Raw genomic sequence first — 72,089 nt, 5'->3', positions numbered from 1 at the left:
ACTATCCCAGCTCCCTAACTACTATTACCTATGACCTTGGAATTGGATCACATCAGCTTTGTGGGCGCATGTTCCAGTGGGAACTTTTTCATGGAAGAGCTAGTGAACCAACTTCTCATTCTGAAGTCCAGAGACCCTCTCCCTAGATAATCTCGTCCATCCATGGAGACGCTATGCATGGTTAGATCATCTTGACCACCACTCAGGTGACCCTATTCATGGGCCTGCTTCACCAGGAGAAATTTTGTTTACATGTAATCCCCAGGGCCATCCACCCCATTTTTCTGGATCCAGCTGCACCATATGCAATTTGATTGAGCCACCCTTCAATTCATCAGATTGGGTCAAGATTGCTGGGACTTTTGCCTGGAGCATGTGGAACCTCCTCACTGCCTAACAGTAGCTACAACCCTGCCGAGGCTCCCTCCACAATATGTGGCCTTCAAAGACACCTTTTTCCAAGAAAAAGGCCAAAACCCTAACTCCTCATCACTTATAAGACTGTAGGATTGAGGTCTTTCAGGATGCCAAGCTCCTGCAAGGAAGGGTATATACCTTGTCACTCCCCGAGACCCAAACCATGTCCAAATATATTCAAGAAAATTTGGAACATGGTTTAATCTGCCCTTCTTCCTCTCTAGCTGGGACCAAATTTTTCTTTGTGGCAAAAAAGGATGGCTCCCTCAGGCCATGTATTGATTACCCTGGATTAAACGTTATCATATAAAAGGACCATTATCCCTTACCATTAATATATGAGCTCTTTGACTGCCTTCAAGGTGCAAAGATTTTCACCAAACTGGACCTCACGGGGGGCATATAACCTTATCCAAATCAAAGTGGGTGAAGAGAGGAAAACAGCATTTAACACACATGATGGACACTATGGCTATCGAGTCATGCCCTTCAGGCTTTGCAATGCACCAGCAGTTTTCCAAAACAAGGTCAATGACATTTTTTGCGATTTACTTTAAAGCTGTGTGCTTATGTGTCTAGATGACATATTGATCTTCTCTCAAGTTCTCTGTACCCATTGCCGAGATGTGCGCATGGTCCTGCAGTGCCTGTGAAGGAACAACTTATTCGCCAAGCTGGAAAATTTCCTTTTTGAGAAAGAAGAACTCCCCTTACTGGGGTACATTGTCTCATGCGACAGGTTCCACATGGATCTCAATAAAGTGAAAGCCATCAGGGACTGGCCTCATCCAGTGGAACTTCAAGCTCTGCAGAGATTCCTGGAATTTGCCAACTATTACCATCAGTTTAGCCCAAACTATTCCTCCATAACAGTACCGATACCAAGGACTGGCCTCCCTGAAGCCATGGAGGCGCTCCACAAACTGAAGAACACCTTTTTGGAAGGGCCCTGTTTATGTCATCTGGACCTCACGTGGCCCTTCATTCTGGAAGTTGACACCTCCACACTGGGCATAGGGGCAGTATTAAGCCAACAATCGCCAGCAACACTATGGTGCTGTTCTTTCTTCTCAAAGAAATTTTCACCCGTGGAACACAACTATGGCATCAGAGACAGAGAACGCTTGGCAGTAAAATTAGGTCTTGAAGAGTGGAGTCACCTGCTCAAAAAAGCTGAACATCATATCACAATATATAAGGACCACAAAAACCTCAAATATCTGCACCACGCTCAGCAACTGAATGCAAGGCAAGCTTGCTGGTCCTTGTTCTTTGCTTATTTTGAGTTTGAGTTACAATATCACCCCATGCTCAAGAACCAGCTGGAAGATGCCCTCTCATACTCCTTCCAGATTGAGGACACCCCAGAGCCTCCAAGGCATATCATCAATCCTGCTAAAATTTTTCTGGCACCTCCTTGACTGTCCCTCCAGGGAAGATGATTGTCCCTTCCCACCTACATGAAAAGTTATTGAAATGGGCCCATGACACTCATGTTGCTGGTCACCCTGGATGGGGCTCGAACCCTGAAATTGCTTCAGCAATACTACTGGTGGCCACAGATGAAGCAAGATGTCAAAGTCTATGTGGATTCATGTCCTACCTGTGCACAGCAAAAAATGTCTGCATTGCTGACCATGAGATTGTAACAGCTGTTGCCAGCCCTGTCCACAGATTTCATCATGGACCTTCCCCTTTCAGATGGTGCCACCATGATCTGGGTGGTCATAGATAGTTTCTTCAAAATGGCACACTTTATTGCCAGTGATAGAGGTTTTCTCACAAAAAAAGAATTACGTTTTTTAAAGGTTGATAATCCAAGTATGCCGACCCTATATATATTACCAAAGGTACATAAATCTTTAATTAACCCTCCTGGTAGACCTATTGTCTCAGCGATAGGATCATTATTAGAAGCCATTTCTTCATTTCTTGACATTTTCCTTAAGATGTGAGTTCCAGAAGCACCTAGTTATATTCGTGACTCTTCAGATTTCATTCTTACATTAGAGTCATTAAATTTTTCAGATGAATTAAATGATGATATTGTTATGGTGACACTAGATATTGAATCATTATATACAAACATACCTCAGGTTGCAGCATTAGAAATTATGATACAGATATTTCAGACACGCACAATGCACAAACGCATTCCAGATGAGTTTTTTATTAATCTGGCGACAATAGCTATTACAAAAAATGTTTTCAGTTTTGACAAAAATATTTATCAACAGATAAAAGGAGTGGCAATGGGGTCTAAAATGGCCCTCTCAATTGTGAATCTATATGTAGCCCAGTTTGAAAAGGAGTATTTAGGATCTCATGAATTTACAGGAAATATACTGCTTTGGAGAAGATTCATTTTTGACATTTTTTTTATTGTGGAAAGGTGGTTTACAGAGACTAAATGAATTTTTTATTTGGTTAAATTCATTAGATTTCAACCTTAAATTCACAATAAATCATAGTGAATCATCTATTCCAGTTTTAGATATTCAGATTAATTTGATTGATGGCAGATTTGTTACAGATATATATAGGAAGGCGACTGACACCAATAAACTGTTGCATTATACAAGTAGCCATAGTAGATCCTTGTTAAAGAATCTTCCGTATTCACAGTTTTTAAGATTGAGACGACTTTGTACTACCGAACAGATCTTCGAGAAAAGATCAATACAAATGAAGCAGAGATTTTTGGAGAAAGATTATGCTTTGCGGCATGTTCAGAATTGCTTGGATAAAGCATTGAAACATGACCGACTTGCTCTATTGAATAAGAAAAAAGAAAGTGGAAAAGCAAATGATTGTCTAGTTTGTCCCATTACTTTTACACATATGTCGCACCATATCAATGCTGTCTTGAGAAAGTTTTGGCCAATAATACAGGTTATACCTGTTTTTAAAAATAAGATTAATAATAGCAAACAAAAGGGATAAAAATCTTAAAGATATATTGGCCCCATCGGCTCTGCCAAGAAATATAATTTGTGACAAGAGACCTCCTGGCCATCGCCCGTGCGGCAACTGTTCAGTGCGCAAAGTCAATATGAAGACAAACAGTCTACATATACCAGGACGAAGTAAAGATTTCAAACTCAACTCTTTTACAAATTGTAAAAGTAAAGAGGTGGTTTACGCAGTAGGAATGTGAATCGTTTTTTGACGATTTAAAAAAATCATCCGATATTTTTTAAATCATCAAAAATCGGTACAGTGCGCGATACAATAGAAATTTTCACTAACGGGAGTTATTTTGGGGGAGGGCGGGAAAACCGGCACACCAAAACAACCCCTATACCCAACCCGAACCTATAAAACTAATCCCTTACCTTCCCCCACCCCGCCGAACCCCCCCAAAACTTTTTACAAGTACCTGGTGGTCCAGTGGGGGCGCGGGGACTGATATCCCGCTCTCAGGCCATCGGCGCCATTTTGGCTGCCACTCAAAAATGGCACCGATGGCCCGATTAAAAAAAAACCCAACCCAACCCTTTAAAGATGACCCCTTAGCTTCTCCCACCTCCCGATCCCCCCAAAACATTTTTAAATTGCCTGGTGGTCTAGTGGTGATCCCGGGAGCGATCTCCCATTCTCAGGCCGTCGGCTGCCAATCATAAAGATGGTGCCGATGGCCCTTTGCCCTTACCATGTGACAGGGTATCCGTGCCATTGGCCGGCCCCTGTCACATGGTAGGAGCACTGGCTGGCCGGCGCCATTTTTGAGTTGCAGTCAAAATGGCGCCGATGGCCCGAGAGCTGGAGATCGGTCCCCGCGCCCCCACTGGACCACCAGGTACTCGTAAAAAGTTTTGGGGGGGTTCGGGGGGGTGGGGGAAGGTAAGGGGTCAATTTTAAAGGGTCGGGCCTCACTAAAAAAAAATTAACGATGTGAATCGGAACCGATTCCGATTCACATCTCCAGCGATCAGATTTTTTTCTCCCTCCAGCCGAACCCGATCGTTAAGACGATCGGGCACATGATTCACATCTCTATTACGTAGCCATTTGTCCATGCAATAAATATTTTATCGGTAAAACTATTAGAGAGCTTAATAAGCGTATTTTAGAGCATAAGAGTAGTATTAAAAGGAGTGTCAGTTCGAAACCTTTGGTTGATCATTCTATAGAATATAATCATAAATTTGAGCAATATAAGTTCTGTGTGATCCAACAACCGATTTTAAACTGGAGAGGAGGGAGTTTGGATAAATTATTATTACAAATTGAACAGAAATATATATATGAGTTTAATACCATGGTACCGTATGGTTTAAATATGGAGACTGATTTGTCAGTATTCCTTTAATGGATACTGTTTGTGTTAATGTAATTTTTAAGCCACTATTGTTAATATAAAATTTGGAATATTTTTGTCTGTTGTTTTTCAATATTATATGATAATGATGTGGTGTTATTTTATGAGCAACCATTGTTAATATATTTTTCATATTTTGTATTTTATTATTATCATGTGGCAATGATCTGGTTTTAATAATTTAGAGCACATTTTTTTGATTTGGTAATTTTAATATTTATGGGTTTCAATATTCATTAACCATTATACATGCAAGTGGCATTGGGGCGGATTTTAAAAGGCGCGCAAATCGCCTACTTTTGTTTGCGCTCCAGGCGCAAACAAAAGTACGCTGGATTTTAGTAGATACGCGCGGAGCCACGCGTATCTGCTAAAAACCTGGATCGGCGTGCGCAAGGCTATGGATTTTGTATAGCCGGCGCGCGCCGAGCCGCGCAGCCTACCCCCGTTCCCTCCAAGGCCGCTCCGAAATCGGAGCGGCCTCGGAGGGAACTTTCCTTTGCCCTCCCCTCACCTTCCCCTCCCTTCCCCTACCTAACCCACCCCGCCCGGCCCTGTCTAAACCCCCCCCTTACCTTTGTCGGGGGATTTACGCCTCCCGGAGGGAGGCGTAAATCCCCGCGTGCCAGCGGGCCTCCTGCGCGCCGGGCCGCGACCTGGGGGCGGGTACGGAGGGCGCGGCCACGCCCCGAACCGCCCCGGGCCGTAGCCACGCCCCCGTACCCGCCCCAAAACGCTGCCGACACGCCCCCGAAACGCCGCGACGACCGGGCCCGCCCCCGACATGCCCCCGACACGCCCCCCTCGGAGAACCCCGGGACTTACGCGAGTCCCGGGGCTCTGCGTGCGCCGATAGGCCTATGTAAAATAGGCTTCCGGCGCGCAGGGCCCTGCTCGCGTAAATCCGCCCGGTTTTGGGCGGATTTACGTGAGCAGGGCTCTTAAAATCCGCCCCATTATGTATTTGCTTCTTATGTTTATTTAGTCAATTAATTTTTTAAGCACTGTTTTCATATTTTTGCTGTAAATATTTTATCAACAGTATATGTAGTACAGCGTTCAATGATTTTTTTAATAACATATTATTAGCTGAGTTGAGAATTGTAGTTCTCCGATCGCATAGCACTAACCACGCCCAATGTTTTGATTGACAGCACATGTTTTTTATTTTAGATAGTTTTTCTTAGATAAGTTTTTTTTAACTTTTTAAATTTAATGGTTTATCTTGTTTATTTGTTAGTATTTTTTCTTCCGGTATATCTTGGTATTGTTGTGTTCCGCACCTGTGGCCATCCACGGGCGTGGCCTCCTACCTCTACCACGGTGGTGACCCACCGTGGCAAACTCCTGGCATGCTCCCTGGGGCCGGTGCCCATCGCCCCGGGGGTGGTCCCCGGTCTGGCCGCCCGCTGGGGAGCCGTCCCCGCACCTCCCTCGCGGAGCTCAGCTGGCTTTCCTCCTCCTCAGAAATCCAAGATGGCCCCCACCATCTTTAGGCGTGAGGCCACGCCCCCCTGCTGGATTTAAAGTGACCTGATCCCTTTAATGATACTCACCTGCTTCCAATAATCCAAGCAGAGGAAGTATTTAAGGAGGCTTCCTCTGCTCATTCCTCGACTTGGCAACGTCCTCCAGCGCTGTCCAGTCTGCTTGCTTCGGTGAGTCCTTGAGCTTTGGATCCTGTTCCGTCTTGGTGTTCCTGGTTCCTGACTTTGGATTGGCTTACGGTGATTCTCTGGTTCCTGACTTTGGATTGGCGAGCAGTGATTCTCTGGTACACGACTTCAGACTGGTGAGCGACGACCCTCTGGCACTCGACCTAGGACTCCTTCAAGACTCTGTCTCCAAGGGCCCACCTAAGTCCCAGCGGCCCGGGTCCCTATGGGCTCCTCATGGGGGGACCGCGGGCTTCCAGGGCGAAGCTCCAGTTGGCCTTTGCACCGTTACCCTGACCTCCCTAGGTCCACCTAAGTCCCAGCGGTCGGGTCCCTACGGGCTCCTCCCGGGAGGATCGCAGACCACCAGTGGTGAAGACACAGCACCTTATCTCCTCTCTTCATCGTCTCCGTGTTTGCCTCAGTCTCCAGTACCAAGGGTCAGCTGGTCCTGCCTCCTGTTCTGCCTCGCCACCCGACGGGAGAGCTTACGGACCCTCCAAAAGGTATACCATCCTCTCACTGGCCAAGGGTCCACAAGCCTGAGCATAACAGGTATTTTTGTTGAATTCATTTTTTGGCTCCAAAATTGACCATTTAATAATGGTGGACATGACGCGGTCCGAAACTGATAAGAGCAGAGACTGTGGTTTGAACGCTGATTCACAAGACTAACCCTTTAAGTTCATGGTATGTTGATTTAAATGTTTCATTTTCAGTTTTTTATCTGTCTATTTTTAAGCCGTTCTTGCATTCTATGTGCTGGCGCTTGCATTGTGGTTGTTTACTTTGATATTGGCAAAGATTGTGATCAGCAAGTCTGAGCGCACTGCACAAGATTGCCATGTCCCTAAGGTATGATTTGCCTCAAAATAAGAAGTACTTGATGCGATCTAAAATGACAAAAGTAGAGTTTATAATTTGCACTCTTTTACACAAGATAAACTTGGTGCGGTCCAAAATGACGAAAGTTAGGGATGTGCAGCCCAAACATTTTCGTTGCATTCGCGATACGTATTCGTGGGGGGTCATTTCCGTTCCATACGGACGTATGGAGAATTCCATACGTCGATCTGTCAATACGTTTTCCGGTTCTCATTAAAGTCAATGGGGGAAGGATTTCCAGCCTATTTTTGGCTGCAGAATTGGGGTTTTCTTATCAATTTTCATGAAACTTCTGGGGAACAATCATCACAACAACAAAAGAGCTCCAAGGTACTTAGACTGTGGCAAAGTGGCACCAAAGTGGCATGAATAGCCTAAGGCACTGGAAAGGTGCAAAGGGGTACCAGAAGTGGCAAGAGTGCTTTAACAGAGGCACAAAGCAGCAGTGAGAATATCAAAAACACACCATAGCTTCAAAAGAGAGCACCGATAGCAGATGCATGAACCATCGAAGGCAGCACCACAGGCAAAGCGGCAAGACAAGTGGCATTGACATCCAACAGCACAATGAAGGGGGAACATAGCAAGCAGATAGACTAGCACCAACACACTGAGGAACGATGAGAGTGGCAAGTTTTATTTTTACCTGGTTCTGTTTCAGTGGAATCAGACAGAATAAAAAGTGAATGTGGCAGGAGCCAGCTCCCATGATTTTCTGCAGGAGGAAATGAGCATGCAAAATTACTGTTTCCGCTTATAGAATATAATGGGTTAAAGGGAGGCAACCTGGACTTAAGGTCTGCCTTGAGTAAGAGCAAAGATATTTGGGGTAGAGGCCTTATGAGTAAATGAAAGCCCCTTAGCTAAGATAAGGAATCAGCTGTGGGCAGGTGCTGAGTCCAATGAGTATAGGCTTGCTTCAAATATCATTATTTGGGCCTTTGCAAATATCTTTTTTTTTAAGTTTATAATCAGCCCAAGTAGCAGCTGAATGTCCTCTTTCACAGCAATAGATGTTCAGTCAAACCTGATATTTGGCAGCTGTTTACTTCCTAGAGGCCAAACTGGATTTGTGAAAAACTCATATAGTGTTAGGAGGGCCAAATAAAAATAGGCACTGTTGCCAACAGTTCTTCCAGCAGCAAAGTTTGAATACTGGCTTCTCTGTGTCACAGACTGCTGCTTCAATCACTAGACTGCCCTTCGCTCTGGTTACCAAACTGTGCAAATGCATATTAGCATCTGTTGTTAGTAAGTACTCCTCCAGTAAACTTAACGGGGCCTATTTACTAACAATGGGGCCAATGTTTGAAAAATATATTAGAAATAAATTACTCAGCATGGACTAAAATCTGGTTGCTTTTTACAATGTATGTGATGTCATTTCTTCTACATTATGGGCCAGTTATGGTAGATGTAGGGGCTGATTCACCCACATTTTTTTTTTTAGCATGCACATTAAAATTGTCATTTGCAGCTGATTCATTAAAAAATGATAAGCACACCGTGCACATGGTAAAAGGCAAAAGCTAAAGGAAAAGGAAATCAATTCATCATTTATTTATTTATGGCATGCATTCCCATCAAGAGAGTTCAAAACATATTATAGGAATATAGCAAATATTTCAGATACAATATGCATCTGTAACAATTGAATACAAGAGACATACACTTCAGAATGGTGGAACTTTATAGGCAGTTACAATGCAAAAAGATGTAGAGGAAATGCAGAGTTTAATAGGGCTCATGTTACTGGTTATTAAGGCCAAATGCTTCTTCACAAAGCCAGGTTTTCTGAAGGATGGAAGATCTGGAGCAAGTTTGATGCAAGGCGAAAGGCTTGGGGCAGATCTTGCGAAGGTCCTCTTTTCTGGTACTGGGGGGCACATTGATTTTTGGGACGGAACTGCTAGGTGAGTCTGAGATAGTGAGCATCATGTGCTGACTGGCACACAGGGGTGGCAAGACATCTGTTGAGGTATGAGGGAGCCAAGCCTTTGAGGATTTTGTAGGTTAGGACCAAGATTTTAAATTTGGTGTAGTAGAGTGTTGGGAGACAGGGATTTCAGGATTGGTGCTATTCAATCACTTTTGTTTGCGGTTATAATCATTCAGGCTGCCACATTCTGCATGATCTGCAACCGGTGGTTTAAAATGTTTGGGGGTTCAACATAGAGTGAACTGCATTAGCCCAGCTGGGAGAATACACAGGCCCAAGAAGCAGGGAATCAGTTTTGAAGGCAGTATTTTCCAGGAGGGAATAGAGGCAGCGAGGGAGAAGAAATCTCTTTTGGTCACTGCTTGGACCTTGCTTTGATGGTGAGTTGGGAGTGTAGAATAAAGCCTAAACTCTGCACTTGGGAGCTGAGGGTTAGAGTTCTGTCACCAAGGGTTACTCTTGAATGTGATTGAGTGAGTTTTTTCTTAACGATCTATAGCATCTCTGTCTTTTGGAGTTCAGACTTCATCTGTTTTGGTGCAGCCAATTGGCAATTTTTCTGAGACAGCCGTGGACCTCACCTGTACTAACTAGGCCAAACTGCAAGGGCTGGTTAACACAGATGATCACTCCCAAACACTTTGCACAAAAGCACCACTTCCAGGGGCCACCAGTACACCAATACTTCATATGCACAGATAATAATACATCTTTAGAAATTCAGTGCAGTACTACAGTGCATGCAGTATCATATGACTGAATACTCATGAGTTGAGTTCCCAGTTCAGTATTGTAGAAACTACAAAAGAGTGATGTTGATGTTGGATTTGAGGACCCTTCGACAGAGGTGGAGTTTGCACAACCTGCAGGGAGGAGCCCTGCATGTCCCCACCATTGGCTGGCAGAGCTGGATGAGGCAAAGGCCCAACTGGAGCTTCGCACTTACCAGCCCACATTCCTCTCGGGTTGAGCCTCTGGGTACCAGGGCTGGCAGGTTTTAGGTGGGGGCCTCTGCTGAAGGTAGAGGAATCCATTGAGGTTGCCGGATAGGAAAGGAGATGAGTCAGGCGAATCTGGAAGAATGCAATGGTCAATGGCAGGTGGCATGCAGGAATGTCCAGGGGCAGGCAGTGGTCAGTGTCAGGCGGAATTTAAGAATGTCCAGAATTCAGGCCAAGGTGAAATATCGGATATCTGTCCAAAGAGAAAGGTGAGATGGATAGGCAGGGCAGGAAGGCAGGGTGCGGAACAGATGGGCAGGCAAGATATGAAGAACTGGCCGCAAAGTCTGACAGAGTAGACCAGGAATACTGGAACTGAGACACAGGAACCAGGGAACAAAGATACGGTAGCGATATTCTACTTAGAAGTAGGGAGATCTGTTTCTGAGGTGAGGAGGAAATGCACCAGGGCCTTTTATAAGGCTTTCCCTGTGAGGTCATCAAGGAACGCTGCTGGCCTTTTCTCACTGTGGGCCCTTTAAATGAAGAAGCCTCCTGCCTAGGCCGAGGTTCTGATGTTGGGACCTGGCCTCCAAAGTGAGCTGTGGCTGGACCTGGTTCCAGCCAAGTATGACAAGGCCAAGGCGACCTTCCATGGCCCTGGCCTCTGCCTACGCTAGTCTGAGGCTTCAGCCTAGTCCTGGCCGATGAGTAAGTGGGAGCCAGGGGATCCTAGCCCCGGCATTTTTCTCGTAGGGTGCAAGGGAGGCCTCGTTTTAATTTTTTGGCTCTTTTTTTTTTTTTTTTAATAAATTGATTCATTTTTTTCACACAAATGAAATGAATCAAACAATCCATGAACCAAACAGCCTGCTGTGGAACAAAAAGCCTGCTGAAAAAGAACAGAAAACAATTTTTTTTTCCCCCTGCACATCCCTACCTCCTGCATGCCTAGTCTGCAATGTGTTTTTCTCTTCCTGCAGTATCTCCACTCCTGCTCCTTGCCTTGCCTGCTTCCCGCCCAGCTCCTCACCTTGCCAGCCTCTAACCCACATCCTCGCCTTGTCTTGTCTCCAGTCCTAATCCTTGCCTGGCTTCCTGACTCCCATCCTTGTCTTCCTCTCTCTCAGATTGTCTCTCAGATCTTGGCCCCTTCCTGGATACTGATGCTGCCTGATCTCCGCCTGCCTTGGCCTTTTGCTGGGTTATTGACTCTGCCTGTCTGTTGTCCACGGAACCCTCACCTAAGTCCTGCCAGCCTCCGAGCTCAATCCTTGTTTCTATCCCAGTCTGAGCCAGTCTGACTATTAATGCTGGGATTAATGCTGCCCAGCTAGGTTCACTAGCTGGGCAGCATTAATCCCACCAGAGCTAAAGGGCAAGTATAAGTGGGTAAGTGTTATATGGTTTGACCCACATGATTATGTCTGACAATTGTCCCCCGTTTGCTTCCAAATTGACTTTTTGCATTCACACATGATTCATTGTTTTACGTTGCCCCCAACCATCAGGCATCCAGCAGGGGTGCATTATGTTTGACAAGGCATTTAAGACTGCATGGAGGAGGACTGGTGCTCTGTCTCCAACCACAATAACTTTTTGCTGCATTTTATTTTCTTCTCTAGGACAACTCACTCAGAGACTGGACAGAAATCTAAGGAACCAGGCCTTGTGCACGCTGCGCGCATTTTACAACAGGCCCTGCCACGCACATAAACCCTGATATATGCACAAGTGCAGGGCTTGTCAGAAGGGGCGGGGAAGCGCGTGCCGGCAGCTTCTGCTCCAACAGAGAAGTAAAAAAACAAAAATAATGGGGTCAGTTAGTATTAGGTTAGGGGTTGGGGAGGAGAGGGGAAGAGGTAGGAAGGGTAGGGTTAGGGATAGGAAAGTTCCCTCCCAGTCCACTCCTTAATTGGCGCAGACTGGGAGGGAACTGGGGGAGGGCCGATTGTGTCGGCGCATGTAGTTTACTAATATTCACCCTCCTGCACATGCCTGCCTGTACATGCGCATGCGGCTATGAGATTTTATAACATGCGCGCTCCGGCGCATCCTTTTAAAATCGACTCCTATGCTTTTTGGCAAGGGGAGAAGAGTTGAAGAGAGCTTGGTTTTTGGAAGTGAGTCCAGGAACGTCTTTTGGGTGGAGGAATTCTGGTGGGTATTTTAGCTAGGTTAGACCTGTTAATTTTATAGTGCTCTTAATTCATGAGACCCATAGCCCAATAAGGACAATGAGGAGAGCAAAACTAGTTTATGCTGAGCTCTGCTAGAGCTGGCTGCCTACAGCAGTCAAAAGAAATGTGCTTTAAGTCCTGGGTAAGAGGATGTGGGGAGGACAAGACTAGAAGATAAATCATAAGCATTGTGCATGTCTACAGGAGATGGTGTTGAGAAATTTAAAGGACCCGGGATTGATAAGTCCCTCAACCAATGGAAACAGTGAATATACAGAGGACCTGATTTAGTGTAAGAATCAAAGAGGAATAACAAAGCTTGACATGGCCTACTCACAGAAGTGGTGGAAGCCAGCAGAAAATTAACAAACACTAGGCATTCTTGGGACTGATATGGAGGGTAGTGGTATAAAAAGGGTTGGGGGGAGGTATTGATGTTGGGTGGAGTATGTATGTTGAATGCTTATCTAGCAAAGTGGAAGAGTCTCAGCTGAGCAGTCTGTATGGCCCAGTTTGATCTTTTTCTGCCATCATTTACTATTCCTATGTTACTATATATTTACCATTTATTAAGCAGTAGATAAAGAACAGGTAACTAATAAATATTAAAGGACCTGGGAATAAATGTCTATGATAATCTAAGACTATCAATTAGAGTAATAAATCAATGAGGAAAAGTGATATTATGTATGTGTGTATAAGGAGAATTACCACTAGTGGAAAAAAAGAGGTAACATCTCAAGCTGTGCAGGTCAGACATTTTTGTTTCATTTCTGGGAGGGATTCTGGCTGAATTTCATTTCATTGTGGGGGCTATTTTTGTTTGTTTTTTTCATTTTGAGAAATAGAATGCATTATTCAGAAATAGGGCACACTGTTTGCAAATATTGGGGTAGATTTTAAAAGGTGCGCGTGGGAGTAGATTTGTTCACGCAACTCGGCGCGAACAAATCTACTCCCGATTTTATAACATGCGCGTGCTGCCGCGCACATGTTATAAAATACAGGGTCGGTGCGCACAAGGCTGCGCAAAATCAGCAGCCTGTGTACACCGAGCAACACAGCCATCCTCCGTTCCCTCCGAGGCCACTCTGAAATTGGAGCGGCCTGGGAGGGAACTTTCCTTCCGCTCCCCCCACCTTCCCCTATCTAACCCACCCCCAGCCCTAACTAATTCACCTCCCCTACCTTTATTTTACAAGTTACGCCTGCCTGAGGCAGGCATAACTTGTGCGCGCCGGCCAGCTGCCGGCGCGCCATGTTCCAGTCCAAGGGCTGGTCCAGAGGCCATGGCCAAGCCCCCAGAATGCCCCTGGGCTGGAACCACGCCCCCGGCCCCACCCCCGGAACGCCCCCGATGATGCACCGCCATGACATGCCTCCAACACGCCCCCCCCCCCCAGGAAAGCCCCGGGACTTACGCGCATCCCAGGGCTTGCACGCGCCACCGAGCCTATGCAAGATAGGCTCGGCGCGCACAGGGGGTGGAAAAGGCAGCTTTTCGGGGGTTACGCGAGTATCGTATGCGCACAACCCTTTGAAAATCTGCCCCATTATGCACTATTTGCAAACAGCACATACTATTTCCCGAAATCAAACAAAAATCTGAATTTCAGCAGGATTATTTTTTGTTTAGTTGCAAATGGATCTAGGTTGTTCCATTGGGGGAGGGGTTCCATTTTAAAACAAATACACATCCCTAGTAACACCGCCCTTGCACAGGCCACTGCTGAGAGCCCATCTCAAGTATTGTTTAATCCTGGAGTTCCCACCTTTGGAAGGACATGTACAGAAAGGTGCCACTCAGGGATGCTCTACTAAAATGACTACTAAAATGTTTAAAACACAAGCTGTAAAGATAACGAGAATCGGATAATGGAAAAAGCCCTTTATTGATTAACCCGACTCTGGCCAAATTTCGCTCTTATTCGAGAGCTGCCTCAGGGGCAATCAATGTTAGCAGGACTAAATGTGCGCCTGCAGGGCCGTAGCCATAGTATATGTGCATCCACTGTTTGGTCATGAATCTCTACTTTGAACCATATGGTAATGCCATGTAGCGCCAATTATGAGGATCACTTCATTCAGTGCACAAAAAATGAAATATGTAACTTCAAAGTGTGTCATCAAAGATTCAGCTGCATCAATTGCGACTTGGCCAGAGTTGGGCTAATCAATAAAGGGCTTTTTCCATTATCCGATTCTCGTTATCTTTACTGCTATACAGCCAACTGGATCTGCTTCCGATTTTTTTTAAAACACAAGCTGTACATGGTAAAGCTGGGGAACCTCAAAGTACTCTCTGGAGAAAAGAAAGAAAAAAAGAGAATGTGACAGAAATAATCTAAAATCTGGCAGTCTTCAATACAGTGCAAAAGGAAACACTTTTTTCATAGAAAAATATATTTAAGAACATGGCAAGAAGTTGGAGGCTGAGATTCCCAGAGGAAGTATGATCAAATATTGCTCTACTGACATTATAGTGGTGGATGCCTGAAATAGCCTACAAGCAGTGATCATCTTGTATGTAATGCCAGTCCATTAATCACCAATAGAATGTATCAGAAAAAGTTACCTTGCAGTGTGATTTCACATTCAGTTAAAAAAATTAGTAATTAAAAAGTAAACTAGTATCTATCATGCTGTGAATGTTACTGACACAGGACCTGACATGTTTTGACAGGAAGAATTTTTCCTAATTTTAGTTCAATGAAACATCTTAGAAAATTTCAGACAATAAAACACTATAAACATTCATTTTTATTTTTTCAATGCATTTTATCTTTATTCAATGAGGAGTTACAAAGGAACCTCAAAAGTAACATATAATTCAGAGTAAGGAAAAAGTAGAAACATGCTATAGCTTGAAGGACTTCGGTTCTCATCACATCTATTAAAGAAAAAACAAAAACAAAAAAACATAAAATCAGGTTAGTGTTATATTTAAAATAAAATCACCGAGCAAGGGCACTTTGAAAACATTTGGTTCTTTTTCACTGGTTACTGTACAGATGGGGCAGTTCTTTTCTGGTCTGATGGAAACACAAATTAATAATTTCATATTTTTTGTCCTTGAACAGTTACATATTTATTTGGACTTGTTACCTTAATCCTGCCTTTCCAGTGAGGTCACAATAAAATTCCAGTTTCTTCTAGCATAACTACTTTTTACCATGGTCTTATTTTCTGTGTTTATGTTCTTCACCAACTATTATATTTGTCGTCTGGAACTTTTTTGCAACTACTATTCAACCCCTAACTTGCTGCATATTAGGGATGTGCAGAGCAAAATTTTATGTTCATATTTTTTATGTCCGAAAGGGGGTCCCACTTGCAGCCAATATGGACATAAAAAAAATCCAATGAGTTGGGTATATGTACATATGTGCAAAAAAAAAATTTAAACCCCCTCACCCTCCTTAATCCCCCCCCAGACTTACCACAACTCCCTGGTGATCGAGCGAGGAGTGAGGACGTCATTTCTGCAATCCTTGGCGAGAAGCATGTGACGTCGGTGGCACGTCGAGTGACGCGGCGTCACGTGATTCCCGGCGAGTTCGTGCCGGACGGCTCGTTCGGCCCAAAAAGAACTTTTGGCCAGCTTGGGGGGGCCTCCTGACCCCCCCAAGCTGGCCAAAAGTTCTTTTTGGGCCGAACGAGCCGTCCGGCGCGAACGAGCCGGGAATCACGTGACGCCGGCGTCACTCGACGTGCCGCCGACGTCACATGCTTCTCGCCAAGGATTGCAGAAATGGCGTCCTCACTCCTCGCTCGATCACCAGGGAGTTGTGGTAAGTCTGGGGGGGGGATTAAGGAGGGTGAGGGGGTTTAAATTTTTATTTTGGCTCAACAATCGCGATTTCCCACATATCGAACATATCTATGTTCGATATGTGGGAAATCCGATCGTTTATGTCGAATCAATTTTTTAAGTAAAAAAAAAATATGAGTTGCGTTTTACTAATGTGGTCAATCCGAATGCACACCCCTACTGCATATGTGTTTGCCTTGGGCACGCCAGCGGTGCAGCATGCCAGGAATTAAACTACGTGATGTTATGTGCCGATCTGAAGATTCTATAGCGCCTATTTTCTTAAGAGATGTACCATTGACGACAGAACCCCTGTTTTATTTTCTAGGTAATCTTAGTCTGTAGTCATACATATCTGTAAATAAGCAAAAATGCTAACATCTGCTAACATTTGACTGTGACATTATCTGCATGTACCATTCTTGAGAGCTGCACCCTTGAATGTTTACTTCTGAAATGTGGACTGAAGGGGCTGTCACAAGTCATGGGCAAGAAAGGGGATCACTCAGGATGCCACATTGTGGGTAGGTGGTGCCCCACACCACTCTTCTGAGTCAGTCTGTGAGTTTGAATATGGGAGTTCAGAAAAAAGGAATCAACCTTGGCTCGAGACAGCATTTTGACCAATGACTGTGCCGGGTGTGAAAGCTTATTAGAAGAGTTGTTATAAGTATCAAAAAACATGAAAGAACAAAACTTGTCTCAGTCCCTTCTCCCTATTACGTTATAGACTTTCTGCCTTTCTATAGTGAATATCATGGATTTTATAAAGATAGTGAAATCTATGCCCTCTTATAATATACTGTGGCTTTCATCTGATGTAACCTTATACGTTGTCACTATTATTTCATTTTTTCTCATCAAAAGTATTATGACTAATTGTTACTTTGGAAATTTTTTAATTACATGCTACTCTGTCCTAAACATTAGGATATATTTTTAACACTGGACGATTGATTCTTAATTTGTAGCAGTTTGACAAAAATGAAGTAACCTCAATATATAAAAGGAAAACTTGATCCTCTGGTTTATGAGCTCCATCACCTTTCTGTAAATAACACAATTAATCTTTCAACAATGTAGATTAGATATAACTTGTAGTGTACATGCTCATTCTCCCTGTAAGCCAGGCCATTTTTTGGGTTACTAATAGGTCTTGCAACAGTCTAGTTCAATTAGGGAAATAATTAGGGGAGTACCCATTCATAGACAGCCCTCCCACTGGTAGAGGTGTAATGCAAATCCTTGGTCCTGAAGTTTTATAGTGAGCTCTGGAATAGGCTCTGGAGGCAGTCTAAGTTGAGAGTGAGAGTGAGAGGTTGTATTTTGATTTTCCTAAGTTGGATTTTGGGCCTACCTGGAGTCTCAGAAACCCTCCGAGAGCCCTCTAGGTTAGGTCAAAGAGGCTCCACTGCTGTACTCTCCACAGGAGGTGCAGAGTGGCCGCTCTGGGATTAATTTTGGGATTTTGAACGTTCATGAAGAAGAGCCCTGCTGAAGGCCTGGGCCTTTCCGATGCTCTGGGGATGGGGAGCCCTGGGCTGAAGACGTCCAGAGTTTAGAGAAGATCTGTCCAACAAAGGTGGTGACCCATTGCAGCGGATTCCTGCAGTTATCTAAGTTGGTGAAGAAGATTTGTTTTCCAACATCTGGGATGAAGTGTTTTTCTGCCCCGCTTCCCGCCCACCAAGGAGACTGGCAGGAACTGCAGCCCACAAGGATTTCTACCACCTGGGATCCCACCAGAAGACTAATCTACTAACTGTGAGTAAAAGATCCACATTCAAGGGAGGGCACCCATCTGGCATCTGCAAAGAGCCCGGAGGGATAGAGACATTAGCTCTGTGCCAAGATAGATTTTTGTGCCATTGGAAGGGGTTCCCTGTCCATCCAAGGTGGCCTGGCCCGGAGGGAGCACTGCACAGTCTAATCAAGAAGTGTGGATGGATTCTTAACCTAATAAAGACTAATACACAGATAAAGGAGAAAAGGTCTGTAATTAAGACAGAAACTGCAGAGACTGTGGAGTGTGAATTGTTTCATTCAATGAGGCTATATCAATACAGCATTATTTTGGATACTGCCTACGTGGTCCAAGTGTGGTTTGTTTGGCACACAACACAGTGCGCTGCAGAAAGAGGAAACTCCAGCACAGCTTACTAGTCACCCCGTACTGGAGAGGACTCCTTTTTACCCCTAGTCTGAAGGACCTACACTTTGGGATAGGAGAAGTAAAAGCTAGCCAGGGTCCCTGCCCCAAAGAACTTACAAATAATTGTATGTCCCCCTCCGTACCAAACTTAAAGAGGTGTTACATCCTTCTTCTGTTCATCTGCTTTCCCACCAGAATAAAAGCAGGGCTAGTGAGAAACTTTACAGGGAATTATTTGGGCCCACATGCCAACAGTAAAACTGAAAGGAAAATAAAACAGTAGCAAATATGACTTACCAAAAGAGTAACAGATAATTTTCTTGCCAAGGAAGAAGGAACATTATTACCGTGGCTAAAAGAAATAAGAGTTTTCAGAATTGGTGTACCTCAAAAGCAGAATAGATCTGCATTTCTTGTTAAATATAACACGTGCACCTTAGTCAACTCTGATGTTCAAAAGTCACAAACATTTTATTTTGTGTAGCCAAATATGCAGATTAAATGTGTTTTTAGACTAAACACATGCCATTATATTTCATGAATATTCATTATGGATATACTGAAAATAAGACATTGGAAGATTTTAAGGAACAGAACTGGCCTTCATCAGGAAAAATAAAATTGGGACTTATTCATAATCAACTAACTAGAACTCAGGTTACCTACTTCCTAACCAAAATGTATAACATGCACCCTATTATGCCATATGAAAGGTGAATTTTAAAAGCCCAGCGCACGCATCAGTTGGGGGATGTGCGAATAAGTCGGGCTTGTGTGCCAAGTAGATTTTAAAAGCCGCCCAGATACGCACATAAATGCCGCAGCACTCACGTCATGGAAGTTTTAAAAAAGGGGTGGGGCATGGGATGAAGCTGAGATGTGCACGTAAATAATTATGTGTTCCGGCGCTTGCCAGGACCCCCTGCCGTGTATCTTTACTTCTGCTATGGATGCCTTGTAAGTTATAAAATAAAGATAAATAGGCACATCTGCAGGGTTTTAAGGATGAAGACTATTAAAGTGTGTGTAGGGGGGGGGGGGGGTTGGAGGACCTGTCTCTTAACTGGGTGAAGGGAGGCCAAACTGGTAAAACTGAGAATAACATCGTCTTACGCCCCTTTTAACCTCCCCCCTCCTGATTTATGCGGTAGAAGCAGTATTTGTGTGCCCATGCGCGTCACCCGCTTAAAATTTGGCTCACGTGTGTGTGTGGCCGGACTATTTTATAACTTGTGCATGTATGTGCACCAAGTTACATTTCCGTATGTACTACAGTGCCCAAGGTAAAAATGAGTATAACCTGCACCCTTGTTTACCCCCTATCAGCAACTGCTTGAATTTAAAAATGTGTATACCCTATGGGTGATATGTGTGAATATGCTGCGGCTCCAAAAGTTAGGCACTAAATGCTTTGAAAATTGCTATGACTGGATTACAATCCTATGACATTTATTCACTTAACACTGTTTTAATTATAAGTAAATGCAGATAGACATTTATAGTTCTCTAAAATACTGTCACAATGGAACAAACTGATGACATAACTGTCTGTGAGTCTGAATCATTTAAAGAAAGATGAGGGAATGTAACAAAGACAATAAATGTAATGTTAAGAGAGTTGTGAAAAATATTGGTATATCCTTGACTTTCATATTAATTACTATCTGTCTTATTTTGTTTATTTTTGTTACTAGTCAAAAAAATGTATCCTGCATAATAAATAATGCATTGGCCTTACCGGGTATGGAAAATAAGGATTAAAGGGTGCACCCTAAATATAAAATGAAGAGAAATTATATTTCACCAACAATGATTACCAGTAAAAGAATTATTATCAGAAATGTATGCAAGCAGTAAATAGTAGAAACAATATGCTACGAGTACTGCCTAATATACAGTACATAGTTACAAAACGTTCTTTTTAAGGTCAATATTTAAAGCCATTTAGATGGATAACTCACAAATTAGCTATTTCATTCCAGGTTATTCAAGTTATCCATCTAACTCCAAGTTATCCATTTAAATGATTTCTTGAAAATTGGCCTCCTAGTGTTGGGAATATATCTCCAACAGCAGATGGCACTAAGGGGCCTATTTGCTAACATGTGCTAAACATGCCCCTAACACAGGTTTTTAATATGCTATTCATTCAATAAAGGGCATAAATCCCTTCGCAAATAGCACATTAATTGCTCTGCAATTAAAGCATGCTGCTTTGTGTTTTTAGCGCAAAAGGTTTTACTCCCTCTGTAGAAATTGAATTAAATTTTGGTATTAATACCGGCACTAGTGCGAATCCTTGTATTAACATAGTCCACAGAAAGTTAAACAAGCTGCATTGCACAATTCTGCATGTTAGCAAAGCATTCAGATTATTTGCATAATAAGGCTGAAATTACTGTGTGAATACTGTGCTAATATACATTAAGCAGCAACACATGTACTTAGCACATTAACTTCTGTGTTGGCATTAACTCTGCTCAATAAATACACCCTTGAGTCAAGAGTTTACAGTGTCAAAGAAATGTTTCCAGATGATCTGGAAAGAGAAATGAGGATGCTAATTATGATGACAATAATGATGATAATTAAATTCCCAGTGCATGAACTAGAAAACTCGAGGCACATATTTTCCCAGAGCTTAACTATAAATAAATGTTATGGTTAGCAGAGCTGCAGAAAAAATATTGGTATACCCTTGACTTATTGATTGCTGTCATATTATTTTGTTTAGATACAGATAACAAAAATGTATCCTATATAATGAAAAATGCATTGATCTTACCGGGAATGCATTAGGAGGAAAATAAGGCCCACCCTAAATACAATTGGAAGAAAAAATATATTTTGCTGATGATTTATAGTACAAGAATTATTACAGAAAGATATTGGAAACAGTAATCAGCAGAAACAGTATGCTATGAATACTGCCTGATACACAAAGTAACAGCCACAAGGAGGGTCTCAGATCAGCTGAAGGGCCCACAAAGTTCCAGGTGGGATGGACATAGCTTTGCGTTGGCATGGTTCAGCATGCACCACCTATGGATCTCAGGGGTACAGCATCCCTCCTGGAGCAGATTATTGCCAACAATTCAAGGCAACTCAAAGTGGACCAGGGGCTATGAAAGCAGTTTAGTAGTCCCAATGTAAATGATATAAGTGGCTATGACTAGTAACCAATTAAATGACATAATGAGCTGGACTGGTAGGAGGAGTGAGGAGGGGGAGCATTGTTATGGGAATTGCTGCAATTGTCTTGGAGATTATGGAATCTGTAATTAGTGATCATAGACTGGCCAACCCCAGTCCTCAAAAGCCACAAACAGTTCTGGCTTTTCAGATATCCACAATGAATATTCATTAAATACATTTGCATGCACTGCCTCCATTGTATGCAAATATATCTCATGTATATTTATTGTGGATATCCTGAAAACCAGGCCTGTTTGTGGCTCTTGAGGACTGGAACTGGCCAACCCTGTATTAAATTATATTGCATAACAAAATTGTCACCAATTTGTACCCACTGCTTGCACTTTAAATAATCTCTGAACAGGGGGAATGGGAAGTGGTGAGCTGCTAATGCCTCCACTATGTTTTTATGCTCTCTCATTCATTTTCTGTCTTATACTCATTAGGGATAAGCATTAATTTGCAACAAAACAGGAACTGTCAACAAGATTTCCTATTTCATTTCATGTTGTTTCCAAAATAAAACAAAAGAAAACCATCAGCATTTTGTTGGTTTACTTCTGTTTCATTTTGAAAATAAAAATGGTGGAAAAAACCTGCAGTGCAGACCAGAGACTTCCCTGAGGCCTCCCTGTCCTCCCCCATCCTAACTCAGGGCCCTCCCTGGGGCCAACCAACTGGAACCTCCATTTCCCACACCAAAAAAATGAAGTGAGGCTTTTTGACTTATATTTGCTGTTGGCTTTTTGTCTAGGTATAGGGGACTTTCTTGATTATTATCCAGTTAGTATTTGGGTCATAATGAACCTTCCTTTATTCTTTAGTTATTGCTTATTGTGATTTTGTGTTTGTAATTTTTATTAACATAAGAGCATACAGTACGTTTTGCTATTCTGGGACAGCTAAAGGTCCATCAATCCCAGACTCCTGTTTCCAACAGTGGCCAATCTAGGGCACAAGTACCTGGCAGGATCCCAAAAGGTCGATAGATTCCATGCTGCTTATCCCAGTAGATTTCTTGAAGTCCATCTTAATAATAGTTTATGGACTGTTCTTCTAGGAACTTGTCTAAACCTTATAATTTCTATATAGTTTTGTTTTCTAAGTATGTTTATAGTTTTTAATTATTGAATGTTTGTGATTTTGTATTTATGCTGTTTGTTTCTATTAAGACATGTATTTGTTGTTTATGTCATTCACTAGATAACAAGGGATGTTTATTATGTACTGTTTTGATATTATTTGGCTGGAATTAATTTTAGGACCTTGAGTCTTTTGTAAATTTTATATTTTTGTTTGTTGTGTTCTTTATGTTAAGAATTTTTTGAAGTTGTAATACTTTTTTTAAAATAATATGTCCATTTTATTTTTATTAACATGGAGGTGAATTTTAAAAGCCCAGTGCATGCACTAATTAGGGGATGCGCGAAGAGGTCAGGCTCATGCACACTGAGCAGATTTTAAAAGCCACTGAGATACGCGCATCTCCTGCAGTGCACACATCTCGTAAATTTTCAAAAAGGGGCAGGGTATGGGTGGGGCATGAGCATTTTGGGGTGTGAATATAAGATGTGCACTTAAATACTGACTCGACTCAGCATGTGCCAAGGCTCCCTGTCATGTAATTTTACTTTTGCTAAGGATGCCATGTAAGTTAAAAAAGAAAATAAAACTAGGCAGATCTGCGGGGTTTTAAAGGTCAGGGCTAACTGAGGGGGAGTGAAGGCTATAAAATTATCGAGGGTTAGATGACCTACCTCTTAACTAGGTGAACTGGGGATGAACTGGTAAAAGTGGGAATGGCGTTGGCACGCACCCCTTTTAAAATCCCCCGATTTATGCGGTAGAAGTGGCAATTGTGTGTATATGCTCAGAACCACTTCAAATGTATTACAAATGTGCACACGGCCAGGCTATTTTATAATGTGTACATATGTGCGAGTATGTTACAAAATAGCCACATACCTGGGCGTGGGCTGACATATGCGCGCAAATGTGTGCACACACACCAGTTTGAATGTTAGATTCATTTGCTTATATTGTTGCATTTTGTTATCTTATTTTTAATTATCTTGTATGATATGCAGAGTGCTTTTGGTGATGTAATGTATAATAAAATTTTTAAATAAGTATGACATCATAGAGATGCCATCATAATGGGTCTGAAATGCAGAAGGCTGAATATTGTGATATTTTAGTAGGTACTAGAATTCAATCTACTAATAAAAATATAACATTTTGGAAATTACCAGAATCAGTCTATTGTCAGAGTATACTAATCAGGACAGAAAAAAATAATATATTCTGGAATGACTGAAGGAATCCAAGGATTATGTTCCCTATTTGGCAAAATTCAGGAATGTGCAAACAAGTGTACATCTCTACAGGTCAGAGCCAAATATCTTTTTTATAGCATGAAATAATTGGCTGCAGGCCAAGTATTTCTAGGTTTTTGACCATATACGTGGCTGAGGAATTTTGAAGACTTGATGCCTTAAATGAACAAATTGAATCCAAGCTATTAATAAGTGTTTCAGTGTTTTAGGGGTTTGATAGATGGGTATGTTTTAATTTAGGTTCTGTAACTTATCACCCCCAAAAATGTGCATCTGAAGCAGATTTTATGATGCCAATATCATCCCTACTATTACAATCTGTTAAAATATCAGATAATGCATTTAACAATGGGGAAAGTTCTATGAATCAAAAGTACTGGACTATCATGGTTGTTGTGCATTTCACTGTAATTCTTAATTCATGCTTTTCCTCAGTAAAGCTCTACTGTATACTTTATGTACATACAGTAGTGTAGGCTTGACATTTATGGAAACCAGTATTTCAAATGTTTGCTGCATACTTAGGTCTGTAATGTGTGACATTCCACACATGAAACTACACTTCTGGTAAAAATTCTGTTTAGCCAGTCAATGAATATAGTACAACTATTTTTTTAGAATCTGTATAGGCAGTTCTACAGTAGTCAGGTCTTATGATAGTAAATACCTGAGGAAATCCGAATGGTGGGTAAAATGGCTACAAAATAGAAAAAAAGCAATACAATTAATAATTTAAGTATTTACTTCTAATTTTTCAAGATACTAACCCAATTCTTTTCTTACTTGAAAATGGTCTTTGCATTTTTAAATTTGACATATTAGCAAATGAACTTGGTTTGACCTTGGAGAAATATGCGCCCGAATTTTCGACTGCCCCCGTATCAGGGGTTACGTGCGTGGCCGGGCCCTGCACCCGCCGAGTGCATTTTAGAAAGGGCCCGGCTACGCACGTAACCCGATACCCGCAGAAGTGCAGGGCCGATGAAAAGGGGCGGGGTCTGGGTGGGGAAGGGCAGGGGCTGTCCTGGGAAAGCGCACGCAGGCTGGCTGCTGGCGCCCAGACGTTACTTCTGCTCCAAAGAAGCATTAAGTATAAAAACAAAACAAAATAGCCTAGATAGGTTGGGTCCGGGGAGGAGAGGGGAAAAGGTAGGAAGGGTAGTTAGAGGTATAGGAAAGTTGCCTCCCAGTCTCCGGCCACGCATGTGCACGCGGATATCATATTTTATAGCATGCGCGTGGCGACTCATGCATGTTATAAAATCAATGCATCCACGTGCGCGCAAGGGGGACCGCGTGCACATGGAGCGCGCACACTGCTTTTAAAATTGACCCCCATGGAAAATCATTGCATTCACAAAATAATTATCCATGAGTTTCAGCAAATTAAATCACAATAGAGACAAAAGAGTATAAAGAAAGACATATTTCATGCATTATTACATATTTCCATCACATGGCTATTTATGGTAATATTGCTGTACTGTTCCTTTCCAATTAGATCTCAGAAAATATTATACCAGACGATGGAGCCTACCCACTATACAAAAAAATAAATAAATAAAAAATAGACAAGAGCTGATTCTGAAAATTGAAATCTATTTTACCTCTGCAACTTTCACTAGATCTAGGTTTCCTTGGTTGATTAAGGTAGAAATGTTTTTTTTAAATGTCCTCTTTATACAGTCACTTTAGTGAAAATCACAAGCAACTGAACATTTTTTGAGCTTCTACAGTTGATTAATTATTAGGGATATGCATTCATTTGAAACAAATGCAAAAAAAAGCAAAGAATGAGAACATCACTTTGGCACCGTCCTCCAGGTGGACGGTGCCATTTTTAAAGCTCTGTGACAAGGGTGGGAGCAAGTGGACATCGCTCCTGCTCTTTCGCAGTTAGGACCCAGGAACAAGGTAAGTGAGGGCTGGGGTGGGAGCTCCCCAGTACATTTAAACAGGGGGAAGGGGCCTGGGGGGGGGGGGGGTGGCTAGGCTGGGTCTGGGCCAAGGTCAGCTTAGTTTTGTGGGCCAGAAGTGGGGGGTTGGAGTGGCCTGGGGAGGCCCAACCGGGCAAACCAGAGCCCTGGTTGATATTTTGCAGGGCACGAGGGGCTTTCCAGGACTGCAAGAGGCTCTTTTTTATTTTTTTTTTCTGTGTTTAATGTGTTTATTTCAATTTGGTAAATGAAACGAACACTAAAGAAACATTAAACAAACCAAAAAGTGAATTCCCCACCCCTTGGAATGAAAAAACTAGTGAAATGGAAAATTTGGGGCTGCATATCTCTATAATACCGGCCATGAGGGACTAAAAAATAAAACTTCCTGTTACACGTTCAGATTAACAAATCTTCTAAGGTACAAAAAAGTTCCATGCTGGCAACAGAAAGTTCCAGGTTGATGCTCTGGTGGGATCTGTCAGAAAATCTGCACTGCTTGAGTAGTTTAGATACACTGTCAGTGGCTATCAGATTTGGTATGGGGCCAATTCTTTTGACCAGGAGCTTCCTCCTGTTCCTTTGGGCTTCTTACACAATTGAAATCTGTGGTTACCATTCTTAGGGTTTTTTAACTTTAATTTTTCTGAAATTTTTTATGACCATAAGTGAAGAAAAAAGCATGATATCAAAATTAAAAGAGAAAAAGGTGTTTGTATCTCCTAGGTAAAGGCATAGAGTTAGAACAAGAAAAGAGACTACATTTCCCATCTTCCTTAAAGGCAAGGGAGGAAATAGCAAGGGCTCCTGGGATTATGGGGATCCTGGGAGTGGAAATCCTGAGAATAAAGTGGATGAGGCTTCTAGCTTACATCCAGCTTCTCAACTTCATTTAAAAATTGTTTTTCTCTGGTTCACCTTTCAGCATTAAGCAGCTGTGGGAGGAGTACCAGTATTTCATTTGTGGCTACAGTGTGTGCTTTCTTTTCTCTAAAAGAAAAATTGTCCATGACATTAAGGGCCTTATTTTCTAAGGCTATCGCACGCCTGCACTACCTACATCAGGGCGGAGTCGGCCCCGGAAGAGGAGGAGTCGGGGCGTCACCAGGGCCAACTCTGTGAGGACGGCGCGGACAGCCAAAAGGTAAGGAGCCTTTTCGCTGCCGATTTCGCGGCCAATAACTACACCTTTTATGGTGTAGTTATTTGGCGCAATGCCGGCAGAGATCGCACCATGGCGGTGCAATCGCTACCGGCTAGCGCAGGACTGCCCCCCCCCCCCGTTTCGCACCCCCCCCCCCTGCCCCCTGTGACCACTGGATTTTCTAAGTTCACAGAACTTAGAAAATCCAGCCCTAACATAGAAATCATTACAAAAAAAAAAAGAAACATATTACATATACAGCCAGACTTCCAGAAAGAATATATGTCATCTCTTTCAATCTCCCTTTCATTGTATGGATCCAATTTAGCATACTTCTTAGTAGATTTATTCACAAAATAACTTCAAACAGGGGAATAATTTTGCAGTGGAGGTGAGAGGTATATACACTGTGACAAAAACATTGAGAATCAATGGGATCACCAGATGATCATTAGAGGTGGGGACATGAAGAGAAAGCCAGATTGTGAAAGAAGTAATAATAAAGATATATAAATGGCATGAATGCAATATGTCTTATTTGAACACTGCAGATGGTCAAATAAAAGCTTATGCTTTAAAATGAAAAAGAAATTAATCTTACTGGGACTCCAGGAGGTGGTACACCCTAAAAAGGAAAGGAAAGAAGTTAGCTAGAAATAAACTAATGCAATCAGATATGATTTACCCACATCCTTCTAGATCAGGGGTAGCTAACTCCAGGCCTCAAGTGCTGCAAACAAGCCTGGTTTTCATGATGAAAAATAAGAACAGTCTGTGTGGAAATCAGTGGTAGGCATTCTCCAGTCTCCGTGAACTCAATATGCTGGGGTTTTTAGGATATCCTTAATAAATATGCATGAGATAGATTTTTGGATGCACACTGTTTCAAAGGTGTACACATCTATCTCATATATATTCCTTAGGGAGACCCAGGAAACCGGAGTGGACTGGTGTCCATTGGGTGTGTGGGTTGCTTACCTCTGGTCAAAACCACTACAGTGGCTGCATAAAAATGGCTGATTCATGGTGCACTCAGGTTCCTGTGCTATGTGAACAGTGCAGAGCTAAGGTTCTGCTTTCTCAGTCCCTGAAGCAGGGTAGAGCGAATTCTGGGCTGAGGGTCCCACCACGCTCGGTATCCAGGAAGGGAGAGGCAGTGGAGAGGGACCAGGGAGCTCTTCCAAAAGCCCAGGAAAAAGAGAGTGAGCATATGGCTTGTGACTTAAACGGCAGCATGGTCAGTGCAAAAGAATATGGCCCCTGAGGTGAACCTTTGGTCTATGCATCCCCTACCCCCAGCTTACCTACCGGTGGCAACATGAACACAGCACTCCCTGCTTTGACAACATTGATTCTCCCCCTCTAGGCCTCGTGCTGGTGGGATTTGGCTGCCCCTACAATATTGGCACTGTAAGCAATGCCTAGTTGGTCTAATGAAAGCATTAACCCTAATTTTCAAGCCACAAAAGGATAGATACAGTGAGCATAGAGCTAGAGGAACAATCCCCAGATCCCATAAGCAGAGTGTGATCTGGGGTCTTCTCCCCAGGCAGTGGAAGAGGTAAAAAAAGAATTAAAATGTGGAATTCTCCCCAAAAAATACTTATCAATTTTTTAATTGTATGTAAAGTAATAGATAATTTACTCTGATTATTACAGGTACTATGGGTACTTCCCATTACCTCATTCAAATGGTTTACATCAATGTTACGCAACTCAGTTGTGAAAGTTGAGCCAGTTGGGTTTTCTGGATAGCCACAATGAATATAATTAATCAATATGGATATCCTTAAAACCAGATCAGTTAAGAGTGTCTCCAGAACTGGGCTAGGAAACACCTATTTAGGTGTCATTAGAAAGGGTAAAAGTTGTACTTTTTAAATTTTATTTTTGGAAATAGTAACATAATGTCAAAAAAATGTTCAAAAAAGAGTGAATGGTGGCACTTGGGCTCATAAGAACATAAGAACGTGCCATACTGGGTCAGACCAAGGGTCCATCAAGCCCAGCATCCTGTTTCCAACAGAGGCCAAACCAGGCCACAAAAACCTGGTAAGTGCCCTTTATCATGTGGTCAGTGCGTGGCCAAGGTTTGCCTCCCCATGCTCAGGGCAGAGAAAGGAGTCAGCATGGGCCAGGGAACCCCCTCACTCAGCCCTAGAAAATGAAAGACAGTAAACTCATGTTAGGCATCCACTCCTTAGGCCCCAGGAAGCCAGAGAGCAGTATGGAGCCAGGGATCCCCTGTGTGCCTAGAGAGAGAGGTCTGAGCCGGCCTAGGTAATCTCTTCCTGAGGAGGAGAAAAAGAAACAATGCTGGCCTGAAGTTTCCCTTCTGAACCCTGTGAGGAGAGAGAGTGAGTGCAGGGTGACATTTTGAAAAATGGCTTCCTTTATTTATGTGAGACTCCACTTGTCAATGAAAAATTTAAAGACAAATGAAACAGCTTTCGTATATCTCCTTTGTCCTAAAAGTGTTTTTATCTCATATGGTTAGGAAGGGAAAGGCCCGCTCTAATAAAACAAAGAGGATAATACAAAATCATCTATTGTAATTACTGGTGACAGAAGGAATAATAAAGTTATATAAATTGTATCAATGCAATATGTCTTATTTGAAAATATTACAGAAGGTCAAATAAAAGCTTATGCCTTAAAGTGAAAAAGAAATTAATCTTACTGGGACTCCGGGAGGTGGAACACCCTAGAAAGGAAAGGAAAGAAGTTAGCTAGAATTTATTTTCCAGGAGAAATGGGCAGCAAAATAAACTAATGCAATCAGATGTGATTTACCCACATCCTTCTAGATCAGGGGTAGCTAACTCCAGGCCTCAAGTGCTGCAAACAGGACTGGTTTTCAGGATATCCACAATTACTGTGCATAGGATATATTTGCATGCACTGTTTTTATTGTAGGAAAATATATCTCAAGCATATTTATTGTGAATATCCTGAAAACCAGATCTTTTGTGGCACTTGAAGACTGCAGTTGACTAATGCTGTCCTAGATAATCATCAGTACCTTACCCCATCATATTCTGCTCCCCTGGGATTCTGCGTACCATATACATTCTTCTACTATTTACAATAAACCTTAGCTGCCATAATCTGGAATCTTCTATCTAATAGCTAGATTTTCTTTTATTGCAGGGATTACTGAATCCTGGCGGTAATGCGGGGTGGGGAGACGAAGTGGGGGAGGGGGGGCGGGCCTAGTAAAGCCAGCAGCGATCGCACTACCGCGGTGTTATCGCTGCCGGCTTTCGCACCCAATAGTGCCACCGTGAAAGGTGGTGCTATTGGGCATGTTACTGGCGGCGATAATGGGTCTTACCTTATCGCCGCCAGTGATGTTTCTGCAGTGTCCTCCCCGATGCTACCCGACTCCTCTCTTCCGGTGCCGACTCCGCCTCGACTCCACCTCGATCCAGCTAACGCACACGAAAAGGGACTTTTTTGCTTTCGAAAAGTCCCTTTTCACGTGCGATACCGATAGAAAATGACCCCCTAAGTCTCTTGATTTTGTTATGCTATCTCTGTAAAATTTAATGTGTAAAGGCCTTTTGCAAACTCCTTCAATTTAGGTAATCCTAGCATTACAATTTTAAGTAAATTCAGTGTTATACTATGCTGGTCATTTTTGAATCCCATGCAGGCATTTCAGTGATGAATGTGCAGTATAAACCAGAGCTTCCTAGGCCTGTCCTGGTGACCTACAGTCAGTCGGGTTTTCAGTAGATCCACAATGAACATGCATGATCGATTTGTGTATATTGGGTCTCCAATGCAAGCATATTGATCTCATGTTTATTCTCTGTGCATATCCTGAAAACCCGACTAACTGTGCCGTCACCGGGAGAGGTTGGGATAGCTGTGGTATAAACATAGCAATGCATAGCTAAAGAAATGGATGGGAAGGAGAGTCTTAAAAGCATGGGTGTATCTACAAAAATAAAGAAGCAACTTATTCCCCCAATATATGTAAAATACAAGAAATGAAGTATATTAAACCAGAAAGGATTAAATTAGAAATTAGACTGAAAGAGATAGCAGAGACCAAGTAAAGTGTGAGATGTTGCAGTAGTTTTGGAAAATGGATAGACTTGACTGTTTTAAAATGTTTTATTTCCAAGAGAAGAACACTATGGTATTAGCTTTTAGATGATTGCATGCTGCAGCTTTGAAAAAAAAAAAACACATTATACTGACGTAACATTAATGTACTATGCTCAAATGTCTTTTTCTTGTACACATGATCAACTGCTGAACAAAAGCCTGGAAAAGTGCACAGAACTGTTAAACTAAAGCTAAAATAATGTAAATGTAAACTTCTTCATATTAACAAGATATCCACAAAAATAAATATTGAGCTTTCTAAACCAGTATTTTTATATAGTATACATAATCTTTAGCCTAATATGGAACTCATACCATTTCTGCGGAGCTTGTTAGGACACTTCTCATTACCCTACACACATGGTTGATGTGTTTTTGGTAAAAGTAAAAGGAATACATTTCCCAAAAAATAGTGTAAGAAAAAAGTGACAAATAAAGAACAGTCTATTTCGAAATCAGTGGTAGGCAATCTCCAGCCTCCCTGGACTCCAATATCCTGGAGTTTCTAGGACATCCCTAATAAATATGCATGAGATAGATTTTTGGATGCACACTGTTTCAAAGGTCAACAAATGTATCTCATATGTATTCCTTAGGGATATCCAGAATACCTGAGTGGATTGGTGTCTATTGAGAGTGAAGATTGGCTACCACTGCTGGAAACACTATAGTGGCTGTATAAAAATGGCAGATTCATGGTGCACTCAGGTTCCTGTGTTATGTGACCAGTGCAGAACTAAGGATCCCCTCTCTCAGTCCCAGAAGCAGGGAAGAGTGAATTCTGGGCTGAGGGCTCCCATGTTCAGTACCCAGGAGGGGAGAGGCAGTGAACAAGGACCAGGGATCTCTTCCAAAACCCTGGGAGCAGAGAGAATGCATATGGCTTGTGACTCAAACTTCAGTATGGCCAGTGCAAGAGAATATGAACCCCGAGGTGAACCTTCAGTCATGCACCCCTTATCCCCTGCTTACCTACTGGAAGCAGCTCCAGCACAGCTCTCCCTTCTTAGGGAGTATTGGCTCTCTCCCTCTGGGCCTCGTGCTGATGGGATTTTGCTGCTCTAAAATTTTGGCACTCAAGGTAACTACCTAGTTTGCTTAATGGAAACACTAGCCCTGATTTTCAGGCTACAGAAGGATAGATACAATGAGCTTAGATGCAGGGATACAATCGCCAGATCCCATAAACAGAGAGTGATCTGGGATCTTCTCCCCAGGCAATGGAAACAAAAAAAAAAAAAGAGTTAAAATGTAGAATTCTCGCTAAAATATATTTAGTAATTTATCAATTGTATGTAAAGTAATAGATAATTTACTCTGATTATTATAGGTACTATTATCATAGGTACTATTTAAAAGGTTTACTTGAAGGATACTTGAAAATCATGTACTTGTAATAGTAAATGCTAGTGACAGAAGGAATAATAAAGTTATATAAATTGTATGAATGCTATATGTGTTATTTAAATATTTTGCAGATGGCAAAATAAAAGCTTATGCTTGAACATGAAAAATCAATTAATCTTACTGGGAATCCAGGAGGTGGAAAACCCTAGAAAGGAAAGGAAAGAAGTTAGAAAGAAATTATTTTCCAGAAGAACTGAGCAGCAAAATAAACGAATGCAATCAGATATGATTTACCCACATCCTCCTACATCAGGGGTAAATAACTCCAGGCCTCAAGTGCTGCAAACAGGCCTAGTTTTCAGGATGTCTACAATTACTGTGCATAGGATATATTTGCATGCACTGCCTTCAGTCATGCACCCCTTATCCCCTGCTTACCTAAAGGCAGCAGCTCCAGCACAGATCTCCCTTCTTTGGGAGTATTGGCTCTCTCCCTCTGGGCCTCGTGCTGATGGGATTTTGCTGCTCTAAAATTTTGGCACTCAAGGCAACTACCTAGTTTGCCTAATGGAAACACTAGCCCTGATTTTCAGGCTACAGAAGGATAGATACAATGAGCCTAGATGTAGGGATACAATCGCCAGATCCCATAAACAGTGAGTGATCTGGGATCTTCTCCCCAAGCAGAGGAAGCAGTGAAAAAAAGGTTAAAATGTTGAATTCTCCCCAAAAATATTTAGCAATTTTTCAATTATATGTAAACTAATGGATAATTTACTCTGATTATTATAGGTACTATGGGTATTTCCCATTACCCCATTTAAAAGGTTTACATCAATGTTACCCAACTCAGGCGTGCATTCATTCACTGCCGGCGGGGGCTGCCGGAGGCCGCTTTCGCCGCCTGGATGAATGCACGCCCGCCGGCTCCCGCCGCCGCCTGGATCAAACGCGCGCCCACCCGCCCCCTGGCTCCCGCCGCCGCCTCGATGACCGCACACCCGCCCACCCGTGTGGAGATGGGGGATTCGGAAAGTGACAAGGTATATATATATATATATATATATATATATATATATATAAAACACTTTATTCCCTTTTGTTTTAATTTTCGCCCTGCGCCTTGCTTCGAGAGGGGGCGGGGAACCATCCACTTCCTGGTGCCTGTCATTTCAAATGTCATTTGAAATGACAGGCACCAGCGCACCCAGGATACTGTATAGGTGCTGTATTAAGTGCCTATACAGTAAAATGGGTTGCGCGGGCCTAACCTTCGCCTAACGCTTCGCAGACACGGCTTGCATTTGCAAGTAATTTACATAGAGTATCGAGCGGTATGTGAGCAGGACTGTGCGTGCGGGGAACGAGGGTGCGCCCGGCACTGCGGCACTCTTTCTACCGCGGCCTTAGAGTATCGACCTGTCAGTTGTGAACACCCAACTGGCTTAGCCAGTTGTGTTTTCTGGATAGCAACAATGAATATGATTAATCAATATGGATATCCTTACAACCAGATCAGTTAAGAGTGCCTCCAGGACTGGGTTAGAAATCACCTGTTTGGGTGTCATTAGAAAGGGTACAAATTGTACTTTTTGAAATTTATTTTCAGAAATAGTGACATAATGTCAAAAAAGATGATCAAGAAAGAATGTCTGAGTGGTGGCATTTGGGCTCCTGTATCATGTGGTCAGTGCGTGGCCAAGGTTTGCCTCCTCATGCTCAGGGCAGAGAAAGGAGTCAGCATGGGCCAGGGAACCCCCTCACTCAGCCCTAGAAAATGAAAGACAGTAAACTCATGTTAGGCATCCACTCCTTAGGCCCCAGGAAGCCAGAGAGCAGTATGGAGCCAGGGATCCCCTGTGTGACCTAGAGAGAGAGGTCTGAGCCGGCCTAGGTAATCTCTTCCTGAGGAGGAGAAAAAGAAACAATGCTGGCCTGAAGTTTCTCTTCTGAACCCTGTGAGGAGAGACAGTGAGTGCAGGGTGACATTTTGAAAAATGGCTTCCTTTATTTATGTGAGACTCCACTTGCCTATGAAAAATTTAAAGACAAATGAAACAGCTTTCATATATCCTCTTTGTTCTAAAAGTGTTCTTATCTCACATGATAAGGAAGGGAAAGGCCTGCTCTAATAAAACAAAGGGGATACTTGAAAATCATATATTTGTAATAGTAAATGCTAGTGACAGAAGGAATAATAAAGTTATATAAATTGTATGAATGCTATATGTGTTATTTGAATATATTGCAGAAGGCAAAATAAAAGCTTATGCTTGAACATGAAAAATCAATTAATCTTACTGGGAATCCAGGAGGTGGAAAACCCTAGAAAGGAAAGGAAAGAAGTTAGAAAGAAATTATTTTCCAGAAGAACTGAGCAGCAAAATAAACAAATGCAAACAGATATGATTTACCCACATCCTGCTACATCAGGGGTAGCTAACTCCAGTCCCCAATTGCTACAAACAGGCCTAGTTTTCAGGATGTCTACAATTACTATGCATAGGATATATTTGATAGGGATGTGAATCGTTTTAGGACGATTAAAATTATCGTCCGATAATTTTAATATCGTCTTAAACCGTTATGGAACACAATACAATACAGATTCTAACGATTTATCGTTATAAATCGTTAGAATCGTGAGCCGGCACACTAAAACCCCCTAAAACCCACCCCCGACCCTTTAAATTAAATCCCCCACCCTCCCGAACCCCCCCCAAATGAGTTAAATAACCTGCGGGTCCAGCGGCGGTCCGGAACGGCAGCGGTCCGGAACGGGCTCCTGCTCCTGAATCTTGTTGTCTTCAGCCGGCGCCATTTTGGAAAATGGCGCCGGAACCCTCGCTGAACGACCTCCTGCAGTCGATCTCCTGCCTGCGCCATTTTCCGTACGAAAACGATTCGCGGCGGGAAATCGCTCCCTGACCCCCGCTGGACCTCCAGGAACTTTTGGCCAGCTTGTGGGGGGCCTCCTGACCCCCACGAGACTTGCCAAAAGTCCAGCGGGGGTCCGGAAGGACCTCCTGCCGTCCAATCGTGTTCGTCTATGGCCGCCGCCATTTTTCGGCGCCATTTTGGAAAATGGCGCCGGCTGAAGACAACAAGATTCAGGAGCAGGAGCCCATTCCGGACCGCTGCCGTTCCGGACCGCCGCTGGACCCGCAGGTTATTTAACTCATTTGGGGGGGGGTTCGGGAGGGTGGGGGATTTAATTTAAAGGGTCGGGGGTGGGTTTTAGGGGGTTTTAATGTGCCGGTTTTGCGATTTTTAGATTTTTAGATTTTTAACGATTTTTCATGATATTTTACCCCCCCAAACGGCAACAATACGATTCCCTCCCCCTCCCAGCCGAAATCGATCGTTAAGACGATCGAGGACACGATTCACATCCCTAATATTTGATGCACTGCCTTTATTGTATGAAAATATATCTCAAGCATATTTATTGTGAATATCCTGAAAACCAGAGCTGTTTGTGGCACTTGAAGTCTGGAGTTGCCTAATCCTGTCCTAGATACTCATCAGTTCCTCCCATTCATATTCTGCTCCTGGGTTTCTGCATACCATGTACATTCTTGTATGTGCATTCTTGTACTATTTACCTTAAACCTTAGCTGCCATAATCTAGAACCTTCTACCTTAGTCTCTTAATCTTTTTATGCTATCTCTGTAAAATATAGTGTGTAAAGGCTTCTTGAAAATTCCTTCAACTTAGGTTATCTTAGCATTACCAGTTTAAGTAAATTCAGTGTTATACTTTGCTGGTCATTTTTAGAATCCTATGCAGGCATTTTGCTGATGAATGTGCAGTATAAAGCAGAGCTTCCTAAGCCAGTCCTGGTGACCTACAGCCAGTCAGATTTTCAGGAGATCTACAATGAACATGCATGATAGATTTGCATACATTGAGTCTCCTATGCATGCAAATTGATCTCATGTGTATTCATTGTGAATATCCTGAAACCTGACTAACTCTGGGGTCACCAGGAGAAGTTTAGGCAGCTGTGGTATAAACAAAGCAGTGCATAGTGGAAGAATGGATGGAAAGGGGAGTTTTAAAAACATAGGTGCATCTACAAAAATAAGGAAGCAACTTTGTTTTCCTCAAAATATGTAATATACAAGAAATAAAGGGGTAGATTTTCAGAGCCCTGCTCGCCTAAATCCGCCCAAAACCGGGCGGATTTAGGCGAGCAGGGCCCTGCGCGCCGGGAAGCCTATTTTACATAGGCCTCCCGGCGCGCGCAGAGCCCCGGGACTCGCGTAAGTCCCGGGGTTCTCGGAGGGGGGCGTGTCGGGGGCGTGTCGGGGGGCGGGCCCGGTCGTCGCGGCGTTCCGGGGGCGTGTCGGCAGCGTTTTGGGGGCGGGTACGGGGCGTGGCTACGGCCCGGGGGCGTGGCCGCGCCCTCCGTACCCGCCCCCAGGTCGCGGCCCGGCGCGCAGCAGGCCCGCTGGCGCGCGGGGATTTACGTCTCCCTCCGGGAGGCGTAAATCCCCCGACAAAGGTAAGGGGGGGGTGTAGACAGGGCCGGGCGGGTGGGTTAGGTAGGGGAAGGGAGGGGAAGGTGAGGGGAGGGCAAAGGAAAGTTCCCTCCAAGGCCGCTCCGATTTCGGAGCGGCCTTGGAGGGAACGGGGGGAGGCAGCGCGGCTCGGCGCGCGCAGGCTATACAAAATCGATAGCCTTGCGCGCGCCGATCCAGGATTTTAGTGGATACGCGCGGCTCCGCGCGTATCTACTAAAATCCAGCGTACTTTTGCTTGAGTCTGATGCGCAAGCAAAAGTAGGCTGATCGCGCTTCTTTTAAAATCTACCCCAAAGTATAATAAGCCAGAAAGGATGAAAGTACAGAATTAGACAGAAAAGACTAGGGATGTGAATCGTGTCCTCGATCGTCTTAACGATCGATTTCGGCTGGGAGGGGGAGGGAATCGTATTGTTGCCGTTTGGGGGGGTAAAATATCGTGAAAAATCGTGAAAAAATCGTTAAAAAATCGAAAAAATCGAAAAACCGGCACATTAAAACCCCCTAAAACCCACCCCCGACCCTTTAAATTAAATCCCCCACCCTCCCGAACCCCCCCCCAAATAACTTAAATAACCTGCGGGTCCAGCGGCGGTCCGGAACGGCAGCGGTCCGGAACGGGCTCCTGCTCCTGCATCTTGTCGTCTTCGGCCGGCGCCATTTTCCAAAATGGCGCCGAAAAATGGCGGCGGCCATAGACGAAAAAGATTGGACGGCAGGAGGTCCTTCCGGACCCCCGCTGGACTTTTGGCAAGTCTCGTGGGGGTCAGGAGGCCCCCCACAAGCTGGCCAAAAGTTCCTGGAGGTCCAGCGGGGGTCAGGGAGCGATTTCCCGCCGCGAATCGTTTTCGTACGGAAAATGGCGCCGGCAGGAGATCGACTGCAGGAGGTCGTTCAGCGAGGCGCCGGAACCCTCGCTGAACGACCTCCTGCAGTCGATCTCCTGCCGGCGCCATTTTCCGTACGAAAACGATTCGCGGCGGGAAATCGCTCCCTGACCCCCGCTGGACCTCCAGGAACTTTTGGCCAGCTTGTGGGGGGCCTCCTGACCCCCACGAGACTTGCCAAAAGTCCAGCGGGGGTCCGGAAGGACCTCCTGCCGTCCAATCTTTTTCGTCTATGGCCGCCGCCATTTTTCGGCGCCATTTTGGAAAATGGCGCCGGCCGAAGACGACAAGATGCAGGAGCAGGAGCCCGTTCCGGACCGCTGCCGTTCCGGACCGCCGCTGGACCCGCAGGTTATTTAAGTTATTTGGGGGGGGTTCGGGAGGGTGGGGGATTTAATTTAAAGGGTCGGGGGTGGGTTTTAGGGGGTTTTAGTGTGCCTGCTCACGATTCTAATGATTTATAACGATAAATCGTTAGAATCTGTATTGTATTGTGTTCCATAACGGTTTAAGACGATATTAAAATTATCGGACGATAATTTTAATCGTCCTAAAACGATTCACATCCCTAGAAAAGACAGCAGAGACCAAGTAAGTTCTGAGGTGTTGCAGTGGTTTGGAAAATAGGTAGACTCTGAATGTTTTAAAATGTAATATTTCTAAGAGAAGAACACTATGGTATGAGCTTTTAGATTATTGCATACTGCAGCTTTGAAAAAAAAACATTGTACAGAGGTTATATTATTGTATTATTCTCAAATATCTTTTTCTTTTACACATGATCAACTGATGAACAAAAGTTGGGAAAAGTGCACAGAACTGTTAAACTGAAGCTAAAATAATGTAAATGTAAACTCCTTCATATTAACAAGACATCCGCAAAAATAAATATTGAACTTTCTAAACCAGTATTTTTAATAGTATACATAATCTTTAGCCTATTATGGAACTCGTACCATTTCTGCGGAGCTTGTTAGGACACGTCTCATTACCCTACATACCTGGTTGATGTGTTTTTGGAAAGAGTAAAAGGAACACATTTGCCAAAAATTAGTGTAAGAAAAAAATGACAAACAAAGAAGAGTCTATGTGGAAATCAGTGGTAGGCAATCTCCAGCCTCCCTGGACTCCAATATGCTGGTGTTCTTAGGACACCCCTAATAAATATGCATGAGATAGATTTGGATGCACACTGTTTCAAAGGTCAACAAATGTATCTCATATGTATTCCTTAGGGATATCCAGAATACCTGAGTGGATTGGTGTCTATTGAGAGTGAAGATTGGCTACCTCTGCTGCACTCAAGGCAACTACCTAGTTTGCCTAATGGAAACACTAGCCCTGATTTTCAGGCTACAGAAGGATAGATACAATGAGCCTAGATGCAGGGATACAATCGCCAGATCCCATAAACAGAGAGAGGTAGATCTTAAATAAGTATGTGCACGCATACTTTGGTTTGCCCAACCGGCGCGAACAAAAGTGCGCCGGATTTTATAAGATACGCGCGTCTTGAACGAGTAGATGTGAATCAGTTATTTACACTTTCGAATAATAGAAGGACTAGGGGGCACTCCATGAAGTTAGCAAGTAGCACATTGAAGACTAATCGGAGAAAATTCTTTTTCACTCAATGCACAATAAAGCTCTGGAATTTGTTGCCAGAGGATGTGGTTAGTGCAGATAGTGTTGCTGGGTTCAAAAAAGGTTTGGATAAGTTCTTGGAGAAGTCCATTAATGGCTATTAATCAAGTTTACTTAGGGAATAGCCACTGCTATTAATTGCATCAGTAGCATGGGATCTTCTTGGTGTTTGGGTAATTGCCAGGTTCTTGTGGCCTGGTTTTTGGCCTCTGTTGGAAACAGGATGCTGGGCTTGATGGACCCTTGGTCAATTTCTTATGTTCTTATGTATCTTATAAAATCCGGGGTTGGCCCGCGCAAGGCTGTGCAAAATTGGTAGCCTGTGCGCGCTGAGCCGTGCATCCTGCCTCCGTTCCCCCGATTTCGGAGCAGCCTCGAAGGGAACTTTCCTTCCACATCTCCCCTTCCCCTCCCTTCCCCTATCTAACCCACCCCCCCCAGCCATACCTAATTCCCCCCCCGACCTTTGTTGTGCAAGTTACGCCTGCTTGAAGCAGGCGTAACTTGCGCGAGCCACCTCGGCATCCCCCAGCACAGGCTGCAGTTCCGGGGGACTCGGGACCGCCCTCCTGGCCCACCCCCGAACCATCGCCACGCCCCCGAATCCACCCCGGACCGCTCCCTGACCCCGGACACGCCGCCTCCTGCCCCTTTTACGAAGCCCCGGGACTTACACGTGTCCCCGGGCTTTGCTCGTGCTGGCGGCCTATGCAAAATAGGCGCGCCGGCGCGCAGGGCTTTTAAAATCTAGCCCACAGTGATCTGGGATCTTCTCCCCAGGCAATGTAAGCAGAAAAAAAAGAGTTAAAATGTGGAATTCTTCCCAAAAAATATTTAGCAATTTTTCAATTATATGTAAACTAATGGATAATTTACTCTGATTATTATAGGTACTATGGGTACTTCCCATTACCCCACTTAAAAGGTTTACATCAATGTTATCCAACTCAGTTGTGAAAGTTGAGCCAGTTGGGTGTTCTGGATAGCAACAATGAATATGATTAATCAATATGGATATCCTTAAAACCAGATCAGTTAAGAGTGTCTCCAGGACTGCGTTGGGAAAACCTGTTTGGGTGTCATTAGAAAGGGTTAAAATTGTACTTTTTGAAATTTATTTTCAGAAATAGTGACATAATGTCAAAAAAGATGATCAAGAAAGAGTGTCTGAGTGGTGGCACTTGGGCTCCTGTATCATGTGGTCAGTGCGTGGCCAGGGTTTGCCTCCTCATGCTCAGGGCAGAGAAAGGAGTCAGCATGGGCCAGGGAACCCCCTCACTCAGCCCTAGAAAATGAAAGACAGTAAACTCATGTTAGGCATCCACTCCTTAGGCCCCAGGAAGCCAGAGAGCAGTATGGAGCCAGGGATCCCCTGTGTGACCTAGAGAGAGAGGTCTGAGCCGGCCTAGGTAATCTCTTCCTGAGGAGGAGAAAAAGAAACAATGCTGGCCTGAAGTTTCCCTTCTGAACCCTGTGAGGAGAGACAGTGAGTGCAGGGTGACATTTTGAAAAATGGCTTCCTTTATTTATGTGAGACTCCACTTGTCAATGAATAATTTAAAGACAAATGAAACAGCTTTCGTATATCTCCTTTGTCCTAAAAGTGTTTTTATCTCACATGATAAGGAAGGGAAAGGCCCGCTCTAATAAAACAAAGAGGATACTTGAAAATCATGTACTTGTAATAGTAAATGCTGGTGACAGAAGGAATAATAAAGTTATATAAATTGTATGAATGCTATATGTGTTATTTGAATATATTGCAGAAGGCAAAATAAAAGCTTATGCTTGAACATGAAAAATCAATTAATCTTACTGGGAATCCAGGAGGTGGAACACGCTAGAAAGGAAAGGAAAGAAGTTAGCTACAAATTATTTTCCAGAAGAACTGAGCAGCAAAATAAACAAATGCAAACAGATATGATTTACCCACATCCTTCTACATCAGGGGTAGCTAACTCCAGTCCCCAAGTGCTACAAACAGGCCTAGTTTTCAGGATGTCTACAATTACTATGCATAGGATATATTTGCATGCACTGCCTTTATCGTATGAAAATATATCTCAAGCATATTTATTGTGAATATCCTGAAAACCAGAACTGTTTGTGGCACTTGCAGTCTGGAGTTGCCTAATCCGTTCAGAAACCCTGGGAGATCATAGGGCTTTGCGTGGTCTATGCCCTTACCGTGTATCCCTGTGCTCAAGATCTGGCTTGGATGGGGGCTATACTGTCCTTAGCCTGTGTACCCAAAACATTTTGTTTTCAAAATATAATACATACATATGTTTTTTCGTCAAATTGTTCCTGAATATCTATTTTTATGACAGTTGCTATTTGGGTTTAACTGATGTTTGTCCTCCAAAAAACCCAAGAGCTTGAGTAAACTGAGCTCATTGCATGTGTTCCTATACAGGGGTACAAATGATTAGTGTATTGCACTGATGAGAATCTGGAGGTCTGAGTTTAAGCCTTGCTTCTGACCTGACAATCTCTTGAGCAAGTCATCTTATCTCTCATTGCCTCAGGTAGCCGCATAGATTTTATGTTCTCTGTAATAGGGGTTCATTGTACTAGTGTGTATTTGATTAAACGACACCCTTATTTAAAAAGACACCATATAAAAAGAGTAAAATAAATATACAGTACTATATCATACTATGGGCCTCATTTTCCAAGCACTTTACCGCGTGCGATAAATTCGCAAATCACGTTAACAGCTGTTAACGCGATTTGCGAATGCAAATTAGTCATTTGGTATTCAGGGGGTGGAGCATATGTAAAGCGGGAACCTGTGTATCGTGTGCGGCGAAACAGCCGCAGTGTTAGCGCGGCTGCTATCTACAACTCCAACCTCGCGTTATGGACCGCGTTACAGGCCTGAAAAGGATTACCGCCATCCACGATAGCCAGAGAGAGAGAGAGAGAGAGAGAGAGAGAGAGAGAGAGAGAGAGAGAGAGAGAGAGAGAGAGAGAGAGAGAGAGAGAGAGAGAACCTTACTATAGTGCCTATGCCCTACATAGGTATTTTAACCCCTATGGGAGGGCCACCTACTAACTCGGGGTGGGGATTTGGTATGAGCGTCGGGGGTTGGGGGCCACTTTCGCATTCCACATGAGACCTACGGACAGAACAGTGGTCTCTAGTGCAGATTTGCTGGCTGTCGGAGTGAGGACGCTCACTCCAAGAAGTGGTTTGGGCAACGTTCTCTCTACCTAGCTTGATGGACACTCTACCTGGGCAACAACATGCTAGGTGGAGAGAATGTTGGCCAAATCTCCGCTTGGAGTGAGCGTCCTCACTCCGACGGCCAGCAAATCTGCACTAGAGACCACTGTTCAGTCCGTAGGTCTCATGTGGAATGCGAAAGTGGCCCCCAACCCCCGACGCTCATACCAAATCCCCACCCCGAGTTAGTAGGTGGCCCTCCCATAGGGGTTAAAATACCTATGTAGGGCATAGGCACTATAGTAAGTCTCTCTCTCTCTCTCTCTCTCTCTCTCTCTCTCTCTCTCTCTCTCTCTCTCTCTCTCTCTCTCTCTCTCTCTCTCTCTCTCTCTCTCTCTCTCTCTCTCTCTCTCTCTCTCTCTCTCTCTCTCCCCAGTAGCAGGCTGTCTGGGAATATCGTGCACTGCGATAAAAGAAACTGGCAATTATCGTGCAGTGGGAAAACATCACGTGCGGTGCTAATGTTTTCGCGAAAACATCGCCGCACACGATGTTTCCCCACTGCACGAAAGAAGCCTCATTTGCATTGGTAACGCCCCCTAATGCGTTACCAATGCGATATTGGAAAATAAGGCCCTATGATATAATGCACTGTGTATATAACTAATAATACTGTACTGACTATAATTGATTGAAATGCCTATGAAATGTAAACGACAATAACAAATTACTGGAAGGATATATTAACATAGGCAGAGAGCAAGTGACTACAAGATTGCTCTTAAACCACTGTGGAAACACTCTAAAAATGAATTTAATGGGAAAAAGGATCAGATCTCTGTCTATTGAGTTCTGAAAATAATACATTCATAATGCAGTCTTGTTTTCTATTTCTAATTAATGGTGGTCAAAAAGTTACCTGAGGAAACTGTGGATTATTATTCTACAAAAAAATGAGAATTTGTTGTGAGAATACTCCTTTATTGGGCCAAGTTGAGAATGATCCAAAAACAATGTACATGAACTTCTGAGACCATATAGGCTTTGCCTTTAGATGACCCAATAGTTTGTGCATATCATCACCTTTGGATTATTCTTAAGCCAATCAAATAAAAGGGTATCACAACTTGCCAACAATCACGCAATCTCCTGCACCAATGCAGCCAATAGAACTCTTCATTATATTAAAAAGAACAGGGAAATAAGAATTGCCAAAGTAACAGAGAACACAAAACATTTTTTAAATTAAAATGAAGAAGAAACCTTTTTTTCTTCACTGGAGTCGCTTCCTGATTTAGCCAGCTGCCAACAAAAGAAATAAAGACATGTGAGTTTATACATGCATATTTGTACATATGTATTATTGTCCCAGAAAAGAAGAAGAATATTTCATTGGTTGTACATGTGAACAGAAAAACTGACAAATTAAAGCTTGCAGTAATTTTATTAGAATCACAGAAGACTCTGGCAACTAAAAACCTTTTGGTTCACCCAGACTGCCACTTTGTGCCTGCCTAGTGTACCGTTGGCGATGATCTCTGATCTCCTACCACCCTTCCACTGACACTAAGTTTCCTGTAAGGATGAGCATGAAATAGGAAGTGAGACTAAATTTCATAAATTGTTTTGGATTATTTTCAAAATGGAACAAGTTAAATTCTGACAAAATTTCATCAGAATCTCGTTTTGTTTTGAAAATCTATTTTTTTTTAAAGTTGCTACTCGGGCCTAGGCCTAGGCTCAAACCCAAAGTAGGGGTCCTGGCTTATGCCCAAGCATGACTCTGGTGCCTTGGCCTAGGCTGATACCCGAAGCCTGGGTCTTGCCTAGGCATAGGCAGTGACCCAACAAAGGGGCCATGGCCTACTCCTGAGTGCAATGCCAGGGTCTCAGCCTAGGCCTTGGCCTAATGCTGGGACTTAGGCTGACATTCAAACAAAGGCCCAGGCATCCTGTTGACCCCCCATACCAAATCCGATGCCATTACCTGACCTGGTCCCGATGCTGGGCCTTCGGCCTGGACCTAGACCCAATGCAGGTGCCTAGCCTGAGTCCTAACACCTGGGCCTCTGCCTAGGCCAGAGCCTTGGCCCAGGCCTGATGCCGCAGCCTGGCCCATAGGCTGGGTTCTGGGGCCTTGGCCTGAACCCAGGCCTGATTCTGTGACCGGCCTGGAGGTTTGGTACCAATGCCTGGGTCTCAGTCCAGGGTCTGGTCTAGGCCCAGAGCCCAGGCCTCAGTGTCTGGACCAGCCTTCTGGGCCACAGCATTGGGCCTGGGTCCGTTGTCTGGCCTAGGTTGAGACCCAGGCATGGGGACCTGGCCTCTGGGCCTGGGCCCATCGTCAGGCCTGTGTCAGGACTGAGGCCCAGGTATTGGGTCTAGTCCTCCAAGCCTGGACCTTGCATAGGGCCTAGGCTGAGTTTTCAGTGACTTACCGCAACCTAGGCCTACACAAGGCTGAGGCTTCAGCAGGGGTCTAGGCCTCATCTGTGGATCTCCCCTCAGACCAGGTAAAGTCTGGGCCAGGGAGGATTCTGACCCTGGCATTTTTCCTGGTGGGAGGGATGGGTTGGGTCATGGGAGACCCTGGGAGGTCCTGTTTTTGTTTGGTTTTGTTTCAATGTTTATTTCATTTTTTATAGCTAAAGAAACAAAATAAACATTACACAAAAGAAAATTTCTGGGGAAAATTCCCCCCTCCCCTTCATGAAGTTATTTGAAGCAAATGGTAGCATGGTGGGTACCCAATCCACTAAATTTAAAACAAATTATAAAAGCTTGTAATGATTATGATGCTAGTACCTCAGTTACAGTTGATTAACTTGAACTATTTTGAGATCTCAATTCAATTGCTGTAAAAATGAGGATAGTTGTCATGAGGATATATCCTATCTATGCATCCTGCACCTACTATTGAGATTCCAGTTTGGGTATGCTTTGGGTTCTTCCCTTTTACAATGTGCCAATAGCCCAACACAGTATAAGGCAGAATTGGCAACATCTACTATGCATACCACATGGTGGCATGTGGCCTTTTGAGCCAGCAAGCCACTCTCTCCAAAATGCTAGTACCATAAACAGCTTTAAAACTCATGGGCCAGCTATGCTAATACTGTTGTTCATAGCCAGGCCATGAGTTTGGAAACTACTCTTTGTACGAGCGTTCGAGGGAGAATGGCATGCATGCAGGGGCCAGATTTGAGGATGAGCATGACTCTTTCTCCTCCCTTAGGAAGACCCCTCCCCCCACCATGGCTCTTCCTCCTTTTTACTCAACATGGATGACTTTCTTGGGAAATGGGGGTTGGGAAAGGAGAGGAACTCCCACTTCCTCATGGCTGGTTCTTTGTGGAACCCCCTCCTTCCCATGTTACAGTAACAGTAATGTTGCCTTTTTTGGGGTGAGGGGGAGCATGGCCCCAAAAGATTGCTGAATCATGCTACATAGCATTGTTTCCTAACATGATCCTGCTGCCTCCCCTTGAAGGCCTGGGTTTCAGGATATCCACAGTGAATATGTATGAGATATATTTGCTGATGCCATCTCACAACGGGCTGGATTTACTAATACCACCGGGCCCTTTGAATCCCGGCAGTAACGGGGAGCGGGGAGGCGATCCTGTGCTAGCCGGCAGCGATCGCACCACCGCAGTGCGATCGCTGCTGGCGTCACGCCGAATAACTACACCATAAAAGGTGTAGTTACTTGGCACGAAACCGGCAGTGATAAAGGTGCTTACCTTTCGCTGTCGGCGCAGTCTTCGCGGCGTCAGCTCCGGTGCTGCCCCGACTCCTCCTCTTCCAGGGCTGACACCGCCCCGACTCCGCCCCCATCCTGGTATCGCACACAGTAAGGGACTTTTCGCGTGCGAAACGTCCCTTATCGCGTGTGATACGCTTAGTAAATGACCCCCAATGTTGGTAAATATATCTCATTCATATTCTTAATGGATATCCTGAAGACCAGACCTGGAGGGTGTTGCTTTAGGTTCTGGCTTGGAAACATTGTGGTAGAGGAATCTTCATAATTAATGCCCCAGCAGTAAATACTGCCTCCTCCATCACACTCTTACTGGTGGATGGACCATAAGCAAAGCTATCACTGTCAGCTGAACAAATATAAGTCATTGCATTGCTTTTTTATTTTAAGTATAAAGGGTTCCTGAAGGTGGTATTTCTCTTTTCTTAAAAAGGAATGAGGGAAGCTATGGGGAGCCATGCCTTTATTATTCTGTTTTAGTGTTTTTGTTAGCACATTTTAAAAATGAATAACTTTGTATTACACTATGGAATGAAAAGGCTTAGATGCTTTACACCCATAAAGTTCCATTTATTATTCCCTTTATGTGAAATTTAAAAAATGCATTCTTCAAATTTGTTGAGCCAATTATTTAACAAAATAAAAATGATATATTTTTTAAAAGCTTAACGAGAGTTCAACAGGGGCGGCAAGTACTGTAGTGACTATTATATTTCATAGGATGCTAAGGAAACAGTGGAGGGAAAGGAAGGCGAGCATGGCTTTGCCACTGAACTATAGCATAATGTATTAGATAGATTCATGTGTCATCCTCAGATTTAATTCATAGCAAACCAATAATATACCTGGTAGAGATGAGATCTTTTAAAGGCTAAACAATGTTTAATAATGCTAGCTTTTGTGATTTCTAGGATCCCTCACTTAATCGACACCATTTTAAAGGTTAGTTACTAGCATTTAAGCTAATTAGTGTTCTGTCTAGGTTTTCAGGGGATTTTTCCTTTACAGTTCTCATAAATATGTAATTTATTATAGGGAGCATAATTAAAAACTGGTGTTTTAATTCACAATATCAACAAAAGGAACAGGACATCAAACAAAATTGATATGTCTGTAGCCTACAATTTCTAAATTCTTTCTCTCATTTTCCACAGAAAACGGATCAAAGAATGTAAATATATACATACATTTTCATGAAAATGTCTACAGATTTTCTATAATTTCTTCTAGCCTTACATAATATTCTGCAAACCCCCTACCCCAGAGAGCATACCCATGCAACGGAGTAACCCTTGCCAACTCCAAGGACTGGTGAGAAGTCTCTGAGACTTGACATCAGTGAAGATCTCTATGGTCAGCTCTGGTCAGCAGAGTGGCAGCTGTTGGCTGCACTCCCTCCTTGGGCTGGACCATGGTGTGATCGAGCTCTGCTGGCCCCATTGGACAGGAGACTCAAACATGAGTATCCTATTCCAAAACCAACAGTTACAGCCTGAGCCATGGGGGTTGGCATTTCCTCTTGCTTTTTTAAAAATAAAAATAAAGTCTCATAAACTCCTGATAAATTTGTACAATATAAAATAGTAATTTTATGCATAATGCAGTATACTTACAGGCACTGGCACAGCAGCAGCAGCACATATGATGCAAACTAAAATAAGAGCCTTCATTTTTATAGAGGTGATATCTGTAGAAGAAAATATGCATGGAGCATTCATTCAGTGTCCTCTTAATGTCCCCTTATGTGTTGCTCAAAGGAAAGGAATGGAGAGATGGAAAGGGATTTTTGTAGCATTTTACAGGTCTCTCAATGTACAAACTAGGGATTCGGTATTCCGAGGCAGACCTTAGCAGTCAGACACAAGCCTTTAAAGGATAGCCACACCATAAAAACAATCCACATGACCCAGCAAAACAAACGAGTGAAGCATCAGGTCAATGACCACCCTCAAGAATAAACCTGAGCATGGCCCTATCCTGTCCTATGCCTATGGATGGTGTGAATACAAAGAGCCTCCCTCCCATTTTTACAGGTGAGCAATTCATTGTTTCATTTCACCTTTGGATTTTTTTTTCTGCTTCATTAAGATGTTTAAACATTTTTTTTAGATTATTCTCCCCTTGCACATTATTCATGGTAAATGCCTCTTTATAATCTACATTTTTCACCTCATGCTCATCGAAGTAAGATTGATTCCAAGTGGCCAAAAAGAGTTACCTGTGTTTTCTCTGAGAATTAATGAGATTTCTCTATAATTCTCTTTCCCCCATTTTTCCTAAACCTTAGACACCCTGGGCTGCTGTTTGTGCTTATTTTGCTGTAATCCCCTTTGGGATGATTATGTAAAGTGAGAGTAAATGTGAGTGAGTTTCTTTCTGATTGTTGTGCCATTTCGCTGGCTTGGTTTTGGAGCTGGAGTAGGAAGAGAAAGGTAATCGCGTGTTGCTGCTGTTTCCGCTGCCACTGCTGTCAGCCTTCTGCCCAGATGTCCCCCACTCCTCACATGCATCATTCCCACATATACTTATGTTCAGGATTTGGCCAAGCAAGAAAGACTGAGGTCGAACACCAGTGTACGATCGTGTTGGTTTGCGTGCACTATTTTACTGAAAATACATATGCATAGATTGCACATATTAGAGGGCACACACACATTTGTGTGTGTCATGCATAATTTTGAAGTAGAATATATTTTGCCCAAAGATTTAAGTTTCTGAAGCTACAGGTTGGGAAAAAAGCTCACAGGAAAATTTGTGTAAGCCAAAATGTCTGCACGAAGCAGTGTGGGACTTGGATCTAAAGGGAAACCTTTATGAATTGAATTGGATGAAAGTTTCATGATGCTTCCCCCACAAGTTTTAGCCTCCTTCTTCTACATCTCTTCCCCATTCTGTTTCTTCTTTATGTTTCTTCTGTCCATGTGCCTTTTCTTCCTATGTATCTTTCCCCCTAGTTGGCCTACATAGGTCTAAAAATTGTATTTAAAATTTTCAGATCCACTTTGGATTTATCAGATTCAATTCAGATTTCCCCAGATCCACTGGAAAATCCAGTAGATTTCCCTACATGGCAATGGGGAAAGTCCAACATTTCTATTGAACTTAAAATACTCTGAAATCTTCCTGATATGAATTGGACTCCAAAATGTCTGCATGCCTTTTGTTGATATCTATGGTCATTTTGCATCTCTAAGATGATTGGCGCTAACATTCTATAATGGTAGTGTATTGGTATTAATATGACTAGAGAAAGGGAAAACAGTCTACGCATAGATTACCATTGGTGAAACCATACCAAAAAAGAGGGTCATTTTCAAAGGCATTTTGGAAGGTGAAACAGTGTTCTACCTATGGAAATAGCCTGTTGCAAAATTGCCCAGCTCATTTGCAGCTAAACTTACATGTTCATATAGTCCGAGGATGGGGTTTAGAGAGGGGTTTGCTCTTAACTGCATACTTTTGCTAAAAACAATCTGTAACCAAATTAGCAGGTGCAATTGTGTATGGATAATCTTGGTGGAATAATTTTCTAAGGGAAAGTATACATCTACTCTCTCTCTTTCAAAACTGGTGTGAAGTATGCACTTAATTGCCTTCAGATTTATGCAGGCTATTTATTACCCCTCCCCGAATGCCATATATTTAGCATCACCAGATTTTCCACTGTGCTGCTCATGAAACCTGCACCATATCAGTTAAGAATGCTTTTCACACAATGGTTCAGCTAAGATTTCTTTAAAACCTTCGAGTCTTTAAATAAAAATACCAGAAGTTAGGGTGTGAAACCTAGATTCAAAATTCCAAACTGCTTTTGAGCTGGGCACAAACAAACATATTCAGAGCATTTTTTAAATTGGATTTCTCAGCTTTCTTTGCCCTCGTGATTATCTGTCTGAAAAAATAGAGAACAGAGTATTTTGAAATTTACTAGACTGTCAGAGATAGTAATTCTGTTCCTCATCTTCTTATCTGTCTGCCAAATTTCTGAAAAAAAACAATCTTTTTTTTTTTTTAGGTCAAGGGGTCTAATTAATGAAAATTATGATTTAAATGGAAATGCCATTACAACCATTGGTAATTAAACATTAAATGCATTTTTTGCTTAAAGGCAAAACATGAAGCATAAAGCACAGTAGAATTATAAAATAATTACCTTGTTCTTAAGCCTGAAAAAAGGCCGTCCAGGAAAAGAGATGTTGAATGGTTCTGTGTATCCCAGCTCTCTTTTACTGGTATTTAAACCCTGATCTTAATCCCTTGCTAATTCTGTGGTTTTATGAAATGCTGAATAAACAATTCTACTTTTTAAAAAAAACTAATAGGGTTGCCAAGGAGTTAAGCTTATTCCTATTCACAACATAGTCACTATCTACAGAAATTCCAATGATCTGACTAACCTGGACAATGACCAGTCTGACAACAAAAGACAATAGAAGATATTAAAGAAGATCAAACTTGTTGAATTTGTAAGTGGATTAGAAGTGGGAATGAAGAATGAAACCAGCGAGGTACACATCATTCTGTAAATCTCACTTGTTCATCTATGAAGTTTAATTCTGTTACATAAAATTTATTCTGGACTGTATGAAAATAAGAACATAAGATATGCTCTACTGAGTCCATCAAGTGATGGACAGTGCAAATCCAAGTCACGAGTACCTGGCAAGTATCCAAACATTAAATAGATCCCCTGCTATTAGTGCTGGCAACAAGCAGAAGGTATTCCCTATTAATTAATAGCAGTTTATGGACTTCTCCTCCAGGAGCTTATCCAATCCTTTTTTAAACGCAGCTATACTAGCTGCCTTAACCACATCCTCTGGCAACGAATTCCAGATCTTAACTGTGCGTTCAGTGATAACGGACTTTCTCCAAGTCTTTTCATGATTTTGTAGACCTGTATCATATCCCCGCCTTAACCGTCTCTTTTCCAAGCTGATCAGACCTAATTAACATCTTTAGGCTTTCCTCATAAGGGAGCTGTTCCATGACCTTTATGATTTTGGTCGCCCTTCTCTGTACTTTTTCCAGTGCAACTATATCTTTTTTGAGATGCGGAGACCAGAATTGTACACAGTAGTCAGTATTCTGTTTGCTTTTTTGATTGTCACCGCACACTGAGCTGATGATTTCAATGCAATATCAACTATGATGCCCGGATCTTTTTCCTGGGTTGTAACTCCTCAAATGGAACCTAACATTGTGTAGCTACAGCTACACAATGTTAGGTTCCATTTGAGGAATGTGTAGGTTGTGTAGGTTCCATTTGTACACAATGTACAAATTCCATTGTGTAGGTTCCATTTGTACACAGTGTACAAATGGAACCTACACAATGTTAGGTTCCATTTGAGGAGTTACAACCCAGGAAAACCATTGTGCTTATAGAAACCTATACAATGTTAGGTTTCTATAAGCACAATGTCAGAGTGCTTATAGAAACCCTCAGAACACCTTAAGAGAATGAGTCTAGCAGTCTTGGCCTTGTCCACCTTATCGCAGGGCATTTTTGGTGTAGGGTGTCTCCTCTGGGCATGAATAAAGCATAGGCTCAGAGGAGAGGAAGAAAGGTCCTGGGGGAGAGAAGGAGAAGGCAGTTTCTTAAACATAATTGACCTACTGAAGTTCTTTTGCTGTTATACTGTGGGGTAAGCTGTCTTATATTCTGTTTTGTGTGTAAAGAATACATTTGTGCAAGAGGAAAACTGGAGTCCAGACTATGTTTCTGTCCTCCAGCCAGCCATAGACCACTCATGCTCTGTGACACATGGGTTATTTTTCCTTATATGCATCACCTTGCACTTGTCCACATTATATTTCATCTGCCATATGGTTGTCCAATCTTCCAGTTTTGCATTGGCTAACTGAGATAATGGTTATATCAAATAAAACGTGTAAATAGGTATATTTTCAGTCAGCACACATTCTGATTTGGATACTACTACCATAGACAGTAATATTTATTTATTTGCATATTTTTTTTGTATCCTGCAATTTCCAAAACAAGTTAATTGGAGCAGCTACAACTTCCCAATCATTAAAATACTCTAAGAATTCCATTCATGCAGATTAGCAAATTTCTGAAGCAAAGTGAAAACAAAATAGTAAGGAAATATTTGAAAAATGAAGTAAGCAAATAAGTTAAAAGAAAATTATGTGTCCCTTATTTTCAAAGTGGCTATGGTTTTGCAAAATGCATTTTAAAACATTTCAGAAATCTAAACAATCCTCTTTTGGATAATGCATTTAAAGTAATATATGACAGAACATTATGGGGTCACTATTCAAAAAATGTTATGTAGATAAATAGGTTCATAAATTTGAATGTCAGTGAAATGCAGGAGACTAAATTTTACGATGAAAATTTACTTGACTGTAGGTCTCTCAAACACAGGCACCTAAATTTAGACCTGCAAGTCATTTGCTTAGATTTAGGTACCTAAAGGTCGATATTCAAAATTCATTTAGACGGACAACTCACATGTTACATTTACATTTATTAAAAATGTATTAGTCACCTAACACAGTAAAGGCCTAGGTGTCATACAAAAAACATTCATAAAATTCAATTCTATAAATAAAGGTAGCTTACTAATAGTGAGGAAGCAAAACTTGACCCCATTCAGTAATAAGCTTTTTTAGGGCCTCATTTTCTAACGCTAACGCAAACGTGTGCTAGCATCATCGGGGCAGAGTGATCCTGGAAGAGGAGGAGTCGGGGCATCACCGGGGCCGACCCTGTGAAGAAGGCGCAGACAGCGAAAAGGTAAGGAGCCTTTTCGCTGCCTATTTCGTGCCCAATAACTACACCTTTTATGGTGTAGTTATTGGGCGCGACGCCGGCAGTGAAGTATTTTCTAAAGTATCGCAGGTCTGCGATACTTTAGAAAATGAGGCTCTTAAACAGGAAGGTTTTTAACACACTTCTGAATGTTTTCAAGCAAAAGCAGAGTCTTAATTCCATGGGAAAAGAATTCCATAGAACTGGCCCTGCAATAGAGAATCTTGTAAGACATAAGCAAACACTTTTTAAAGATAGAATGTCCAGAAAGCCTCGTTGTGAAGATCTTAGCTGACGACGTGAAGGCTGATACAATTTCAAGTTATCCCTCTAAATGGCAAATTCAGTATATTCAGCCACTTATCCAGCTAATTTATAGCCAGAGAAGTCATTATCATGTGCTATTCGTGAATAGCCCCCTATTAGAAATAATATAAGCCATGCACCACACCTTGTAATTAGTATTCTATGTTAGGTGTCTGCTACTGAGAATCAGTGCTGAGCACCTAACATTTTTCCTCTACTTTAAGTCCTTCCCGCCCCTAGCCACCCTCTTTCTTTAGCCCCTAAATTTAGGAGCCTGGTTACAATAGGCACCTACATTTAGGAACTCATCCGTTGTCAATTTTCAAATCAGCCAATTTAGGCTTTGAAAATTGAAAACCACTAGATTAAACCATTGTTTGTATTATGAGATCTGGTAAGAGCATGGAACTGAAACAGAAAAGGCAACAGACCTCATGTTTGGCAATATGAAGACCTCTTTTGGTTAAGCAATGCAACTGCTATCATCAGATTTTGTCCCTTCTGGGGCACAATTCTTCCCTGCTGAATCCAATCATTTATTTCCTAAGACTTTGGGTACTTTCTTCTCTGTACTACAAGCATGATATGGCCCATGTGCACAAGGCACTTTTGAAGTGCCGGTTTTTGGGATCAAGCATGCACTAAAGCGGGAAGCTTATCTAACAAGCCATTCTAGTGGCAAAATAATAGACTAGCAGGTGAATAAAGAAAGATGACAAAATTTATATTTCTTGATCATCGAATATGATGACACATAAGAACTATAATGCCCATCTAGCTTATTACCTGCTACATTGTTTTACTTCCTATTAAGCTCTGTGTTTCTCTTCATTTCTTTATGTCTAAGGATCCTGTGTGCTTATCCTGTTTTTTCAAATTCTATATTGCTATACATCTTCCACCATCTCTGTAATGAAATGCTTTTTAATGTTACTTCTAAGTCTACCCCCATTAAGCCTCATATTATGACCTCTTATTCTAAAACTTTCCTTCCACTGAAAGCATTTGCATCATCTTCATTATGTAAATATCTGGGAGACCAGCAGAAGTATTACTTTGGGAACAGATGACTACTAAGTCTATAATGGCACTCTGATAGAAGTATTACATACCCAATACAATTTTTACATTACTATACATGCCTATCTGTAAACCGTTGTGATGGTATATAACTTAACGACGGTATAAAAAAGATTGTAAATAAATAAATAAATAAATATACATTTCTAAATTATAGGACCAATTCATCACAAGATGATGAATTGCAAGGCCCCGTCCACTCCTTGCGTTTTAATAATGTGTACTTTTGTGGCCAGTAGCACAAAAAAATGGTATTTATTTATTTATTTATTTATATAATTATTTAATAGTAATTATTACCCACCCTCCTAAACAGATTGGGGCTGGAAACACTAGAACATACATAATTTATAAAAATAGAAACTCTAGCATCCATACAGACGTTATCTCTAGCAAAAATCTGGAGATCTTACAGATGTAAACAAACATCTACAGCTCTTCAGTTATAGTTTTTGAATTCTGGAAAAAATAACACATGAAATCTGCCAAATTATGAGTTATTTTGTCCAACTCATGCAAACATACCTACAGGACTCAGCACCTGTTAAAGAAAACTATCCCACCAGACTATGCTTCTGTAAGCCATAACATTAGGCCAGTACACATTGGTTTTGGCAGACTGCATACCAGAGGAATCTAAACAGCAGTGCCTAGAGGGAAGGGAGGCAGAAATGGCACCTAAGGAAGACCTAGCTCAGGGGTAAGAGGAACAACAAGTGCAGGAGGGGCAGAAGGAGCCACATATAGTATTACCACACAGGAAGCCATGCAGGGCCCATCGGAAGTGGATCTTTCATCCATGCACCACCTTACAGAGTTTTCCAAGGAGGAGGTGATTATGAGATATTACTTAAGCTCAAAGGCCATTGTAGCTTTAAATGAAGAACTCAAAGCAGACATAGATTCCATCACAGAGGTCCTATTCTATACCAGACTTTCTGAAAATATTGAGCACCTTCCATTTAATGGCTTTTGGCCTCTTCCAAACTACAGTCAATGTTGTAGAGGTTATGTCACAAGTCAAGTCTTCCAGATGCTTGCACCAGGTGTTGCATGCCATATACAGCAATGTCTGTGCGAACATCAGATTTCCCAATTCAGAGGCAGAGGAATTGCAGGTGCTGAGAGGGATTTCTGTGCCATGGCCCAGTTTCTCCATGTCCTGGGACCAATGACTGCACCCATGTACCCCTCATCCCATCCTATTAGAAGGAGGAATCCTACCACTAGTAGGGATGTGAATCGTTTTTTGACGATTTAAAATATCGTCCGATATATTTTAAATCGTCAAAAAATCGTTAGGGCCACGATACAATACCAATTCCCCCGATTTATCGTTAAAAAATCGTAAATCGGGGGAAGGGGAGGGCAGGAAAACCGGCACACTAAAACCCCCTAAAACCCACCCCGACCCTTTAAATTAAATCCCCCACCCCCCCCAACCCCCCCCCCCCCCAACCCTTTAATTACCTGGGGATCCGGCGGTGGTCCAGAACGGCGGCGGTCCGGAACGGCCCCCTCAATAGAATCGTGTTGTCTTCAACCGGCGCCATTTTTCAAAAATGGCCGCCGCAAAATGGCAGCGGCCATAGACAAAAATGATTCGACGGAGGAGGTCGTTCCGGACCCCCGCTGGACTTTTGGCAAGTCTTGTGGGGGTCAGGAGGCCCCCCCAAGCTGGCCAAAAGTTTCCTGGGAGTCCAGCGGGGTTCCGGGAGCGATTTCTTGCCGCAAATCATTTTGTACGGAAAATGGCGCCGGCAGGAGATCGACTGCAGGAGGTCGTTCAGCGGGGGTTTCGGACCGCCGCTGAACGACCTCCTGCACTTGATCTCCTGCCGGCGCCATTTTCCGTACGAAAACGATTCGCGGCAAGAAATCGCTCCCGGAACCCCGCTGGACTCCCAGGAAACTTTTGGCCAGCTTGGGGGGGCCTCCTGACCCCCACAAGACTTGCCAAAAGTCCAGTGGGGGTCTGGAACGACCTCCTCCGTCGAATCGTTTTTGTCTATGGCCGCCGCCATTTTGTGGCGGCCATTTTGAAAAATGGCGCCGGCTGAAGACAACACGATTCTATTGAGGGGCCGTTCCGGACCGCCGCCGTTCTGGACCACCGCCGGATCCCCAGGTAATTTAAAGCATTGGGGGGGGGGTTCGGGAGGGTGGGGGATTTAATTTAAAGGGTCGGGGTGGGTTTTAGGGGGGTTTAGTGTGCCGGCTCACGATTTTAACGATTTTTCACGATAGTTTACACACCCAAACGGCAACAATACGATTCCCTCCCCCTCCCAGCCGAAATCGATCGTTAAGACGATCGAGGACACGATTCACATCTCTAACCACTAGTGGAAGCTCTTTCACTCCCTCAATATGCAAGTGAAGCATGATGCACAAATGTACAGTCAATGTAGTGCCTAAGTACCCAACAGACATCCATGATGCCTACATTCGGTGGCAATCTGCGCGTTTTGAGCACTTTGAGAACAGAAGGAATGGCCATGGCTGGCTACTTGGTAAGACTACTTCTTCCATCCTTTCACAGTGAATAATGAATTTTCCTGGGAAATATTTGCAACCTTGGCATGGCTCACCTATCATACTTAGTGCCTTCAGAAGTCTTTCATAGACATACTCTTCACTGCCTGACTTTGATGTGGAGTGAGTGGAGGGGGTCTGGGGAGGACCTAGAGCTGGGTCAGCACCTTTTGAATGCAGTTTTTCAACAATGAGCCCAGATGATCCCTCCCTCCCTCATACTCTTAAATGTGCCTCACAAAAAGTAACATAAGAACATAAGAAAATGCCATACTGGGTCAGACCAAGGGTCCATCAAGCCCAGCATCCTGTTTCCAACAGTGGCCAATCCAGGCCATAAGAACCTGGCAAGTACCCAAAAACTAAGTCTATTCCATGTTACCATTGCTAATGGCAGTGGCTATTCTCTAAGTGAACTTAATAGCAGGTAATGGACTTCTCCTCCAAGAACTTATCCAATCCTTTTTTAAACACAGCTATACTAACTGCACTAACCACATTCTCTGGCAACAAATTCCAGAGTTTAATTGTGCGTTGAGTAAAAAAGAACTTTCTCCGATTAGTTTTAAATGTGCCTCATGCTAACTTCATGGAGTGCCCCCTAGTCTTTCTACTATCCAAAAGAGTAAATAACCGATTCACATCTACCCGTTCTAGACCTCTCATGATTTTAAACACCTCTATCATATCCCCCCTCAGTCGTCTCTTCTCCAAGCTGAAAAGTCCTAACCTCTTTAGTCTTTCCTCATAGGGGAGTTGTTCCATCCCCCTTATCATTTTGGTAGCCCTTCTCTGTACCTTCTCCATCGCAATTATATCTTTTTTGAGATGCGGCGACCAGAATTGTACACAGTATTCAAGGTGCGGTCTCACCATGGAGCGATACAGAGGCATTATGACATTTCCGTTTTATTCACCATTCCTTTTCTAATAATTCCCAACATTCTGTTTGCTTTTTGACTGCCGCAGCACACTGCACCCGACGATTTCAATGTGTTATCCACTATGACACCTAGATCTCTTTCTTGGGTTGTAGCACCTAATATGGAACCCAACATTGTGTAATTATAGCATGGGTTATTTTTCCCTATATGCATCACCTTGCACTTATCCACATTAAATTTCATCTGCCATTTGGATGCCCAATTTTCCAGTCTCACAAGGTCTTCCTGCAATTTATCACAATCTGCTTGTGATTTAACTACTCTGAACAATTTTGTGTCATCTGCAAATTTGATTATCTCACTCGTCGTATTTCTTTCCAGAACATTTATAAATATATTGAACAGTAAGCGTCCCAATACAGATCCCTGAGGCACGCCACTGTCCACTCCCTTCCACTGAGAAAATTGCCCATTTAATCCTACTCTCTGTTTCCTGTCTTTTAGCCAGTTTGCAATCCACGAAAGGACATCGCCACCTATCCCATGACTTTTTACTTTTCCTAGAAGCCTCTCATGAGGAACTTTGTCAAACGCCTTCTGAAAATCCAAGTATACTATATCTACCCGGTTCACCCTTTATCCACATGTTTATTAACTCCTTCAAAATAGTGAAGCAGATTTGTGAGGCAAGACTTGCCCTGGGTAAAGCCATGCTGACTTTGTTCCATTAAACCATGTCTTTCTATATGTTCTGTGATTTTGATGTTTAGAACACTTTCCACTATTTTTCCTGGCACTGAAGTCAGGCTAACCGGTCTGTAGTTTCCCGGATCGCCCCTGGAGCCCTTTTTAAATATTGGGGTTACATTTGCTATCCTCCAGTCTTCAGGTACAATGGATGATTTTAATGATAAGTTACAAATTGCTATGGGTGCAATCAAGCCATGTGTGTTACAGAGCAGGGAAAAACAAGGAATGTTCTTATTGGCAGAGCTGATTAGGCAGTTTTGACCCTTAGAACCTATTGTAGTTGTATATTTTGCCATTTCGCCTGTGTTAGCCTCACACCTTCTGCTCTGCCCTATATGATACAATATATAGTGTTCCATTTACCACTGACATGTAAGTCTTTGTATAATCGATGCAGTGCAAGTTACAGATCAATATTTGACTCTTCTCTTCGGCATTTCACACATATATGTAAATATTGTAAAGCTTATTGTATGAGCTGCAGTCAGGAAGAAAGTGCTTATACATGTACATTTCTGTCTCGTTTCGCTACAAGAAATTCTATTGTCCCTACTCTGTTAGTGCAGTATTAGCAATGAGGGGGTTGAAGATGTATAAATAGTAGCAGGCTCAGCACTGAATAGTCTCTTAGCACTGTATGTAGTACAAAGAGATGATCCTTTACATACTACCAGCATGCAGAGTGTTCTGTTGCCAGAAACTGGGTGGGTGATGTGACCAGGACGACATGGATAAGATAGCTAATGCATGTAGCCATTTTTCTGTGCATGCACTGCATAGATATCCTTAGATATATTGTTTTGGTTGATGTCTGAGGACTTCATCTGTAGGGTTGGTTGGGTAATGCACACCAATGGTTCTAGCTATACCGTTGTTCATAATGGTGGAGCAAAAGCTGAGATAGTCACGTGTCAGTTTGAGCCAATGTTATACTCTCTATGTGACAGATAATGTTAGAAATGGCTAGTGGCCATGGCCTCTCACTCCTGTTGCTGTTCCTAGCACACCAGCACAAAGAAGGTATTAAAAAGCACTTGCATCCACTTGCTCAGTCACTGAGCGCACTTGTGTTGAAAAGTTGCTTCCGCTGTTTGAACAAAATGGGGAGGGAGGGGGCTTACAATATGACCCGCTCACAATAGCAAGATAGTGCTTGACTGCTGCATGTTTAACAATATTGACGAGCAGAGACCCCAAATGTTGTGTCCCAATCTAGTTTAGAAGTACAAGATATTTTGGATTGTGGAGACCCAGGAATTGTCATTGAACTGTTAAGAAAAATGTTGAATGCTTGAACCTGCACTACCTCAGAGTGACCACTGGATGGCATTTGGTGTGATACAGGATTACTTCTAGGTTTGTGGTTAGTGACATGTGTAAAAGCATCTGAATTTTAGTGTTTTGGTGTCTGCTTAAGTTGGTTGTGAGGTGTCCCAGGAAGATATACATCTGGATCAAATTGGTGGGAGAGAGGCTTCCAGGATGTAGCATCCTGGAGTAGCCAACCCTTGGGCTAATGGGGCCCAGGAACCCCTCCAGTACAGAATGGGCCCTCCAGGTAGCCCCCCCACCCAGGGAAAAGGCCCAAGGCTGAGGAGTGGAAAGCTCATGATTCCTTCCCATGAGGAACCTGTTTAATTAGGAGGTGGAAGAGAGATAATTCCTCCCCTGAGGAAAATGGCCTAGAGGAGGAGATGAAGGGATGTCCAAATATGAGAGGAACCCCAAGGAGAATAGGAGTATGGAGGAAACTGAGGAATCCTGCATCTTAGCAACAGAGAGGCCCAGTACAAAGGAAGAGAGGTTCCTGAGGTCATAAGGTTGTGGGTAGCCCTTGGGCGGGGTCATGTGTGAGTGACCAAAGGGGTATTTGGGAATTTAAGCTCTTTGTCCCAAAGAGAGAGATGAACTTAGAGGAGGAAGAAAGTGTGCTGCGAGTAATTGATCTAAATTCTGTTCAAGTGTAGACTGATAGGTGAGTGTGCCAAACTATGTGGGTACCAGATAGGTCTTAGTAATGCATTTTTTTTTTTACTCTGACTGTATCCCATGAAGTCTGAGTATTCAGTACAGAATGTTTACCCTATTTGACAAAGTACAGAGTGGCTGGAGTTTTGGTTATACCTTGGAATGGTGTGACACTGTTACGTGAGACTTCATTTAAGCCAGCACTAATAGGAACCAGGTTTATGAAGGGGAGAACTGCTATTGCACTGCAGTCAAGGGAAAGTGAGCTACCCCACAGCTTCTCACAGGGTCCACTTCATTATCTGCATGATCTGAATTCTTAATCCACTAAATACATTTGAGAATCTGACCCTCATCATTAGGGACTGAATATTCTCATTATTTTATGTGCCCTTGTTTGATGGTAGGGGATACATTGCTATTTGATATTGTGTTCCAGCAGAGATGAATGGGGTTATAGAGGAGGATCCTGAGTGCCACCCTGCACTTGATTGGGAAAGCACACAGAGTGGGAGCCAGCTTCTCAACAGAATCATCAAGTTCTGCTTTGCTTGTAAGTACAGGTCAAGACCTCTGCTCAGCCTATATGTGATGACCAAAGAGCGGGTGTTGTATTTCTACTATCCCTCGTTCTCTCCATGTGTTGCTTTCTTTTGGGTTTTGCAGAAGTCTATTTCCTCCAGCATTTCCACAGAACAACTACCTATAGCACAAGGTACACCTTTTGGAAAGTCACGAGGCACAATGAGGAGACAGATTTTGCACAGTAAAATTCCCAGAGCCTTGGGCACCCTGATATATATATAACCCCCTGTCCTTCTGGGGGTCACCTTCACAGCTTCAGGGAGCCTGGGATAACGCACCCAAAGTGAGGAAATCAGTTTCAGCTGGGTTGTGGGCTGAGAGCAGATAAACTGCAGGGCCAAACTGAGACAAGGTCTCACTCCCAAACACCTCCACAAATTCACTTCTACTTCAGATGGTGTGCTCCAATGAAAGATAATTTATTTAAACAAACTGTTCAATCAGTCCAAAAATTGTAGAGATCACACTTCCATAAAAATCAGAAGTTTCATTTTCAATCCTTTTCCAAGAGTTCAGAACAAAGTCAAATCACAGTTCTATGTATAAATCTCTCTTCAGCTTTTAACTAGGCCCAACATCCTTAGCATTCACAACAGTTTAAATCAATAGCTGCAAGGCAACTTACTCCCTTTTCTATAGATGAAATGCAGCTCCCCAACGCTGCTCAGAGGCTCCAATCAAGCACAGGTTCCTTTCTGGTCCTGAAGGCCCTCCTTACAGTTCTCTTAATTCAATCTGTAAATTCTCAAATTAACTTCTTTAGATATTGCTTCGCATTTCTCAGGCTTTCTGAGACATGGGTGGGATATCTCTGTCCAACTCCTCCTCCTTTCCCTGTAACCCCGGGAGAGGGTCACAGCTGCCTCCTTCTGCTGGCTTGGTGACTCTGAGGAAGCTCCTCACAAGTTCTAATCCTTTCCAAAACCCATCCACTAGAGGCTGAACCAGTCTGTCAGTCAGAGAATTATAATACACTTTCTCTGACCACTGGATGACCTTATTTCTGAACCTTTTCCCTTTCATAATGCCCTTGCCAGTTTCTCTTAGGAGGAAACACCAATCTCTCAAACATTATTCACACTGCACTGTCTCTGTGACACACAGGGGCCACATATATAACACATTGTCTGAAAAAGTCACAAAACAGAGAGGTTTATGTTGCACCTTTACAAAACTGCTGCCGTATAAACTCATCATGGCTGTACCTCACACTGATGTTGCACATCTCCTCATGCTGGGTCCTTCTTTGAAGCTGCATCTGTGCCTGAATGGTTGCCAGATTGAGATTTCCCTACTGAGGTTGTAGTTGTAGGGGTGGCAACTATATTGCCCCTTCTGTAGACGGTGGTTGAGGAAGGTCAGGTAGTGCAAGCTGACTTTGTGCTTCTTGTGGGGGGTTTTCTGGCTCCAACACTCATAGGGGTAATGGTTGCTGTTGCGTTTATGGGGTTGTCTAGCTGTCAATCAGTGGTACTTACTCCCATCAAATCAGAGAATGACAGGGTGTCAAGAATATTATGGTCTGTTGTCTCTTCCTTCTCCATCTTCTCCCAATAATCATTCTCTATTCTGGATACACGTCTGCTGATGTACCAGCCGCTCCTGCTACTGATATACTTGCCACTATTCTTGCTGACTCTCCAGCTCCTCATACTCCTCCTGACTTTCTACATGCTGGCTGCTGCAGCCTGGGTTCTGAGTGCAGGGACATATGAAAGAAAACAAAATAGTATGTGAGTTTATTCATACATATGAGGCCTAGACATTCGTCCCAAGTTATTCAACATTATTAAACAATATTGTAAAAAAAACCCAAAACATATGTAATATGAAGGATTCCCACCCCAGCCCATACTACTGTGCAACTCTTACCTAACACCTCACTGTGTCCAGGTCTTCTTCTGTGCCCTCAAACATACCAGGACCAAGTTGTTCTCATAGCTGCTCCTCCATCGGGGTCAAGGTGATCAGACAGGGAGCTTTTTCTGTAAGTGTGCTTGAGAAGGTTTTTTTCTCTGGAGCCAGACTAGTTTGCTGAAGGTGAAGAATGAAGATAATTACAACACAATTAAATTGCATTGATCAGACTTGTAAAACTATCCAGGGCTGCTGAAATACTAAAAAGTATGTTAAAGTTAAAAATGTTTGTTAAAGGTCAGCATTGAGTTTCGTAATTGCCTTCTGGGCTCAATTTACAAAAAATTGTATGACTTACAAGAATCTAGTTTTACTTGCATATATGAGATAAAATTATAATGCCAATCAATTAGGAATATTTTATGCAAACAAACTCATCAGTGTATAAGTTAGAAGCAGTGGCATATTTAACTGAGTATAATGGCTCAGAAGAGTTGAGCTGGCATTTACTCTGCATTGTTTGGTAAGCACCGCTCCTATTATAGTTATTTTATAATAAAAGACTTACTGTCTACTGGTATTCAGTGTTTATTAATGCCCACAACAACCATCCATTCTCCATCTATCTCTTTATTTTTTAATATCTTTTTCTTTAGCTGTGCTTTTAAGTCTTGCTATCTATGGGAAACTTGCTTGACTATCCAAACTGATCTGGTTCCCAATCCTTTGCCAGATGACACTCTGTAGCCTTGGATGCCTTGGCTGCCAGCCTTCAAAACAAGATGCTGTAATTAACCAACTCTCCCTCTATCAGTATTTCATTCTCCTCATGTGAGAACTTACGGGCACATATCCTCTGCCTGCCATCAGTTTGCCTGCCTATGATGGGCTTGCCACTTCTAGTGCAGTTAAAAGACTGTCCCCTCCTTCCTGGCACTCTCTCTCTCCCATGTCCCGTTCCCCTCCCCTTTTCCTGCTCCTGCTTGTCTACTGCCCCTCCCTCTCACAACTTTGCCCTACCTACCTTTCTCTTCCCTCCTGACTCACCTGCCTTTCTCCTCCACCTCCCTCCTCCCACTAGATCTCCCCACCTCCCCCACTCTACTGCCCTGCTGCTCCTCTCTGTGACCACTCTCCCCTCTAGCACTCCAGCCCTCCTCCTCTGTTCTCTGCTTCCTGCAGTCGCTCCTCAACTGATACACCTCTCCTCCCTCCTCCCTATCCTCACTTACCCCCCACACACACCATGCCTCTGTTGCCCACTCACACCTTATATGCACACCATTTGACCCTTTGTATAATCTAAACAAAAAAGATAGACAGACCAACAAGAGAGACACAAGAAACACACACACAGCCTTCTTTCATACACAGCTAGAGACACCAGACAATGGGAAGGGTAAACAGACAGGAAAACAGATAAACAGAAAACAATCACCTCAAGTAATCAATGAACAGCTATCTCCTCTCTTTTCTATCACCTCTCTCCTCTCCATCACCTGATTAACACCTCTCTCCTCTCCATCACCTGATTAAGATGGCCGGCGCCATCTTGTGCTCCTACCATGTGACAGGGGCTGACCAATGGCACGGATACCCTGTCACATGGTAAGGGCAAAGGGCCATTGGCGCCATTTTGATTAGTGGCAGCTGACGGCCTGGGAGCGGGAGATCGCTCCAGGGACCCCCACTGGACCACGAGGTACCTGTAAAAAGTTTTTTGGGGGGTCGGGAGGGTGGGGGAAGCTAAGGTATTAGTTTTAAAGGGTCAGGGTGGGTTTAGGGGTTATTTTTGTGTGCCGTTTTTCCCGCCCTCCCCCAAAATGATAAGAGAACCCCCATGATCAATATCGTGGGGTTTTCTTATCATTTTGGGGGTGCCCCCGATTTCTGACGATTTTGAAAATATCGTCCGATATTTTCAATCGTCTGAAGCCCGATTCACATCCCTATCCAGCATGTATGTGCGCGCAGGCCCATATTTTATAACATAGAAGAAGGAAAGTGCCCAGGCACTTAGTTACTTGTACGCATATCTCTCGGTCCCACCCTGGAATGCCCATGCTCTGCCTACACCATGCCCCTTTTTTGGCCAATGCAAGATATTCGCACATCGGTACTTATGCATGCATCCTTCTGCCCATCCCTATTAAATCGATTGGACAGCTTTTAAAATTCACCCTAAATAGTGAATATTTTCACTTGTGCTATTTTATATACCTTGAACATACATGCACAAGTACTAGTGCACAAATAAATTTATGTACTTAAAAAAAAGGCGGGCTAGGGGCATTCTGGGGTGGGACCAAAATGTATGCGATTTGATAACCTATGAATGTGGCGTGCATACGACTGTTAGCTGCACATATTTACTTTTGATATTTATCTGGTGCAAGTCAGAATAGAATTCTTTATAGCTAAATAATAACTGGGTGAAGGGACAGGGTAAACTGTGATGGGGGGAGTGCAGGCTGAATAACCAGAGGGGTCTGCATGACCTAGAGATAAACTGGGCAAACTGGTGGGCTTATTGGTAAAATTTGTAATTTCCTTCACACATGCAGGTTACAAAATGTGCTGACTTGCATGTGTAAAAGCTGACAAGTGCTAAGGAAATGTTGCAATTGGCGGTCTGCTCATGTGGACCACCGCTCTCACCTCCAGGCTCGAGCTACTGCCACCGACACCATCAAAGGCCACTCCTATGAACGCGGCAAGACGCCGCCACTCCAGCATCTCTCTCCTAGCAGCTTCCTAGGTGTGCGCATGTGACTTTAGGGTGATGTAAAGGGACCGCGGCGGGAGAAGCCCTGCGGCCCCTAAGAATGAAGTCACAAGGCCTGGCCAATAAAAAGCCCCTGTCTACCTTATCCTTCACCTCGTCATCAGGGCAACCTGTGTCTTCAGTGTGTGAGTTGCCAGTGACTTGTTCCTGCATCTCCAGTCCCTGCTTGTCCCTGTACCAGCTCCAGAGTCTGTCTTTATTCTCCAGCTCAATGCTCTGTGTCTTCAGTCATCAGTCCAGCATTCTGTGTCTTTATTTTCCAGCCCCCATGAACCTTGCCTGCTCTCTCAGCCCTTGTCGTTACCTCTTCAGTTCTACTGTATGCACCTCCTGCTTGTTCTGCTCATCACCTGCCATTCAGACAGATACTTGATATTGACTCTTGGGCCTGCCCGACTGCTGCCTGCCTTCAACCACAGCCTGCCACAGGATACTCCTTGCCTTCTCCTGTTCCAACCCTGCTACATCCACACATCTCATCCACAAGCAGAGGCCCCCACCTGAGACCTGCCGGCCTCAATACACAAAGGCTCAACCTGAGGAGAACGTGGGCTTGTAAAAGCGAAGCTCCAGTTGGGTCTCTGCCTCATCTGGGTCTGCTTGTCCTGCAGGGCTCCACCCCGCAAGTAGTGTTAACTCCACCTCGGTCCAAGGGTCCACGCTCACAACAGAAAATATGTGAATAACCTTTCCTCCTGTAAATGCTTAAAATTAGGAAGACACATACACATGAATAGGTGCATTTTATATAATGTGCGTACACTTGAGCGAACCATATAACATTCATGTTCTTGTATACTTAGGTGGAGTATATGGACGTGTGCACGCTTGTTTTAAAATTATCCTTCTTGTGTAGTGATATAAGACATGTCAGAACCCAATCAATGTAGTATCTAACTTAGCAGTCTTACAGGCCGATACAGAAAAACGCGCGGGAGAGCTGGCGAGCGCCTTCTCTCCCGGCGCGCGCACAAGCCACTCTACTGGGTGCGCGATTCAGGAGGGTGGCCTATGCAAATTAGGGCCCACGGTAAAAGGAGGCGCTAGGGACACGTCCCTAGCGCCTCCTTTTTGACAGGAGCAGCAGCTGTCAGTGGGTTTGACAGCCGACGCTCAATTTTGCCGGCATCGGTTCTCAAACCCGCTGACAGCCATGGGTTTGGAAAACGGATGCCGGCATAATTGAGCATTCGTATTCCGACCTGCGGGCCGATTTTTTAATTTTTTTTTAAATTTTTACTTTTTTTTTTACTTTTGGGGCCTCCGACAATATCGCTATGATATTAAGTCGGAGGGTGTACAGAAAAGCAGTTTTTTCTGCTTTTCTGTACACTTCCCCGGCACCGGCAGAAATTAACGATAGCCTTTGGGCAGGCGTTAATTTCTGAAAGTAAAACGTGCGGCTTGGCTGCACATTTTGCTTTCTGTATCGCGCGGGAATAACTAATAGGTCCATCAACATGCATTTGCATGTTGCGGGCGCTATTAGTTTCGGGGGAGTTGGACGCGTGTTTTCGACGCACTATTACGCCTTACTGTATAAAGAGTATAGCTAGCATGTCGAAAACACGTGTCCAAACCTGGGCTAACAGTGCTCTCCACCGGAGCGCACTGTACTGTATCGGCCTGAATGTGAGTATCCTGAATGTGACACAGGGACAGCATCCCAACCTTATCTAGCCATTGTGAACATCGTCTATACCAGCTAAGCCAGAGATAAGTGAGTCAGTAATCGGGGCTGAGAAAGTCCTTTGCCACTTGCTTTTTCTCAGCACCACCTGCTTTTATCCCTGTATGGTTCTTAAATATGAATTTAGTCTGAGCCACCTTGCTGTGATTCATCAAAATCTGAGCCATTGTCAGCCTGTTTAAGTTCCCCTTTGTGTCCAATTACATGAAACGAGACAGGATTACTTGCACATTGGATAGCTTCTGAAAAATTATTTAATGCTGCAAAAGAGTTGCAGGCACAGTGAGAGACATCCCCTCCAAACCTATCAAAATGTCTTGCCAAACTAGGGAAAATCCAAGCTGATCAGTTTTAAAAACTGAGACAAACTGGGTCAGCCAATATGAATTGTTCACAAAAATGCAAATGTAATCAGATTAAAGATATTTTCCCATCTGGACAAAAGTCAGAGCAAAGTCAGCTGAATCTGAATTAGTCTGCTTGGTGTTAATCAGTTCACACACCCCTGAGGTGATGCTCTAACTTGGGAATCTCATGCGTGTTCTTATCATACATTCATTTAGTAGGGGTGTGCATTCGGATTGACCGCATTAGTAAAACGCAACTCATATTTTTTTTTAACTTAAAAAATTGATTCGACATAAACGATCGGATTTCCCACATATCCAACATAGATATGTTGGATATGTGGGAAATCGCGATTGTTGAGCCAAAATAAAAATATAAACCCCCTCACCCTCCTTAATCCCCCCCCCAGACTTACCACAACTCCCTGGTGATCGAGCGAGGAGTGAGGACGTCATTTCTGCAATCCTTGGCGAGAAACATGTGACGTCGGCGGCACGTCGAGTGACGCCGGCGTCACGTGATTCCCGGCGAGTTCGCGCCGGACGGCTCGTTCGGCCCAAAAAGAACTTTTGGCCAGCTTGGGGGGGTCAGGAGGCCCCCCCAAGCTGGCCAAAAGTTCTTTTTGGGCCAGCTTGGGGGGTCAGGAGGCCCCCCCAAGCTGGCCAAAAGTTCTTTTTGGGCCGAACGAGCCGTCCGGCGCGAACTCGCCGGGAATCACGTGGCACCGATGTCACTCGACGTGCCGCCGACGTCACATGTTTCTCGCCAAGGATTGCAGAAATGACGTCCTCACTCCTTGCTCCATCACCAGGGAGTTGTGGTAAGTCTGGGGGGGGGATTAAGGAGGGTGAGGGGGTTTAAATTTTTTTTTTGCACATATGTACATATACCCAACTCATTGGATTTTTTTTATGTCCATATTGGCCGCAAGTGGGACCCCCTTTCGGACATAAGAAATATGAACATAAAATTTTGCTCTGCACATCCCTGTCATTTAGTAGACCAGTTCTATGTGTGTGAAACCAAAACATTATTTGTGAAAATTTTTATTTTATTATAACATGCTAATAAAAAAAAAATCTCGGTACTTATTTTTATCTCCTTGGATTCTGGGGTATAAATCATTTCTGAAAAAGGGTGCACACACATGCCTCTCTAAATTGTGCAAGCTGATTTTTATAGAATGATCAGGCCTAGGAGGCCAGGGCATTGCTCAAACAGCAAAGAAAGGTGTGCCCATAGAATGCACAGAAAATAAAAGTTGTGTCGTGACTATCCTAGATTTCAGAAAGATTACTGCAGATTATAACAGTTTTATGTCTGAGCTAAGTGTTGCACCACTTTTTGGCTGTCTTTCTGGTTTTTTGTCAGTAATGTGCTAGAACCTGCCTGTGGGAGCAGAGGGAAGGAACATGTATTGAACCTACAGATTAAATCAAAGATCTTCATGTCCCCTCTCTACTCTGCCCTTTTGTAAATCCTTTTGTCCCTTCTCAGGAATTCCTTGTTTTCACAGGTTCAGATATAATCCCCATGTTGTTTTATCTGAGTATTGCATTATGGAACTTTGAATTTTGACTCTGAGCGGTATTATAAAATATTTTTCTTTCTCTGAATTGGGCTTTCCATGGCCAATTACGTAAATGATGAAATGCATCCTAGTGAGAAAAAAAGTACCAAAGAGATCCTGCTTCCACACAATGGTGACTGATGCTGAATTAATATCTTCCATTTAATCTCACCAATTAGCCACCTACTAAATTCCTTTGAGCCAATGTCATTGTGTTTTAACTCAGAAACTATTTGTTCTTTGCAGTTTGTCTTGTCTGTTGCTCTTAAGTACTCCAAGAAGTAAGTATCATCCATTCCATGTCTCTGTACAGTGTTGTATACATCTGGTATACACTATACACATTATTATTATTAATAGCAATAATAAAGATAATAACTGTGCCCCTATACAGTCTGCACTGTGCTAGAGGGAGTTAACTTTTAAACTATTTATAACATTATATCAGAGAAAGTTATTTCTTTAGTTCCCCTGCAGTCAAGGAGTAAGGGTTTATTTATTTATTTGTTTGTTTATTTATCTATTTATTTATTTGAGGTTTTTCTAGACCGGCATTCGTTGGGAACATCATATCGGTTTACATAAAACAGTAAATGCAGCATAAAAGCTTTACAAGGAATGTTATAATTTAAAAACATAAGGAAGGAGGGATGCAATGGGAAAAGGGGAGGGGTAGATAATTAAAATGCAAGTTAACTTCAATACAGAACATTTTAACTTCAACTAACATAGAGTGAGGTGTTTAGAAAAAGGGAGGAGGTAATAAATGAGATACTAAAATAAAGGGGTCATGGGGGAAGTGGGGGGGAATAGAGAACGGTATAGCGGTATAAGATAGCTTCAGGAACAGAGGGGGGAAGCAGGGGGAAGGGGGGAGAAAAAAGAGAAAGTGAGGAGGTATATCCAGTAATGAGTTGCTTAAGGAATAAATGAAGGGTGATACAAGGGTTTACCAAAGGTGAGATTGTAGAGGGGGTCTAAAAGGTTGTGCATAAAAGAGGGGAGGAGGAGGGATACAGGAGCCTGTAGTCGTGTGATGGGGCCTAGAAGGCAGAAAGAGGGAGAGGAGATGGAGATGCTGAGTAGCACATGAAAGGGGGAGGGAGCTCATGTGAAAGCCTGTTAAAATAGCCACGTCTTCAGTTTTTGTTTGAATTTTTTTGGGCAGAGTTCTTGCCGTAGATCAGTGGGCATAGAGTTCCATATAGAGGGCCCTGCTATGGATAGAGAATGCTCTTTAGTGCAGGTGAGATGAGTAAGCTTGGTGTGGGGGGTGTGTGTAGGGTAGCCTTGTAGTGTGTTCTGGTAAGTCTGTTGGAGGTGTGGAAGTGTAGTTTGTTCATTGAGGAAGTGCATATTATGGGTGTATAAGGTTTTGTGTATGATGAATAGGGTCTTGTAGTGGATGTGAGATGTGATAGGAAGCCAGTGTAATTCTTTGAGGATGGGGTGATATGCTCAGTTTTACGAGTGTTGGTGAGGATGCAGGCAGCAGCATTTTGCAACATTTGGAGTGGGGAGATTGTGTTTTTGGGAAGGCCTTGGAGGAGGGCGTTGCAGTAGTCAATGTTTGAAAAAATCATGGCTTGGAGGACTGTGCAAAAGTCACTGATGTGGAGGAGGGGTCTTAGGTTTTTTAGAGTGTGCAGTTTGAAGTAATACTCTTTCATTATGGAAATGATACATTTTTTTAAGTTTAGTTGATTGTCAATGATGACGCCTAGGTCATATACGTGTTGTGCAGGGGTATATGTAGGAGGGAAGGAGAATGGGTGTGAGCGGGTGATGTTGTTGTGTTGGGGTGATATGATCATGATTTCTGTTTTGGAGCTGTTGAGAGTGAGGTTAAGGTTAGTGAGGAGGGTGTTGATTGCAGCGAGGGAGGTTTCCCAGGTTTTGATGGCGTTGGGTAGGGAATCATTTATGAGGATGAGTATTTGTACATCATCCACATATATGAAATGTGTGAAGCCAAGTTCGGAGAGGAGTTGGCAGAGATGTAGGAGGTAGATTTAAAAAAAAATAGAGGATAAGGAGGAGCCTTGGGGAACACCTTGTGATAGATGGATTGCTTGGGATTCTGTGTTGCCTATTCGTACTTTGTATTATTGGTTATTTAGGTAGGATTCGAACCGGCAAAGTGGGATATCTGAAATGCCAATTTCATTAAGCTGGCTGAGAATGTTGTTGTGGCTTATAGTATCGAATGCAGAGGAGATATCTAGCAGTGCAAGGATGTATGAGTGGTCTTTGTCCAATCCTTTGAGAAGGGAATCTGTGAGCAAGATAGGATTTCCTTGCTGAAATGCTTACGGAAGCCTAATTGTGATGGAGAAAGAATATTGTGTTTTTCTAGGTAGTCGGTAAGTTGTGTGTTTACTACTTTTTCCAGAATTTTTGAAAGGAACGGTAGGTTGGAGATTGGGCTATAGTTGGTTAGGTCACAGGGGTCAAACCTATCTTTAGGATAGGTTTGATGATAGCTTGTTTTAGAGAGGTTGGGACATCTCCGAGTGTGATTGAACGGTTGATGATGTTTAGGTGAAGATGACAATTAAACTAAAATAATGACGTGGTGCCATGA

General features: G+C 43.1%; 1 protein-coding gene across 2 annotated transcripts; it reads right to left on the bottom strand.

Annotated features, from left to right (window-relative positions):
- Positions 1–18,598: 18,598 nt before the first annotated feature.
- On the bottom strand, positions 18,599–50,579 carry SMR3A (submaxillary gland androgen regulated protein 3A). Of its 2 annotated transcripts, XM_029598110.1 has the most exons (12): positions 50,520–50,579; positions 47,980–48,053; positions 43,867–43,905; positions 41,251–41,274; positions 34,678–34,701; positions 32,558–32,581; positions 29,594–29,617; positions 27,515–27,538; positions 24,500–24,529; positions 21,087–21,119; positions 20,040–20,072; positions 18,599–18,653 (listed from the first exon to the last, which is right to left on the bottom strand). In XM_029598110.1, the coding sequence occupies exons 2-12, from the start codon at positions 48,034–48,036 to the stop codon at positions 18,645–18,647; spliced, it is 321 nt and encodes a 106-aa protein (XP_029453970.1). In that variant the 5' UTR covers positions 48,037–48,053; positions 50,520–50,579; the 3' UTR covers positions 18,599–18,644. The 2 variants fall into 2 exon arrangements, with proteins under 2 accessions (XP_029453970.1, XP_029453978.1); XM_029598118.1 differs by lacking the exon at positions 32,558–32,581.
- Positions 50,580–72,089: the final 21,510 nt, after the last annotated feature.

Source organism: Rhinatrema bivittatum, chromosome 1 (assembly GCF_901001135.1).
Source record: "Rhinatrema bivittatum chromosome 1, aRhiBiv1.1, whole genome shotgun sequence".
NCBI lineage: Eukaryota > Metazoa > Chordata > Amphibia > Gymnophiona > Rhinatrematidae > Rhinatrema > Rhinatrema bivittatum.
Note: the sequence above shows the minus strand (reverse complement) of the source record. Positions and strands in the feature narration are given on the sequence as shown.

Bases quoted from the DNA above. Each gene is read 5' to 3' on its own strand.
- SMR3A (XM_029598110.1), bottom strand. From the start codon at position 48,036: ATGAAGGCTCTTATTTTAGTTTGCATCATATGTGCTGCTGCTGCTGTG. The intron at 29,618-32,557 runs GTAAGATTAATT...TTTCCTTTCTAG, and splicing joins TTCCACCTCCTGGATTCCCA to GGTGTTCCACCTCCCGGAGT. The intron at 24,530-27,514 runs GTAAGATTAATT...TCTATTTTGTAG, and splicing joins TACCACCTCCTGGAGTCCCA to CCATTTTACCCACCATTCGG.